This window comes from Salvia miltiorrhiza, chromosome 8, assembly GCF_028751815.1.
Source record: "Salvia miltiorrhiza cultivar Shanhuang (shh) chromosome 8, IMPLAD_Smil_shh, whole genome shotgun sequence".
NCBI lineage: Eukaryota > Viridiplantae > Streptophyta > Magnoliopsida > Lamiales > Lamiaceae > Salvia > Salvia miltiorrhiza.
In genome coordinates, this window is record NC_080394.1 from 36,942,145 (window position 1) to 37,012,549 (window position 70,405).

General features: G+C 36.4%; 3 protein-coding genes, 2 long non-coding RNA genes and 1 pseudogene across 6 annotated transcripts; 1 reads left to right on the forward strand and 5 right to left on the reverse strand.

Moving 5' to 3' along the window:
- Window positions 1-25,530: 25,530 nt before the first annotated feature.
- Window positions 25,531-26,004, reverse strand: LOC130996579 (uncharacterized). The gene is made up of 2 exons (XR_009092680.1): window positions 25,881-26,004; window positions 25,531-25,783 (listed from the first exon to the last, which is right to left on the reverse strand). It is a non-coding gene; the product is annotated as an uncharacterized LOC130996579 (long non-coding RNA).
- A 6,114-nt stretch (window positions 26,005-32,118) lies between these two features.
- LOC130998416 (uncharacterized) lies at window positions 32,119-34,292 on the forward strand. The gene is made up of 2 exons (XM_057923832.1): window positions 32,119-33,232; window positions 33,280-34,292. The coding sequence occupies exons 1-2, from the start codon at window positions 32,119-32,121 to the stop codon at window positions 34,290-34,292; spliced, it is 2,127 nt and encodes a 708-aa protein (XP_057779815.1).
- A 6,773-nt stretch (window positions 34,293-41,065) lies between these two features.
- Window positions 41,066-42,737, reverse strand: LOC130996580 (uncharacterized). Its single transcript, XR_009092681.1, has 3 exons — window positions 42,607-42,737; window positions 41,404-42,424; window positions 41,066-41,307 (listed from the first exon to the last, which is right to left on the reverse strand). It is a non-coding gene; the product is annotated as an uncharacterized LOC130996580 (long non-coding RNA).
- Window positions 42,738-50,952: 8,215 nt separating this feature from the next.
- Window positions 50,953-51,696, reverse strand: LOC130996581 (uncharacterized; annotated as a pseudogene).
- A 5,203-nt stretch (window positions 51,697-56,899) lies between these two features.
- LOC130996582 (uridine nucleosidase 1) lies at window positions 56,900-60,573 on the reverse strand (the record flags this gene model as incomplete). The annotated part of the gene is given in 13 exon segments (XM_057921875.1): window positions 56,900-57,121; window positions 57,207-57,253; window positions 57,255-57,343; window positions 57,415-57,448; window positions 57,450-57,523; window positions 57,619-57,715; window positions 57,876-57,889; window positions 57,892-57,979; window positions 58,058-58,240; window positions 58,810-58,832; window positions 58,835-58,868; window positions 58,979-59,094; window positions 60,135-60,573. Coding segments are annotated over 13 exon segments (1,002 nt in total). The 3' UTR covers window positions 56,900-57,012.
- Window positions 60,574-68,023: 7,450 nt separating this feature from the next.
- On the reverse strand, window positions 68,024-70,360 carry LOC130996583 (transcription initiation factor TFIID subunit 12-like). Of its 2 annotated transcripts, XR_009092682.1 has the most exons (5): window positions 70,026-70,360; window positions 69,885-69,949; window positions 69,739-69,774; window positions 68,537-68,706; window positions 68,024-68,307 (listed from the first exon to the last, which is right to left on the reverse strand). XR_009092682.1 is itself a non-coding variant. In XM_057921876.1 (4 exons), the coding sequence occupies exons 2-4, from the start codon at window positions 69,933-69,935 to the stop codon at window positions 68,566-68,568; spliced, it is 228 nt and encodes a 75-aa protein (XP_057777859.1). In that variant the 5' UTR covers window positions 69,936-69,949; window positions 70,026-70,258; the 3' UTR covers window positions 68,024-68,565. The 2 variants fall into 2 exon arrangements, 1 of the variants encoding a protein (XP_057777859.1); XM_057921876.1 differs by having other exon boundaries at window positions 68,024-68,706; window positions 70,026-70,258.
- Between the last annotated feature and the right edge of the window lie 45 nt (window positions 70,361-70,405).

Here is a 70,405-nt window from a genome sequence, read left to right on the forward strand (position 1 = left end):
AACACCTGGATCAACAGGAGCGATGTTTTCCGGGAGCTCCTCAATGTGGAAGGGTTATAGAATATCCACATAATTGGTGACCATCGCAAGCAAGTCCGGACCAGACATCGAGTGCAAATCCACCCTATCATACCCTCCAACAAAACAATCCTCATGCACCTCTTCATGCAAACCTGTTAAAGCCTCGAAATGATTGGTTTGAAGGCTTAAGGAAGATTTCCCAACTTCCTCCTTCTCTTTGGGTGTAGAAGGATTAGTAACTGAACAAACTTTTCCTTATTAACTTCCTCAACACGAGTATCAATGACCTTCTCAGTAGACTCCTTCGGTTGCCAGGAAGGTATGGGATTTTTGTGAACAGTATCAGACGGTCCTTGATCCTCCACCATGTCTGGATTGACCTTCAATTTCTCTTGCACTTCTCTGCTGTGTGCCCTGTGATTCTGCAGCGAGAGCAAAATGACGGTATAGATTCATAGCTTGAATTCCACAAAACAAGAAGAGGTTCCTTCATCCACATAAACCCCATCAAGAAAGGGAAAGAAAGATCTACTTCAATCAGTATACGAGCAAAATGCCCTACTTCCCCCAACGCTGAACTACTATCCATGCGTATAGGATGTCCCACAGCACGCCCAACAACTGCAATGACTTCAGGATGCCAGAACTCCAGCGGTAGGTTGTAAATACGAACCCAGATTTGCGCCGACGACGACGACTCTTTATAAGGGTCGAAAATTTTGGTCCATTCATGGAGTCTGACATATCCAGAAGAAAGCTCAATGATCGGCTTGGTCTTCGCTATCTTTTTATCTTCCATGCACTTAAATTTGATCGTGAAATACCCTTTCCCCATAGGAATACACTGCCAGTCCGAGATTTTCCAAATAAGTTGCAATTCCTTTTTGATTTCGGCAATAGGCTTCGGCTTATCACCTTTCCGAAGAATCATACGTCCAATAAGGGCATATTGAAAAGACGCAACTTGTTTCTGATAGAAAGCTTGTGGAATCGAAACCGTGACAATATCTCCTTCTTTCTTGTGAGAAAAGGCCTGAAAATGGTGCGCTGGCACGTCCGGTTTCTTGTCTCTTGGAGCAGCGACATCCGCGTACGCCGGTTTAGGGTTCTCAGCGCCGTTCTCACAACCCTCAACATCAGTAATATTAGGGTTAGGGTTAGCGGTAACCCTAGCGCTTTGTGTAAGCGCCGCAATGTTTCTTGCATCCATGACGATAGAAATACCGGCAGCAAGCACCGAAGGAGATGCCATGTTCCTCGAGGGTTTTGGACTAGAGTTGCCCGAGATTGAAACGTTTCGTGGTGGAGTGTGATGAGAGAAGTTGGTCGAGATCACAGGGAGATTGAGAGCCGACCTATCCAGATGGCCGGAATCCATGAAAACGAAGTCGGCGAACTAGGGTTTCGCACGTTGAGAGGAAAAATGCTTCATCTTTTTCTGTACAGACCTATGTGTAGACTATAACTATCTCTAAAACTTTAATACTAGTGCAATAATAAATACCAGATAAATCTGTAGTAGCATTTTGAAAAACCTTTAAAAGTTGAAATAAACTACCACATCTTTTCCAATAACAGGGCAATAAAAGCAAGTTAGCCTCGAGAGTTGATCAAAAAAATCACATAAATGTCAATATGTTCCATGGTAGATGCAAGCATGCCAAATGTTGAATTCCAACGTGTAGAAACATTTTTAACAAAATTCGTACATCGAATTTTTTTAACACGATAATATTTTTGCCATTTTTTACCAATACTAGTTTTTCTATGCAAAATATTAACAGCTTGTCTAATAGGATTAACAGCATCATTAATAAGAGAATAAGCATCTTGTACACATCTATTTAAAATTTGACAAATACATCGAGTATAAAAATACCTACCATTAAAAGAGGGTGAGCATGCGCCAACTAACTTGGGAATGGAGGTGGTGTTGGCGGATGCATTATCAAATCCAACAGAAAATATCTTATTTAACAAGTGATACTCATTTCAAACAGAAATAATCAATTGAGCAATATTAGTAGCATTATGCATTTCATTAAAATCTCTAAATGCAATTAAATATTTTTTAATTAACCAACTTTCATCAACCCAATGACAGGTAACACCCATATAAGATTTTTTTTTTTGGTAAGAATCACTCCATATGTCGGAATATATAGAAAAATTTTGATTTAATTTCTTAAAATATTTTCTTAAATCACGTTTTTTTTTCTTCGGCTTGTCGCTTAATAACCTTGCACATAGTGGTTCGACCAATTTTTATGGCGGAAGGATTATAAGCATTTTTCATGGTATGTTCAAAAGACATTTTATCGGCAAATATAAAAGGCAAATGCTCCATTGAACAAAACGAGCCATGTAATTTTGAGCATTTTGTGGATCAAATTTCCATAAAACATTACCTTGTTCATTACTTTGGCCTTGAAAAGCTTCGGGATGTAGTTGAATTTGAGTTGTATGAATTCCATACTCGACGGCATGCTTAGTCTCCATGTGCCTTGAGAGGGTGCTATAACCCCTTCCCGCTTGCCATTGGTAAGTAGCATTGCAATAGGCAACGAACCTCTCGGGAGCATTTGGACCATCCTTTGGCTTCTTAGGAGGGGGTTACCTCCTAAAATGTTTTGTGAAAATGTTAGAAGTAAGTAATTTACCCTTACCCTTACCTCTAGAAGGAGGGATTTCCTCCTCCACGTTGTGACGTGCTTGCTCGGCTTCCTCCTCCGCCTCTTCCCTATGCAAAGTACGTGCATAAGCTTCATCCTCCTCTTCTTGAAGTTGTCTAGCATATGCTTCACCCGCCAAATCGGCAGCCTCCTGGCGTGCGCCGTAAGGTCCTCGTTCAATAGGCACTTTCCACCTACTCCTAGAGGATGATGATGGAACTTGAACATTTTAAGTAAAAGCGGGAGAAGTGGGAGTGCTATCAATATCTTCTTTGGGGTCGACATTGATAGACTTGCCACGGTTACCACGACCATGAGACATGATAACCCATAAACAAGTAGAGAAGAGTATATAGATAATAGAGGTTAGAGAATAATAAGCAAGAACAATAAAGTAAAGGAGCAAGTGAGTGTAGTGATAGTGTAATTGAAATATATAGTATAATATAGTATTTAGTACTTAGTAGTAGTACTAGTAGTAATATAATGTAAAACAAGAACAATAAAGTAAAGGATCGAAGAAGTGAGTGTAGTGATAGTGTAATTGAAATATATAGTATAGTATAGTATAGTATTTAGTACTTATTAGTAGTACTAGTAGTAATATAATGTAAAGCAAGAACAATAAAGTAAGGAGCAAGTGAGTGTAGTGATAGTGTAATTGAAATATATAATATAGTATAGTATTTAGTACTTAGTAGTAGTACTAGTAGTAATATAATGTAAAGCAAGAACAATATAAAGTAAAACAACTAAGCAAGAGAATAGAAAAAGAATTATAGAGCAAGAGAAAGAGCAATTTAACAAGAGCAATAGCACTTAAAGAATGGAGGAGAATTAGGAGTAGAAGAGAATAGAGTATAGAATTGTTAACACAATGGGGTGAGTTTGAAGGTGGAAGAAGGGGGGTATTTATAGATAAAATTGAGTGGGAGAAATTTGAATTTGAATTTTTTATTAAAAAAAAAAAAATCGTCGGAAACCGCCGATTTGGGCGGTGAACCGGCGGTTCGCCTCGCCCTCTGTGCCCCAATAGCCCTGCCGGTCAAGGCTAGCCCTGCACCCCTAGGCCTGCCGCGTCGGAACCGGCGGGCCACGGTCGAAATATCCGTGAACCTAAACCGGCCCTTAACGTTTGGCGGTTCGGCCCTGAACCGGCCCGGTAGTCAACGGTTCCGATTAGCCCTTGGCAGCCCTAATCCGACCCGTATGCACTGCCAACGCGAGCATGCAAGTGCGCCTCTTCTTTTTTATATCTACCATTTATATCTACCGTAATACCCTATATATAGCTTAGATACATTACATGCACACAGGGACGGAGCCAGGGGGGCTGAAGTCCCATCCCAAATTTTGAGTTTTTTTTTTTTTAATAATTTATATATAGATATATGTTCATACCCAATTATAAAAGAACTTTGTTATACAAAAGTTGATTTGCTTGTTATATTCACTCATCTATACTTAACTTAAGGATAATCATGTTATTTAAAACTATATAAGCTATTAAACTATTGTTCATTATTATTATTACTATTATTATTATGCTTGTCTTTTAATAGAAAATATATGAAATGCCCAAAAAAAATTGTTTGTTATTTAGATTATGCTTGTCTTTTAATAAAAAATGTCTAAAATATATGAAATGTTCAAAAAAAATTATAATGTATTGAAATTAATTTGTAATATACTGAAACTATATAATCTATGAAAATGGTGTTCGTTATTACTATTGTGTTCGTATTTTAGTAAAAAAATGCCTAAAATATACGGAATGCCCTCAAACCCCAGTACAAATTCAGCCCCCGAACTTAGTTCCGGGCTCCGTTCCTGCATGCACATGCATGTTTGGTGTATGAAGAAAATTATGGTAATGATTGTTTTTTTTACTATTAAAGTCTAAACCAACCACACTATGGATGGAAATCATTTTCGTAGGGTTGGCCAGAGTTGGGGTATGAATCTGAAAAATGATCGTATAATATTAATGGGATGTCGTTGATTGATGCAAGTCTTATTGATATGGGTGATTACTATCTTGTCTCGATCATGCATTTTCTATCATTTCATATTTGGTCTTCTAAAATTTGAGAACAAAAGATGACATGAAGCAGTTATTATACAAAATTACATTTATTGTATAAAATATGTTCACTATGAATCTATCATAAAATATTACGCCGAATTCGTTGTGCAATATACTCGCTCGGTCCCTCAAACATCTTATTTTCCTTTTATTTTGATTTGTCTCCAAAACATCTTTCTAACATATTTTTTAAAATAATTCCACTAACTACCCTTATGATTTTCACTTTTTGTGAAACTCATTCTTGACTCATCAAATACACAACTAACTTTTATTAAAATTCGTATCATTCTTTCTTAAGAAGATATTTGAGAGACCTAGGAAGTATTTAAAAAATTATGATTTTCGCCATTTATGAGATTTGAACCACGGACCTCGAATTCATTTAATAAAATAATAAATAATTATAAATCTTTATAATTTGAGGACTAAAAATTATTCATATTTTATACAATATATGCCTGGACTTATTTGAATTAATGACTCGCTATAGTAGTATCTTTATAAATGAAATGAAAACTATTACAATCTACAAATATTGGGCTTAAAAACCAATGGACTTTTTGACAATAACCAGAACAAGCCCATAGAATAACCCAATTATTATTTAACTCTTTTGAAACCTCTAGTTTGTTGGTTGTGTATTGACTATTGAGCAGCGATGTAAGTGGTTACACTAACTTGCGAGCTGCTCGATCGTTAATTTCAGACAATTTTGATAAAGTTCGACTCATGAGTCGTTGTCGATAAAACTCGTGACTTTTAGAGGGTATTTGGTTAAGTATATTTTAAAGAGTTTATAAACTCTTAAAATTTATAAAATATTTCTAAGAATTTATAAGATGTAGTTTTTTCAAAATTTGCAACTTGTCAAAATGTTTGGATAATTAAGCTTATAAACTAAAGAGATAAATTTTAGTTAGAGAGAATCTTTGTTATGGAGAGAAAATCAAAGTGAAATGAAATTAGAATAATACTCTCTCCGTCCATGAAAGAACTTCCTAGGAGGAGTGGCACGGGTTTTAAGAAAAAGGTTGTTGAGTGTATTGAGAATAGAGAAAAAGTTGTTGAATGTATTGAGAGTGGTGAAAAAGTGTTATAATTAATATTGAGAGTTGTGAAAAAGTGAAAAGTAAGTAATTTTAAGTGGTGGGGTATAGTCCAAAAATAGGTGGGAAAGTTTTTTGAGGCGAAATTAAAATTGCCCTAACTCTTATGTTTTTTTTTGAAAAGTGCCCTTTCTTACTATACAAAGCTATCCATGCCCTAATTAAGTGAACCACCGAAAATGCCCTTTGATTGTGATGGACGGGCATTGTTTTCCACAAAAAATGTTGACAAAGTCTTACACATATCTGCCAAAAGTTGTTAAAGGTGTAAGAATCATCAATGTCATCAATTTAAAGATTGAAATCGGTCAAATAAGTGTTGGAAAAAGTGAAAGACTGAAACAAAAAATAATATTTATTTATTTTGAATTAAAATCGAAGGTTTTAGAAGTAAATCGTAGGCTAATTAATCAATGAAAAATAAATACAAAAAATTAACACAATCGATATTAGCACTCAAAACACACATTGGAACAAAAAAAATGTGTCCGACCGGAAAAAACAAGTGTCCGACCGGACACAAGGTTTTACCGGTCGGGCAGATGTTTTTTGGTTCCATTGTGTGTTTTGAGTGCTAATATAGATTATGTTAATTTTTAGTATTTATATTCCATCGATTAATTAGCCTTCAATTAATGGACATAATTTGTTTTTTTTAAATTGATGATAAACGAAAAATATGATGTGAAATAGCCTTGTCAGTAAAGTATTCATGTCAAACACTCTAATTTCATTGAAATTCACGTGAAATGAAGGAATCTTTGTTTATATATGAGTGAATTCTCTCATCCGATAGAAATTCTCTCATCCGAACACTCAAAGTGAAAAAACACTCAAACTCAATAGAAATTATAATATTTTCCAAGTGGTGAAGCTATTATTTGTGAATTCTCTCATCCGAACGTTTAAAGGTATGTCATTTTACGTTTGAAATGTAATTTAAGTTGGTTATTGTTTATTTTCAATGTTTTGTTTGATCCTATATGCTTATGTGAATTATTAGCATATTATAGCATACTATGATTTAAAGCTACGTTTGAAGGAAATACATGTGAATTAGAGCACATTCTATCATGTTTTAAAGTATTAATTAGTAATTATTAGTTGCATTTTAGTTCTATACATATATATTGCTACATAACTCATGTTAATATGCTCGAAAATCATGTGTCCGCCCGGACAAGTGTCCTTGAAAATGTGTTCGGCCGTGTGTAATTATATATTATGTAATACACGGCCGGACACATTTCCTCGGAAACTTCCCCGGGCGGACAGATGTTTTTCGAGTGTATTAACATGTTATATGTTGTATTTTTACATTTTATTCCCTTTACATCATATATTTATTTATTTATTATTTTTTCTGTAGATGAATGAATATGGGAGATACTTTTTGATTAATTATGGAGGTGCCTTCAATGGTTATGAGTACATCGGCGGCTCTTCTAAGAGTTTGCATATTTTCGGAGACACAATGGCCACTACGGTGTACATGATAAATCACCTGATGTTGGAGAATTCATTGAGCACTAATTACAGCTTGTATTATTTGACGAAGGGATTAAATGGCAGGGTATACAGTAAAAATCTTCTTGCCGATGACAATGATTTGCTTCAGTTGCTGGTGTCCCAGCCACATTTTCCTGAGATTTATGTTGTCGAAGACGATTATAGTGGAGGAGTGTATGTTCCTTCGTTCGATCTCCCTCAATCTTTCGGGTATGGAGGTGAATCCAGTGCAACATTCGAAGGTGGAGACGGATTGGAAGCAATCCAAAGATATGCTTATTTAGACCTATCAGCCGGAGATTCACTGGCGCAAGAAATTGTTGAACCGTCGGTCACTTGGGGTAATGATTAGTCAACGGGTTGGCCTTCATGGGATGAGCCAAATCCGTACGATTACGATCACCTAACAACTGATCGTTGTTGGGGTCCAGCTGATGATCAATATACGTACGAGCCTCAGTTTGTGAAGAATGCTGGTAATGTAGATGAAGATTATGTTCCATCGTCTGAAGCTGAGACTGATACAAGCGCCTCTGAAGACTTGTCGGAGCCAGAGAACGTGAGAAGGGCGGGGATTGAATATGCAGGTTGGCAGAATTTGCAGATCGATGACGATGATAACGAACAGGTTCCTGGAGCAGATGAACTAACTAATTGGTTAGTTCCGGTTATCCCGTTGGACGCTGCAGCGGCACTTGTGGATATTGAAGATTATCAGCTACTGCCTCGGGAGTTGTCAAAGAATATGTATTTCAATAGCAAAGATGATCTGATCGTTGCAATCGGTCTGTGGAACATGAAGCAGGGCAAGGAATTTTCTGTCACCAAATCAGACAGCAGACGAATTTACTTCAAATGAAAGCATTCAGATACGTGCCCCTTCAAGCTCCATGCATCGTCACAAGATGGAGCCATTTGGGGAGTGTATAAGTTCACCAATGAGCACTCATGCGACGGTGAGCTAGGGCGCGTAGCGCGAATAAAGGCCCCCGCAAAAGTCGTCGCAGCATATTTAGCACAGAAAATACACGACGATTGCGAGATCTTGAAGCCGAAGGCCATCCAGCTGGAGCTGCGACGTGAGTTTGGCGTACAGATCAAGTACGATGTTGCATTGCGAGCCCGTAATCGAGCGACTGAGATGGTTTATGGTCGACATGATCAGTCCTTCGAGATGCTGCCCAAGTACTTATACATGTTGAGACAATCCAATCCCGGTTCGATGGTGGAGTGGGAAGTTGACGATGATGGCCGATTCAAACACTTATTTGTTGCTCTTGCAGCTTCGGCTACCCCTTTCATGTTCAGCTTACGGCCAGTGATTGTCGTCGACGGCACACACTTGAAGGGCAAGAATAGGGGTATTTTGTTTGTTGCAGTGACGAAGGACGGCAACGAGAGTTTGTTCCCACTCGCGTATGGTGTTGGCCCGAAAGAGTCTGAATCTTCCCAATAACCCTTCATTGCACTGTTCGCCGACCACATTTAAAGTTTCAACCAGCTCCGGAAAAAGCGAATCCCTATAGTAGGTGCTGATAGCAACCTCCGTCTGGTCAATAGTGTCGGAACGAAGATATGGGACATTCGCCTATTCATTTACAAAATGAAAACCATATTAAATTCAGTAAAATATTAAAAAATAATACAAATAGGCATAATTAAAAAACTGCAATTTAATTAATACCAAGCAATTTAATTAAACTGCAATTTAATATTAAATTCAGTAATTAAATTCAGTAAAATTCAGTAAAATATTAAACTGCAATTAAATTCAGTAAAATATTAAACTGCGATTAAATTCAGTAAAATTCAGTAATTAAATTCAGTAAAATTCAGTAAAATATTAAAATTCAGTAATATTAAACTGCAATTAAATTCAGTAAAATTCAATAAATTCAGCAATTTAATATTAAATTCAGTAAAATTCAGTAAAATATTAAACTGCAATTAATACCAAGCAATTTAATTAAATTCAGTAAAATATTAAAAAACTGCAATTTAATTAATACCAAGCAATAACAGTTTCAATAATTAATAATTAAACAATTGTAATTAAATTAAATTCAGTAAAATAGTAATAATTAATATAAACATATAGATAGATTTAATAAAGTATTTTATGCCTAAAGAGCAACTATCCGGCCGGTGAAGTGCCCGGTAAAATGTGTCCGACCGGGTACATTTCAGATTGAAACTGTTCCGGACGGACGCATTATTTTGGGCATAGTACCGGCCGGATAGTTGCTCTATAGGCATAAAATACTTTATTTTATTAAATTGCACAAAACACACATAAACAATGCAATGTAATACCCAGCAAAACTCGCAATAATAATTCAATAATTATTACTTAAACAATATAATTAATTTAAATTCAGTAAATTACTAATAATTAATATAAACATACAACTAATTAAAATGGAATATTTTATGCTAAAAAACGATCGGTCCGGTCGGTGAAGTTCCCGGAAAAATCAATCCGGCCGTATGTTTCATTTAAATAATGTACTCGGCCGGACCGATTTATCTGGCCACTTCACCGGCCGGACCGATCGTTTTTTAGCATAAATTATTCTATTCTATTCAATTTCATGAAAATTAAAATAAAAACATGTGAAGAAGATGCCATGGATGATGAAGAAGCTTGTGTCCAACGTGCTTCAATTTTGAACTCTCTCGGTGAGTAAAAAAAAGTGATTGAAGCCGATATGTATATATTGGTGAGTAAAAAAAAGAAGGAATGTAAATATAGTGTTAAATAGAGATAAGATATATGGACGAAAAAAAAGTGATTGAAGCCGATACAATCGGCTTTATGTCTATCAAAAGAGAATCAAATTTTTTAGAAAGATATTTTTGTCCTTTATGTATCGGTTCTTGCATAATTCACTTGGTAACATGCATGATTTTTTTGGGTAACAAGCATGCATTTATTTGGGATGGATTTTGAGTATATATATATATATGTTAAATTTAAAGATATAGATTAATTAACACGATATATATAGTGTTATATACTATATATCAACATTCAAGAATAACACAATATATATATATATATATATATATATATATATACACAAATAATTTCAAAGAATATATGTATTGAAATTAAGATATTAAAGGGAAAAAAAATAAAAAATTTAAGATAGATACGCATGGATATATATTACTCCCTCCGTCCACGAAAAAGAGTCCTGTTTCCCCTCTTTTTTTTGTCCACAAAAAAGAGTCCTGTTTCACTTTTTGTACCATTATACCCTCCATAGACTTCAATATTTACTTTACTTTGCCATTAATACATCTACCTCAATAACTAAAAATAATTGAGTTAATTCCTTAATTAAAACCTAATTAAAACCCACGCACACACACAACACACACAGAGATGCAGCGCCCCCCTCCCCCCCTCCTTCCTCACCGGCGTCGCCGGCTCTCCGGGCACCACCACCGGTGCACCTCCCTTCTCTCACCTCTCGCCTCACGCCCTCTCTCTCTTCTCAAACTCTCACGCACCCTTGAACCCAGACGCCGCGCCGCCTTCATCTACTGCCGGCGAAGGTGATAGCAGCGAGGGCTGCGGCCGCCGCGGTTCCCTCTCCGGCGAAGCCGCGCCTGAGCGCCGCTCCCCTGGCTTCATCTCTCTCTCTCACCACTCAGCCCTAAATCCCCCAAAATCCAGAATCTACCCTAAATCCCCTAGCTTCATCTTTCTCTCTCTCACCGCTCCGATGGATCTGTTGCCATATCGCCGCCTCGCTTCTTCTTCTTCACCCTAAGCGCCGTCTCCCTCAAATCTCCGCCTCCATCTCAGCCCAAAACCCCAAATCGCCGCCCCCCTCTGAGCCTGAAACCATAAGGCGCTGCCTCCCTCAAATCCTCTCGGAGCCTGAAACCATAAGGCGCCGCCTCCGGCTGGTCTCGATCCTCTCGGAGCACCACGGGAACTCGCTCTCGCCCTACCTCTCGCCGTCGTCTGCAACGCCTACTCCTTCGTCCGCTCTGCCTGCGTGAGTAGCTTCAAGGCGAAGCTGGCGCTTCTCGCACTGGTGAGGAGCTTGGTAGCAGTGGATGGAGTGATGCGGCAGGAGAATATCCTCAATTTGGTTTGGAATTTTCTGGATTTGTTGCTGGAATTTATTGAATTTCTTTACCCATTAATGCCATAAATTTATTGAATTTTCTCAATCGATTCGTTGAATGCCAAAATTTGTTTGTAGTTTGTTGAATTTGCTCAATCGATTTCTTTACCCATTTGCTGAATTTGTTGAAATTGCTGAATCGATTTCTTAACCCATTTGTTGAATTTGTTTACTCAATCGATTTCTTAATTAATATCCTAAATTTGTTGCATTTGATTGCTCAATAATGCCTTAATTTGTTTGGAATTTGCTGAATTGCTTTACCCATTAACAAAGGATTAAGCAAGTAAAATTGTCATTAACACTACCCCTATAAATTTACTTCTCTCCACTTACACCTACTTTAACAACTTTCTTAAAACCCATGCCGAGTCCCAAATGGAACTCTTTTTCATGGACGGAGGGAGTATTAGCTTCTTGACTTTTTTTTATGAAATTGAATAAAATAGAATATTTTATGACTAAATAATATCTATCCGGCCGGTAATTTTCAAGGAAAAATGTGTCCGGCCGGGTCATTGTTTACCTGAAATGTACCCGGTCAGATACATTGCTCTGGCCATTTTACCGGCCGGACAGATGCTATATCGACATAAAAGTTTTTATTCTATCTATTTGTATCTTTATATTAATTTTTACTATTTTGCTGAATTTAATTTAATATATTGTTTAAGTGTTAATTAGTGTCCGGTCGATAATATTTACAATTTAAAGATATGAACACTATATATATACAGTCTAAAAAAATTTATTGCATGCACTCAATGTAATCATTTCGGTCAACATCACAAATTATTGTAAAACAATGCATTGAAACTCAAAAATGTGTAAGATTGTGTAAGACTGCCGAAATGATTACATTTGATGTTGACCCACTTAAGGGTTATTTAGTAATTTAGGGCATGGATAGCTTTGCATGATAAGGGTGGGCATTTTTCAAAATATGAATAAGGAATGGGGCACTTTTGCCTATTAACACAAGTTTTTTTGTGGACGTCCCAAAAAAGAAAGATATGAAGTTCTTTCGTAGACGGAGGGAGTATATATGATAAAAATAAAAAATCATAATTGAATTATTTTTGTAAAATGAGTGTTGCATATAAGATAATGAGAAAATAAGTTGTGGTATATGATTATTTTTTGGGGAGCTCATAAACTCTTAGAACTTATTTTTTACAACTTATAAACTCTTAAAAAACTTATTTTGCCAAACACTTTGAAGAAGCTTATAAGCTACTCCCTCCGTCCCATAAAGCATGACACACTTCTTTTCGGCACGGGAATTAAGAAATTGATATTTTGTATGTTAAGTGTGGTAGGTGGAAAAGTGAAAATGTGAATAAAGGATAAATTTTTTGCCATTTTTAGAATCGTGTCATGCTTCGTGGGACAGACCAAAAAAGAAACTGTGTCATGCTTCGTGGGACGGAGGGAGTATTTTAAAGAGCTTGTAAGCTCAGCCAAACACCCTTTAAGGCTTATAATTAAGCTCGGAGCTTAAGTTTTAGCGTTTTTAATACTCCCTCCGTCCCACCATTTTAGTCCCTTATTCCATTTTGAGATGTCCCAAAAAAAATAGTCCACTTTTCTAATTAATACTATATAAAAATATTATTTTTACTAAATTAACCTTATTTAATGCTTCACTTAAATGTGAAAAGGATGTGTGAAAATAATAAATAAGGGTATAAAAGATAAAAATATAAAAATTAAATGCATTTTCTTAATATGTGTGAAAAGTGGGAGGGGACTAAAATGGTGGGACGGAGGGAGTACTAAATTTGAATTATGCTTTGTAACAGCTCCGCTCCAGACTTGACGACTGTCCCCACAGACCAACACGAGTCTTTTCTAACGTTTTTTGTCCTCACTCGCACGCTCCCTGAGAAGTTTTTCAAGGGGTCACCCATCCTGGAATTGCTCCAAGCTAAGCATGCTTAACCTTGGAGTTTCTTCCATGTGGTCACCAGAAAAGAAGATGCATCTTGTTGATATGAGTAGCCCAATCAAATCCTTTAAGCTCTCCTCGAATATATTGTCCAATTCCAACATATTCTTGGAATCCCCCTCGTTCGGGTGTGTTCCAGTTCATTCCTACGCCCCTCCGCTTAGAAGTCTTAATCGGAGCCGCTCCTTGTTCGTGCCTTTTTTGCACCGGCTATCACTCCGCACTTCGTCTCCGAACGTAACATGCTCATTTATAAAATACTTCCTCCATTACGTAAGAATGTATCACATAAGAGATGGTGCGGGTTTTAAGAAAAAAATTGGTACATAAAGTGTTGAGTGGAAATGAGTGGTTGTGGTTGAATTGATTGTAGGGTTATGTAAAAATGAGTGATTGTGATTAAAAAGAAAAAATGGGATCATTTCTCAAAGTGAAAGTGATGCACTCTTATAAGACGGACGAAAATAAAAATTATTATACACTCTTAGGGGACGGAGGAAATACTATATACAGTTTGTAAAAAGGTTTCTAAGAGTTCTTTCTCCCATGAGTTAGAGAAAGTTGAATTAACTGTATGAACAGAGAATCTATAATCACTATAAAAATAGTATATATAACAAACAGTAAATTATGGACACAATAAATAAATAATTTCATATTATAAAAATATAAGTTATTGATTAATTTTATCACAGCAAAAAATTATTTATTTTCTAAAAAAAATATCGCTCAATCTCTATATAAAAATTTAATGCTTTCACGAATATATATATATATATATATATATATATATATATATATATATATATATTCAATTATCAAACTTATGCTAATAAATGAATAAAATATTGTGCACACGTGTAAAAATTTTAGAAACCTAAAAATCTCAGATTATTCTCAACCATTTACACTAAATTCAAACCCAATAGAATATTTTTTAAATATTTTATTTTCAATTATTCACTTCGTCTACAAAGATGGTGTGTTTATTATTATTATTTTCGTCCGTCCACAAAGATTATGTGTTTTCCTTTTTTAGAAATATTCTTTATACTTTAATTAAACCTTATTCGCACTCAATATTTACAAAATACTCACCCTTTACTTTTACAATTTGGTGGAGCCAATACTACCATTTAACACTAAAATCACATCTATCACATCTTCCAACTTCTTTATTAAAACTTTTGCACTACACTCTGCCACACACTCTTTGTTGACGGAAGGAGTACTTTTTATACTTTTTCAATCAAACATTTCTTTCAAATTAATTATATATTCACCCCGAAACTTTTCAACTACTAATTTCATATATAAATAAATATTTATTAAACCAATTTTGAAAAAACTAGAAATGACGTACTCCCTCCGTCCCGCTTCAAATGATCCAAAAAAAATGGGCACTTAAATTAAGAAATTTTTGATAAAAATGTAAAGTGGTGGTGGGACAACCCAAAAAGTAATGTTAAATGTCTGATTTTATTTTTAAATATGGGTTGAGTCATTTGAAGTGGGACAATCTAAAATAGAAATTTGGTCATTTGAAGTGGGGCGGAGGGAGTATTAAATTATTTCATTATTAAACGTAAATTAACAAAATTAAATTAACTAATTTCGAAAAACCAGAAATGAAGGATTGGGTTATTAAAACAATTTCTTAAAATGCGAATGTTTCATTCAAGATTAGGTAGTTCTAGAATTGAAGTTACTTCAATATTGCAAAAGCTTGGGCAGCCCAAAACAATAAATAAAAAATTGAGCCCAAATCATTCACCCCTAAAATTGAAAGTTCAAAAGCATAAAGAGAGCCTTAATCTTCTCCTTCAAGAGCCGTCCCCCGTTTCCTCTTCAACTCAAAAAAATAAAATAAAAAAAATAACAGTCGTCTGCTCTTTGTCTTCAACAGGCATGTGTTCTTCTTCTTCTTCTTCTTCTCTGTTTAATTATCTTCCTTCTCCAATTGACAGCTTCTCAATACTTATGAAGAACAAGGGTAAGTACGTAATTTGCAAAAATTGAAAAAGGTGTTTGGTGTGATGAACAGTACAAACCCTTGATGTGACACTGTTCAAAATATAGCCCCTTTTTTAGTTTGAGTTTGAAACACCGTTGGAGCTAATTTGGTATTGCAAAATGGGTTTTATAGTACCGGAGATTGTCTAAGTGACTAAGTCTACTAAACCATGACTCATCAAAGCTATATATTGCCTATAATTAGTAAAGTAATTTTAAATTAAAAAATCACTTCATGATTTTCACATTAAATATTCATAATTTTCGCATGAAATATACATTTAACTTTTAATTAGATTAGGTGTTACAAACTTGCAGTCGGAACTCACTATAAGAATCTCTTAAAATGAGTTATAATCTACTACTCAATTAAGGATAATTTTCGCATGAAATATACATTTAACTTTTAATTATATTAATTAGGTGTTACAAACTTGCGCTTGGAACTCAACTCACTATAAGAATCTCTTAAAATGAATTATAATATACTCAATTAAGGATCTTTCTTAATCAAGTAGATGAGATATAATAGGAAAGAAATCTCTTTTAATATGTGTTAGAAACAACTTCTACTTAAGCTAAATTGAAGTTATAAATGACCACACAATAATTATTCTACCCATCAAAATCTAGGACTCACAGGTCTCTCAATCAATGTAAATTAGACTAATTGTTAATATAATTATTGGAACAATAAATTTAATAATATTGTGCTCGATTCGTCCATAAAAAATATAATATATTTGATGGACACAGATTTAATAAAATGAATGATGATTTTTTTATTTATTTATTTTTTACTTGGGGGAGTTGGGGAGGGGGAACAGTGGGGTTTGATGAATGATGATTTTTATGTAGTGAAGAAAGGGTCCACCAAAACTTAAAATGAGTGGTTGAGGTTGAATTAATGATGATTTTTTGTAAAAATAAAAAGATAAAAAACATGTGAAATTATATCTTAAAATTAAAAATATCATAATTTTTGTGGACACTTAAAATAATAAAAATATCATATTTTTGGCGAATGAAGAGTATTGGACGGTATTTGACAATTAGCTTTATTTACAAGGCTAGGAAGAGCGAGAATATCCAAAGTAAACTTGGAGATAAAAACATTCAAACTAATCCTCCTATCTAAGCTTTTGACCTGATCTTCTTTCTGATTTCTTCTCATTTTAATTCATCGTGACACATGTTGTAAAAATTAACATTGTAAGTTCTTAGCTCAAGAAAACAATGTAACAGTGAGCTTCGATCAAGAACACCGCGCACGCACTCAAAATCCAAACACAAGAACTCAATCAAAACAGTAAAGAACAAAGGCGATTAACATGGTTCAGCTATAACAAGCCTACATCCAAAGAGGGTCAACAATCTACTTTATTCAGCAATCAATCGAAACAATCTACAACACACGCCAAGCAAGAAACTCACGAGCAGAAAACACAGAGCACCCTCTCTATCTCATTCACCTCTCTTGATCTTTCCTCTCTCTCTCTCGTGTATGATTACAGTAGAACAACCACCCCAGCTAAACCCTAGTTGAAGCTATTATATACAGCAATGAAAAACAAATCTGAACCCTCGGATTAAAACCTCTAAAATCAGAGAAGAATCAGCTGCTATGTAACAGAATCAATTCTGTTAAGTTTTCTCATAAGAGCATCCGCAATGAGCTTACTTGATAGCCTACTTGATAGGGGGTTGTGTTATTGAGTAAGTAGTACTGCATTGTGGTTACTTGATAGCCTAATAACATTAGTTTTGATTTTTATGTTTTTCATTTAAATTTAATTGCTCAAATTTAAACAACACAATTTATTTCAAATTTAAATTGCATTAATTATAAAATCCTAAATATTACATAAAACTAAAATAAAATAAAAACAATTCCTAAAAATTAACTACTCTGGCCCTAGAGGTCCGAAACGTGCCCAAAGGTGCTCCACCAAATCATTTCGGAGCTGAGCATGTAGATGTCTATCTCGGAGAATTGTATCCCTTCGCACATATTCCTCGAAGGACACCGGTGTTTGTCCAGCACTCTCCGTCGAAGCACTGCTAGACGCCCCGTCATCATCTCTCCAGTTGACAGCCGCTTCACCTTTGTGCTCCACAATCATGTTGTGGAGAATGATGCAACACAACATGATGTCCTTAAGGTGCTCTACGTACCAATTGCGCGCCGGACTTTGAATGATTCCCCACCGAGCTTGAAGAACTCCGAAGGCGCGTTCGACATCCTTCCGTGCCGATTCTTGCATCTTCTTGAACCTTGCCTCCTTCGGATTGGTTGCCATTGATGGACTCTTGACGAAGCAACGCCACTCCGGATATATTCCGTCACACAAGTAATAGCCCATCCGGTATTCGCGCTGGTTGGCATGAAAGACCACCGGCGCCGCAGTTCCTCCTAACACGTCAGAGAAGAAAGGCGACTGATTCAGCACATTGATGTCGTTGTTCGAACCAGTGACGCCGAAGAAGGCGTGCCAAATCCACAAATCGTGGGATGCAACGGCCTCCAATATCAAGGTGGGCTCTCCCTAATCCCCGCGTGTGTAGGCGTCGTGCCACGCCTTTGGGCAGTTCTTCCACGCCCAATGCATGCAGTCTAAGCTCTCGAGCATCCCGGGAAAATCGTGTCGCGCCTCGTGCATATGAAGGAGGCGTTGGACGTCAGTTGGCGTTGGACGGCGCAGGTAATAGGCTCCAAAAGCCCGTATGACCGCCTTGCAGAACTTCTTGAGGCATACACGCCCGGTTGAGTCGGCCACTTTGAGATACTCATCGAAAACATCCGCACTAACCCCGGTGGCTAATTGGCGGATAGCCGACGTGCATTTCTGTAAAGGAGAAAGAGAATCTCGACCGAGTGCATCAGTTCTCATATGGAAGAAAATATCTTCACCTTGAGCAGCTCCTTCTGCATGCGAAAACGACGCCGGAAAAAAGTAGGGCCGTACGTTGGATTGTCGATGAAGTAGTCTTGCATAAGACGTACATGAGCCTCTTCACGATCACGGTGGACGTATGATCGGGGACGTTTGACACGCGCCGGCTCTGGCGCCGGTTGGGAGCAGTATGATTGAAGCACTTGTTTCTGCAACTCAACCAACTCCATGAACCTTTCAGCTACTTCGTCGGAATCGGGCGAAGAATCATGTTCGGGTGACGACATTTTTGGAAGAACAAAGATGATATTTTGCAAGAAAAATTGAAGGAGGAAGAAGGAGTGAGTTGTGATGAATGAGGGAGGGAGAAGTATTATTTATAGAGAGAAAAGAAGAAAAAAAAAAGGGGGCTCAAACGGCTAAAAGAGCCGTTGCAAAAAAAAAAATCAAAATTATTCAAAAAAGCCGTTGGATTTTATTTATTTATTTTTTTATTTGCGCACGCGCCGCTCGAGTGCTACACGAGCACTCGAGTAATACTCGAGTACCCCCCCCCCCCGCAACGTTGCTACACGATGGCAACGCTCTACTCGAGTAAGCCATCGAGTAGAGGGTTGCGGATGCTCTAAGTCCCTCCGAGAATTGCAAATAAGTCCCCACGCAATATAAAACTTCAAAGTCACACCACAAACATCTTTATATATATAAAAAACAAAGTAAATGTAATTTAATTCCATTTGAATGACATAATTGGAATTGGAGTGAAAAATTCAAGTTAAAAAAAAAACTGCCAATGACTTCCTACAATGTCAAAATCGTGCATTATCTTTTAAATTGTGTTTCTTTGTGTTTTATAAGACAATTAATTGTTTTTTTTTTTTTTGGTTTCGAACTGTTATACTTACTTCTCCATTTACTTTTTATTTTCCTTCATTATATTAAACATATTTCTATTCTATTTATTTTATAATTTTATTATGAATATAATATACACAATGCATATTAAATAAAAATAATTTAAAATAAATAAGTTGTTGCCATTTAAAGTTTAACCAAATTCAAAAAATAAGTATTTTCTAACTTTCCTTTAAATGTTTAATGTCTGTAAATATTTTTCAAATTGTTTTTAACGTATATTTCTCTATCTTTTTATGAATTTGATTTAATTTCTTATCTTTATTTTCTTCTTTTTTTCTCTACTTTTTTTCTTTATGAAAAACGGTGGTGGAATTTTATATCTTTTTTGATAAGTTTTTAATCTTAATTTCGTAATTTTATTTTAATTATAAGTGATAAGTTATTGAATTAAATTAAGTATGTAAGTGACTATTATAAATGAATTATAATATATATATATATATATACACACATGTATGTATGTATATTGATTTAAATAAATCTAGGTGTATATTGCATATATTAGTAAATTATTTTTAACTCTTAGATATAAAGATTCACGATAAATATGTTCAGGGTTACAACCCCCTAATATTTAACATAATCAGATTAAATATATTCAATTTTTATTGAATTAAAATTTATAAGAGACCAAAAAAAATTATACTATGTTTGTTAGAGTCAATGTTGACTCCGACAATGTTGGGACCAATGTTGATAACATTCGTGTTTTCAATGTTGGGTGGAATGTTGATAACATTCATGGTGTCAACATATCTGGGTTGCAACCAACATTCCGGAGTCTGCCTTGACTCCATACTTTGACTCTCCATTGGTAATTGTATATATTTAATCTTTACCTTCCTTTCACGCTTTTTTATTCTTTGGTTGTGGAATAAAGGTTTCAAGCTTGTTGACCACGTTTTCAATAAATGGAAAGGCGGTTTTTCATAATCCAAAGTAGTGGGGTGTTTGTTCCTACTTTTAAGGAGCCATGATCTTTTCAACCAACATTCCAGACTGGTCGACTCACAGTTTTCGGAGGTGGATTGCAGCGGTTATTGGAAGCTTCTGGAAGTGGAAAGTAGAGGAAACTGACCACGACATGAAGGTCTATAAAAGCAGCAAGAAGCCTCATTCATCCTTACGTTTTGGAAGTGCATTATCAGCGACTTAACATTCACTCACAGCCATTTCGTCATTTTCCTGCTGCAAACGTGTCACCGGTTCTTCAAGGATTGCTTTGACGAAGTAGACTTAGGCAGCCAATCTGTAAAGTCTATCTTTGTATCGACGGGACGTCGAGAGCAAGATTTGAAGTGCAAGGCCATTGGAGCGTAGCAGGTTGTTTGCTTTGTCCGATTAACTTTAGTTATTCAGCTGTTTTGGGTTCTGTGTTGTATCAACATTGTAGTACTGAAAGTAGATAGGTTGATTTATCTTAGGCATCTATTCTGTAAAGATAGATCTTCAAGAAGATCCAAATCTGTACTCTGTATTGTTGATTCAACATAGTGAATTTAGCCTTGAGGCACTCACGGGTTATTTATAATCCGTGAAAAAAGTATTCCTGTGTGTTATTACTTTCCGCTGCATGTTGGTTATAATGTTATTAACATTCTGTTGATAACATTGCATCCAACATTACTCTTTTCTTTACACAGTTTTACTTTGTTGGTAATTTGGGGCACTAAACTCTTTCAATTGGCATCAAGAGCAGGTTCTTGACGTACTAAGAATCGATTCCTGTGTGCAAAATTACCACCAATGGATTTGTCAAGTGTGTCGGCTCGACCTCCTACTCTTGATAGTGGTGGGAAGAACTACAACTTGTGGAAAACTATGATGAAAATCTATATCAAATCTATTGATGAACGTGCCTGGGTGGCTGTGTTGGATGGGTGGACCCCACCGCGTACCACTGATGAAAATGGAGTTACTTCTCTCACACCCGAGAGTAAATGGTCTGCTGATGAAAGACTTATTTCTAACCATAACTCCAGAGCCTTGAATGCTATCTTTATCTCTGTTGATGTTCCTGCATTTCGCATGATTTCTAATTGCACGGAAGCTCGAGATGCTTGGCTCATTTTGCAGGAACAATGTGAAGGTTCAGCTAGTGTTAGAGCAACAAAAATGTGAATGTTGACTACCAAATTTGAGATTTTGAGAATGCGCGATGATGAGACTATCTCTGCATACTATGAAAAACTTTGTGAAATCTCAAATGAAGCTGTTGGACTTGGAGAACCTATTAGCAACGAAAGATTGGTCAGTAAGTTACTGAGATCTCTGCCTGAAAGGTATAACATGAAAATCTCTTCAATTGAAGAAACTGCTGATGTTGCTAATATGCGTGTTGGTGATCTGGTCAGTAAGTTGTTAACTTTTGAGATGAATCTCGAACAGCAGAAAGCTGGTCATGTGTCCAAAAGTGTGGCTTTTCGTGTTGAAAAGATTCCTGAAAACTCTGAAATTTCTAACTTGTCTGAGTGTACAGATGTTGATCCCGAGGAGGAAGATGATGTTAATCTTGCTATGTTGGTTAAAAATTTTAACAACATGCTGAAATCCTTTAAGAAAGGAAAATCCAAAAATGGTTTTAGGAAACCTTCTGGGATGTCTGCTGGATCTTCATCCAACATCACCAATGTTAAGAAGAATGTTGGAACAACATCTGAAGTTAGAAGTTTTGATCACATTCAATGCAGGGGCTGTCAAGGGATGGGTCACTATGCAAATGAGTGTCCCACAGTTGCAAGAAAAAGGCATTCTGGTCTTACTGCAACTCTTAGTGATGACTCAGATTCTGAGGAGGAAAAAGTTCTCCTTATGGCCACAGTTGATGAAGAGGATTTGTAGGAAGAAGACATGATTGGAGATCTTGAAGATCTTGATGATGAAATGATTTATTCAGATAGCTTTTCTGAATCTGAAACTCTGAGTGTTGATGACAATATTTCCAGATCCGACTGTGATGTTGAACTGATTGATGTGTCTGACAATATGAATGTTGATGTTGATGTTGCCAACACTGATGTGAACATCTCTTCTGAAAATGATCAGTTTGATGTGATTTTTAACAATGATGTTTTTGACATGGATACTGATGTTCAGGAGATTGATGGGATGAAGATCCCCACTAACACAACAAACTGGTATGAAATGACTATTCTTGATGATTTCAACTCTAGTATACCGGATTTTTGTTGTGTTGCAGCCTTGGAAGAACAGGAGAGTGATCCACTGAAAGAGATGGAGAATTTTAAAGATCTCTATGAGGTTGTTGATTCACAATGTCGGGAGTTGAGAAATGACATCTGTATGTTGGTTGATGAAAACCAAAATCTCAAAGAGCAAATTACAAGGCTTGAAAGGATGCTCTCACAACGTGATGTTGAACTGGAAATACTCCGAGGTAAAGTTTGTGATTCTGAAAGGATGTTTAAACGGTTCAACAAAGGGACCTCATGTTTAAATGAAGTTCTGTCTCAAGGTCAGCATAGTAATTTTGGTATTGGTTTCTGTGCTGAGGAGCAAAGAAAGCAACATCATAATTCTACTATTTTTGTTAAAGAAAGAAATGTCAGTGTGAATGTTGACAACATTAAGGATCCTCATAAGAAAAGCAAAAAGAAAAAATCCTATGTTTGTCATTATTGTTCTGCTCCTGGACATATCAAACCTCATTGTGTCAAATACATTAGTGATTGTGCTGTAAAATCTGCAACACAGATGTTTGACTGTTACCAGAAGAATGTTAGTAACATTGGCAGATTTGACTTTAGCAGATTGTTGGATAAGAGAGAACAAAATGAAACCTGTAATACTGTTGTCTACACATCCTTGAATGCTAATATTTCTGAGAATTGGTACTTTGATAGTGGGTGTTCTAGACATATGACAGGAACAAAGGCTTTACTCTCTGATTTTGTTCCAACATCTGGAGGAAAAGTTACTTTTGGAGGAGGTGCGAAAGGAACAATTCTGGGGAAAGGAGTTCTCAATGTTACTGATTTTCCTAAATTAAAAGATGTGTATCTTGTTGAAGGGCTTAAGGCTAACCTGTTTAGCATAAGTCAGTTATGTGATGCAGGTATGACTGTAAAGTTCGACAAACATCTTTGTGAAATCTTTGATGACACAAATCAGTGTGTGATGATGGGAAAAAGGTCGTCTGACAATTGCTACAAGTCCCAAGAAGAAACGTTCTGCAATGCAGTCAAACTTGATGATGTTGAACTTTGGCATCAACGACTGGGACATGTCAACTTCAAGAATCTTCAAAAGTTGATCACACATAATGTAGTTCGAGGTCTTCCTAATCTGAACTTCAAGAAAGATGTTGTGTGCCAACCTTGCCAGAAAGGGAAGCAACACAAGACAGCTCATCCAATGTTGTCAACATGCTGTACCTCAAAATGTTTCGAACTCCTGCATATGGATTTGATGGGACCCATTGAAGTTGAAAGCTTAGGAGGTAAATGGTATGTACTTGTGTGTGCTGATGATTTTTCAAGATACACTTGGGTTGAATTCTTGAAAACAAAATCTGAAACCTTTGCTCATTTCAAGAAACTGTATAAAAGGTTTAGAGTTCAATATGGCCAGTATGTTGGAAGAATTAGGCCTGACCATGGCAAAGAATTTGAGAACTCCCTCTTTGATAACTTCTGCACTAACAATGGTATTTTCCATGAGTTCTCTGCTCCCAAAACTCCTCAGCAAAATGGTGTTGCCGAAAGAAAGAATAGAACCATTCAGGAAATGGTGAGAGCTATGTTGCAAGCAAAAAGTCTCTCCAAACGACTATGGGCTGAGGCTGTGAGTACAGCATGTCACATCATCAATAGGGTGTACATGAGACCAGGTACTATGTTAACTCCGTATGAGATCCTTAAAGGCAAGAAGCCCAATCTCAAGTACTTTCATGTTTTTGGATGTGTCTGTTACATCTTGAATGACCGTGATCACCTCAACAAGTTTGATTCCAAAAGTGACAAAGGTCTCTTCCTTGGATATTCTGTGAATAGTCATGCTTTTCGTGTATATAACCTGAGAACAAAGACTATTCAAGAGACTGTTAATGTTGTGTTTGATGATTCTCTTAGTCTCATTGATAGAACAAAGGATGAAGATGTTACTGAGTTACTTGAGGAGCCCAACAACATAAGTCATACTTCTGACCACCACAAAAGTGGCAATGATGGTACAACATCTGTACCAACATCTGATGTTACTTCGTCCGGGTCAACATCAGAAGGAGAAGCTGACAACTACGTGTCGGACTCTGAAGAAGAATTGGAAGCTCAATTTCTTCATGATTCCATCAGACGTGATCCCCCAAGTCATGTGAGAAGAGATCATCCAAGTTCTCAAATCATCGGAGATGTAGGTGAGAAAGTTGTCACTCGACAGAAGAAGGAAGTCAATTACAAAGAACTGGTAAGAATTGCATGTATGACTTCTGTGTGTGAGCTTGCTGAGTTTGAATGTTATTTGTCTCTTGTTGAACCTAAGAATGTTGCTGATGCTCTTAAAGATGTTATGTGGGTCAATGCTATGCATGAAGAACTTAATCAGTTTATTACACTACTAGAAAAACGCTCATAGATAACGGATTTTATCCGTTATCTATGAGCAAAAAAACTGTTGTGTATAGTGGTGTTATCTATGATACGTATCATAGACAACGGTTTAAAAACCGTTATGTATGTGAGAATAGATAACGGTACGAGACGCTCATACATAACGGTATGAAACCGTTATCTATAATGATTATACATAACGGTTTATACCGTTATGTATGAGGATTTTTCCGTTATGTTTTGTATTTTTTTTGTTTTTTTTCCTATCATAGTTAACAGTTTTTTTTCTATACATAACGGTATGAAACCGTTATCTATAATGATTATACATAACGGTTTATACCGTTATGTATGAGGATTTTTCCGTTATGTTTTGTATTTTTTTTATTTTTTTTCCTATCATAGTTAACAGTTTTTTTTCTATACATAACGGTATGAAACCGTTATCTATAATGCTTATACATAACGGTTTATTACCGTTATATATGAGAATTTGTCCGTTATTTTGTATTTTTTTTTGTTTTTTTCCATCATAGTTAACAGTTTTTTTTACTTCTTATAACGGTTTTTGCATCTTTTATAACAGTTTTTTTGCACTTTATATAATTATAGTATATTTATAAATTTTACAATTTTTATAAAACGACAAAATGATAAAATGAACAATAACAATATTATATATCATCCAAAATATTCATACATTATCATCCAAATATAATGAAAACTTCACATATATTCTATTTAGCTAGATGTTTAATTAAAAAATATTACAAATGCGCGCAACTTGCTAGACATTTGAAACGACGTTCTCTGCTTCAGCCTTCTCGTTTGTAGTAGTCCTCATAGCTCATCGACTCCCATCTACTTGATCCGCCAAGATGATAAACTCAATCACAATAATGAACTGGAGAATTAAAAAAATCCGGCAACATGTGAGTTACATAAGTAATCTTCAAGATCTCAATGTTCTATCTATATTGTTAAAATGAGAAGAAGATTACCCTGCACCAACACGAGCGAGTTCACCTGCAAAACATAGCCAACCCGAGCTTCTTAAATAAAAGAAATATGAAAGAGATATTTCAACTCTGCTCTCTCTCACAACGTTACATATATACCGTATAGGTGAATATAGTCCGAGGGAATGAAGAAGGGAATAACTGAAACATCAATTACTTAGCATAATTCTATTCATAACTTTGTCAAGTAAGAAACATGAATCTCAACTTTGAAAAATCATATAAAATCAACATTTTCAAAGAAAAATGCAAGCTTTACCTTTTAAGAAAGCTATTAAAGTCTATCTTTATTAGAAAGTTACAAAAATACAATATCTTCTCAAGTGTATAAGAAATAATCTCACAAAATGCAGAATCTGCCACAGAACCTTGCTGCTTCGCGCAGTACTTTTAAGAAAATTGTTTGACATATCTAACGGTGTCCAATTTAGCTGACATTTTACAGAAACCTCCTACTCATGCTGAAGTTATTACAGTAAAAATTTCAAGTTATTTGGACAATAGGAACACTCTCGAAAATCCCTCACAAGACATTGGTTTGTCCAGCCAAACTTGACAGCAATACAGTTTCTGTTGAAACTCAACATATAACTCATATTTTGGCCAAATAAAAGCTATAAGATCTCAAATACATCATCTTACTACACATTAGCATGCTTTAGCTTGAAATTTAAATCATATTTAACTCATCAACACCAAGAAAGCAAGTTATAACACAACCAATCACCACAAGTTCTCCACTCAATACTAAAAGTCGTTCTTCCCTTATTCATAAATCAAAATTGGCTCAACTTGACGTGTCTACTTGTTTATAAGGAACTTAAACAGACAGGATGAAACTCTCGACTACTCTGATGGCGTACATCAATTTGAGTTCAGTTACAGGATCATTGTATCTTATCTTCTTCTAATTGCTTAGCAGCATTCTCCGAAAAATTAGAGAAACTAACCCATCAAGTTCGTTGGGAGGAAGCCTGTAAACTGCTAGCTGATAGGTTCAAGTATATATTCGTCATGCCAAGAAGGGGAAATAAATATGACCAAACCTGAGACTTCTGGGAGCCAGATGCTGAACCTACGGCAGCACTCGCAAGGCTGCCAATTGAAGTATTCTGCAAGATCATGGGCATGCACCCAATGACTTTTGGAAGCAAGAAATCAACTAGAAACCCAACATTAGTAGCAGCCAATGCATAGTTTATGACATAGGATGGTACAGGTGAGAATCGAGCAAGAAGAACAAATTTCCAACCATCCCGCTCAACTCCCCTTGACAACATGTGAAAGTACTTATTTTTCTGAACCCATTCAGCTGCAGAGCCATAACTTCGAAAGACAAGTCTGCCACGAAAAGACAGATAAAATCAGATCACATTGCCAGAAAATTCACACACAACGGCCAGATAGAGATATCGAAGAGTAGACAAAATGAGGTTAGCGTCAAAACGGAGAGTGTAGATCCAAGTCCTTTCGGGAAAAAGATCCTCTGTTGTGTACAGCACCATGCGGTGCACCAAAACAAGAGGAAAAATATATAGAAGTTTCTTGTTTAGGTGCACTGAAGAGGACTTTTTTTGTTAGCAGTTCTGCCACTTACTGAATCTTCTTCTTTATATTTCTAATACCCACCCCATGAGATATCACAGAATATCTTACATGGGCAACAATGTAAACAACAGTAGACGTGAGCAGACATGACAATGAAAAATATAATCTATTGCAAACAGAAGTATCTTTCATATTAAGAATGGAGCCATTCCGTTAAATAATATTTTGCTTCTTCTCCAATTACCACTAGCTACATGGCTTCGTAGTCGATCCCGGATGGCTGGGGGGATTATGCTTGTCCTGAAGTTATTACTCTTGTCTTACAGGATTTATCTTTTCCTTTTTATACTCGGATGGTTGTTTAGAACATAATCAATCAATTACCAAAAAAAAAAATCAAGACTGAGGGTAGTGTTCCTTGAGAGTAAAAGCTCTTCCTTGCACTCCACATCCCTGCAATCGAAGTGCTACCTCCTTGTATAGATTTTTTAGAAAGTGCTGAGCCTGAGACAGAAAACAACAGTCACAGAATTTAACTTTCAAAACACCCTGTAAGAGAAAATTCATTATGATGAAGCACACGAGATAGGTTATCAAGCACATAGCAGGATCAGTGCCACAATAACAGTAATCAAGCAGAAAACACGAGCAGCTTTGAAATCTAAGGCATCCCATTAGTATATTAGTTGATAGGAAACTGATTTAGCAACAACTAAACTACATGAACTTACAAGTTAATGGCCTGTTAGATAAGTATAGCAGCAGTAGAAATGTACGCTCCCATACACGAGCTAACTTATACATGCAGCAATGCTTCTCTGTTATAGTAACTACAACAATAACATGAAAGCGCATGACCAGATGCAAAGTTATTAAAAATCTACAAGAAACCTTCCAAAGAAGATGTAAGATTGAATATACAAGTAAACACGAAATCATCTTAGCCAGTTAGACTGACTTCAGATCATCTATTCAAAAACAATGTCAAAGCGAATATTTAGCAATATAACCAGCCAATACGCAAAGCATTGTATTATTATAAAATTAGCAACAATCAAATTATAATTCGTTCTATTTTCAGGTCAAACGCCCTCCATGATCATCACACATCAAACAAATGCATAGAACATAATCAATCAATTACCAAAAAAAAATCAAGACTGAGGGCAGTGTTCAATATACCTCAAAAGAGCAGTGCCACAAAAGTCCTCTTGTAAATGAAGGGGCGCCCTCCCACCCACATACATCAAAAAGAACTTCTGCAGATAGCTTATATCCCCTTTTGGCGACTGCAATTCAAGTAAGGCATATAATTCCCTTCAATGCGAGTCATTAAAACATAACAGATAACAAAAACAATGCATTTCAAGAAAGTAAAGGTTCGAACGTTTCAGCGCACCTGCACGGACTGTTGATAAAGAGAGAATTTTGAGGGTAGCCCACTGTCAATTCCTGCACTAGTCTTGGAACCCTTATCTTTTTCTTGATTTTCTTCATCTTCTTCCTGCGATTCTTGGTCGAAATCGGAGAGAGGTAACGAAAGAGCGGAGGTGACAACCACTCGCCCGAATCTCGAAGACCATGGCAGTGAACGACGTTCATCGACATTCCTCAGTCGGCGGCGCCAGATTCAGAGAGAAGAAGAGGAAGAGAACGGGTGAAGCCCGACCATTCGCTGGTCCTCCAGTTGTAGCGGCGGCGGTATTTCTTTCTATGAAAACTAGGGCTCAAAATTGGAAGGGAAAGGGGAGGAGAAAGCCTTCGGCATGGCGGCATCGACAACGCCAAAGAGAAGGGCGCTGCGTTGCCGGATTTCGGCTCAGGCGGCGGCGATTCCTGATTTGGGGAGGAAATTAAGGCTCCCCTTTAGTCTTCATCCGTGATTTTTGAGAGAGGAAAATGGATGATGGGAGGTAGTAGTCGAGGAGCGGTGCCCTCGGCCGGATACGGCCTCGCCGGAGCCGGTGGGAAGACGGACAGAGAGAGGATTGCGGCGGTGAGCGTGATGGAGAAGATAGAGAGAGCCAGGTCCGATTTGGGGAAAATTTGATGGGGGTTAGGGTTTTGATTTTTTATAATATTATTAAATATTAAAAATAATAGATAACGGTCTTAAGGCGCTCATATATAACGGTTAAAATAACCGTTATAAAAAGATGTTCATAGATAACGGTCGGCATAACGGTTTTGTAGTACCGTTATGTATGTAACTAATAGATAATGCAAAAACATAACGCATTTGTTCAAACCGTTATCTATGCATTTAGACAACACTACATAGATAACGGGTTTTCGCAAAACCGTTATCTATTCCTAAAAGTGCGCTCATACATAACGGTTTTCGAAAAAAACCGTTATCTATGCACTGTTATGTATGTAAACTTTTGTAGTAGTGTTAGAAATGATGTGTGGGATCTTGTTCCTAGACCACATAACAAGAACGTTATTGGTACTAAGTGGATTTTCAAGAATAAAACTGATGAGTCTGGTAACATTGTTAGGAACAAAGCTAGATTGGTAGCACAGGGATACACTCAAGTGGAAGGGATCGATTTTGATGAAACTTTTGCTCCTGTTGCTAGAATTGAGTCAATTAGGTTGTTGTTTGCCATTGCCTGTCAGTTTGGGATCTCCTTGTTACAAATGGATGTTAAGAGTGCTTTTTTAAATGGTGTCTTATCTGAGGAAGCCTATGTTGAACAACCTAAAGGGTTTGAAAACACTAGTAAGCCTGATCATGTGTTTAAACTTAAAAAGGCTTTGTATGGCTTAAAACAAGCACCACGTGCATGGTATGAAAGGTTGACTGTGTTTCTCCTTGATTATAGTTTTTCTCGTGGCCAAGTTGATAAAACTTTGTTCATCAAAAGGCATGCTGGTAACACTATCATTGCACAGATTTACGTTGATGACATTGTTTTTGGTGCAACTAATGATAAGCTTGTGAAGGATTTTGTTAAGGCCATGTCTACCACATTCGAAATGAGTATGGTGGGGCAATTGAATTTTTGTCCTAGGTTTACAGGTAACACAAACTCCTGAATGCATTTTCTTCTCTCAAAGCAAGTACTCAAAAAGTCTTGTTCAAAGATTTGGACTCGAGTCTGCCAAACACATGAGAACTCCCATGGGTTCCACTGACAAATTATGCAGGGACGATGTTGGACGTGATGTTGATCCAACACTATACAGAGGAATGATTGGCAGTTTGCTTTATCTAACTGCAAGTAGACCTGATATTCTGTACAGTGTAGGAGTGTGTGCTAGGTACCAAGCTCAGCCAAAGGAGTCACATTTGAAGGCTGTTAAACGCATCATACGCTATATTGCTGGAACATCTGAACTTGGAATGTGGTATTCCAAAGACACTAACTCTAACATTGTCGGATTTAGTGATGCTGACTGGGCAGGAGATGCTGATGACAGAAAAAGTACAAGTGGAGGATGTTACCTTTTGGGAAACAATGTTGTGTCCTGGTCAAGCAAAAAACAAAATTGTGTTTCTCTCTCTACTGCTGAAGCCGAATACATTGCTGCTGGCAGTTGTTGTGCTCAACTTCTTTGGCTCAGACAGATGTTGGACGACTATGGTATGGAAAGTAATATCTTGACTGTCATGTGTGACAACACTAGCGCTATAGAGATTTCTAAGAATCCTGTTCAACACTCTCGCACAAAGCACATTGATATTCGTCATCATTTTATAAGAGATCTTGTTGAGAAAAAGCTCATTGTGTTAGAATACATTCCTACTGAAAAACAACTTGCTGATATTTTTACCAAGGCTTTAGATTTTGAGAGATTCTCCCATCTTAGGAAGTCTCTCGGTTTGTGCTGCATTTAAGTGCTCTTGCATGTGAGATGTTGGGTCTTAGGTTGTCTTTGTTGGACCCTAATATCTGTTTTTTGTTTCTTGTGTTTTGTTTTTCTTTTGTTTAGGCATATGCATGTTGGAGCCTGTGTTACTGACAGTGCAAAGTCCTTGTTGGTTGTTTTGATGTTGTTCGGTCTAACCGGTTTATGCTGTGTTCTTTTAGCAGATGTTGATTAAAAAAAAATTGATGTTATAAGACCGGTAGCACAAGAGTGAGGCTTAATGGTCATAAAATATCTGAAAATAAATGGGATCATCCCCTCTCTCATCTAAGTACTCGGGGCACGGCGTTCGTTGCGACGATGCACTCGGGGAAAATGGATGTTGAGCTTTAAGGTCCCAAAGTGTTTTGTTTAAAAGTTTCTTCCTCTGCTGAAAGTTTCACAGTCTGTTGTTCCGGATGTTGGATAACATTAACTTCTAATGTTGGACTATAATTTGAAGTAACATTGGCTCTACTGTTTTGTTTCTATAGGCATATCTCTTCTTTTTCCTGGTTCTCTCTCCTTATCTTTTTCCTTGGTGTTCTTATCAGTTTTTTGTGTTTCTAGGGTTTGTTCTTCTGATGCTTGATCCGCCTCTCCTTGTCTCTTGTGATATGATTTTCGAATTTTGATTTATTTTTGTGAGGGAGATTTTTATGGGATTTGATTTTATCTCGTGGCTTAGTGGTTGATGTTGGCTGGGATCTTCTCGTGTGTATTTAAAGGGGTTGTTCTGATTGTTCATTATTACCTTTCATTTCACAAACCCTTCTATCGAGATTTGTGCAGTGTCTCCATTTGAAGCTCAAAAGTCATGGACAAAAATCCTGATCTTTCCTCTCTCATCAAGAGTCTGATCCAACACTTTGGATCACCGGAAAGTGCAGCCAAACATCTCTCCGCCCTCCCTCAGATGGCCGAATCAACCGACAAACCCTCATCTTCTCAAACTCCGGTGGAAGTCCCAGGAGGAATTTTTCCTCCAGCTCCTTCTCCAAAGGGCTCTCCGAAGAGAAGTACCACTGAATCGTCTGTGGGAGCTGATGTTGATCCCGTCTCCTTGCAAATGATAGAAACTCCCATCAACCCTGAGCCGATCTCCACTGTTCCTCCTCTTGAGAGTGTTCATTCAAAAATGGCGCATGGTTCCTCTGCGAAAGGTGTCGAAAACCTCACGAAGGGGAAAACTTCTGTTCATGCGACCTCGAAAAAATCCACAGAACATCCAGCTTTTGGTGTTACTCAACATCAAACTCCTCTTCCTACTCCAAGCGAAGAGTCAATTCCGTCTTCAAAAGAGGAATCAGCGCATGCTTCTCAAGATACCTCTATGGAGAGAATTGGGGAAATTGCCAAAGAGGCCCTGCTTGATCTTGCTTCACAACCGGGGTCAGATGTTGATAAAGCTTCTATTGTTGCTGAAGAAGAATGTGCTGCTGGTGATATACCCACATCCATGGATGTTGATGACTCTGAAAAGATTCCTGATGTTGGTCAGGATGTTGATCCAGAAGAAAGCACAGATGTGATTGATGTTGACACCTTTGTTCCTGACAAGAAAAGCCGAAAACGTAAAGCTGGAGTTGTCTCTCTCAGGCGGTCCTCAAGGTCAAAATCCACACGGGTGATCCCTTCTACTCTCAATCTTTCCAGCCGAGAAGACAGTGATGTTGGTCCAACATCACAGCCTCCTGTTCTCAAGCCAAAGGTTGAACATTCTCCCAACTCAAAGAGCGGAAAGGTATCTTCTGCCTCTCACACTACCTCCCCTCGCATCAGCTGCTCTGGAAGCTCCTCTGAATCAGAGGTTGAGGTTAGTAAGTCGTACTCCACTCGTTTTTACACTCGTGAAGCAAAGAATGCTCTCAAAGTGTTGGCTGCTAGGAAGTTTCATAATGATAGACGTGCGGATGAGGATTCTTTTCAAAGTATAAGCTTGATTTCCTTTTGCAAGATAGGGGTATGTGGGGTACAGTTGTTAATGTGTTTCCTTATGATGCTGAGATTGTTAGGGAGTTCTATGTTAATCTGATGACAGAAGCTTTTGACCCAAAATCTGTTAAGTTTGGGAAAGTTTTTGTTAGGGGTAAGGTCTTTGATTTCTCCCCAACTGCCATTAACAAAGCATGTTACACTGCGAATACCAACACTGATGATGTTGAGGTTAATGATGATGAGATGACTAGGGAGTTGACTGGAGGGAAACTTAAGGCTTGGACCTCGAAGTTTGCTGCATCCACTTTGTCTTGGAAATATTCTGTGCTTCACAAGATTGCAGTTTACAACTGGCTTCCAAGCAAAAACACTACTGCTCTAACCAAGGAACAAGCTGAATTTATCTTTAAAGTTGGTAAGCCTCTGGCTTTCAACTTTGGTGAGCAAGTGTTTGCTAACATCTCTCGTGCAGCCTTCAAATCCACAGGTGGAAGTATGCTTCCCTTTCCAAGCCTCATCTACAATCTCTTGGTTCAGCAAAAACTTAAGGAGAGAGAGGAAATTGTGCTTGTTGAAGAGAAGAATCTACTTGAGTTTTCCAAAACCCTCCTCACTCCTGATCGTGTCAAAGATCTCCCCTACGAACCTTCACGTGCTGGTCCTACTTTGTCTCCTCAGCCTGATGATGAAGCTGACTCTGCTGAAGCTAAGATTGACATGTATGGTGAAGACGAAGATGTTGATCGTGGGACTGCTCCTGATGTTGCACTTGATGTTTCCAACATCATTTCTGTCAAAGCACATCTCACTAGAGAAACATCCACATCTCGTAAAGGCAAGGAACCAGCTGGAGATTCAGAAGTTGAGATTGATCTTGATGTTGCAGAGCTCATCAAGGCCAGAGAGGATCTTCTCAAGCTCAAAAGACAAGTGCAGTTGATGGTGGATCGGACGATCAAGATGGGACAGGACATGCTTGCACGGGTCGATAGCTGTGAACAAGTTTTCTCAAAACTCCTACCTTTTCCTTCGTCAACAAAAAAGGGGGAGTAGTTTTTATCTTGTTTGGGAGTGGTTGTTTCAAAACAATGTTTTTGTTTCTTTGATGGTGTGTTTGATGCGTGGACATCGTGAATTTTTTTTGTGGTGCATGCGCACCTGTTTTTGGTAACATTGTTTTTGTTATCTTGGTTTTTGATTATCTGTTGGTTCAACATTTATCATGTTTTTGATATACCTTCGTATATTGTGTTGGGCAGGTCAAATGAAGGTCTTGGCCTTCGGCCGACCTTCATTTTGATCAAATGATTTGATCAATGTTGATCGAGAGGTTAAATGCAATGAAGGCTGTTGTTTGTTTTCCTTCTTCTTTTTACAGGTTCTGTTGTTTGTTTCAGGGGGAGTGTTTTTTCGACATCTCCTCTGGACTGATTTTGAGGTTCACCTCTTGTTTGATTAAGGGGGAGTTTTTCTTACTCTTCCTTGATCTGAGTTCCTGTAACATAGTATTCTTATCTGTATATAGTTTTTGTTTGTTTTTGGTTTTTGTTGCAGGAAGGAAAAGATTAAGGGGGAGATTGTTAGAGTCAATGTTGACTCCGACAATGTTGGGACCAATGTTGATAACATTCGTGTTTTCAATGTTGGGTGGAATGTTGATAACATTCATGGTGTCAACATATCTGGGTTGCAACCAACATTCCGGAGTCTGCCTTGACTCCATACTTTGACTCTCCATTGGTAATTGTATATATTTAATCTTTACCTTCCTTTCACGCTTTTTTATTCTTTGGTTGTGGAATAAAGGTTTCAAGCTTGTTGACCACGTTTTCAATAAATGGAAAGGCGGTTTTTCATGATCCAAAGTAGTGGGGTGTTTGTTCCTACTTTTAAGGAGCCATGATCTTTTCAACCAACATTCCAGACTGGTCGACTCGCAGTTTTCGGAGGTGGATTGCAGTGGTTATTGGAAGCTTCTGGAAGTGGAAAGTAGAGGAAACTGACCACGACATGAAGGTCTATAAAAGCAGCAAGAAGCCTCATTCATCCTTACGTTTTGGAAGTGCATTATCAGCGACTTAACATTCACTCACAGCCATTTCGTCATTTTCCTGCTGCAAACGTGTCACCGGTTCTTCAAGGATTGCTTTGACGAAGTAGACTTAGGCAGCCAATCTGTAAAGTCTATCTTTGTATCGACGGGACGTCGAGAGCAAGATTTGAAGTGCAAGGCCATTGGAGCGCAGCAGGTTGTTTGCTTTGTCCGATTAACTTTAGTTATTCGGCTGTTTTGGGTTCTGTGTTGTATCAACATTGTAGTACTGAAAGTAGATAGGTTGATTTATCTTAGGCATCTATTCTGTAAAGATAGATCTTCAAGAAGATCCAAATCTGTACTCTGTATTGTTGATTCAACATAGTGAATTTAGCCTTGAGACACTCACGGGTTATTTATAATCCGTGAAAAAAGTATTCCTGTGTGTTATTACTTTCCGCTCCATGTTGGTTATAATGTTATTAACATTCTGTTGATAACATTGCATCCAACATTACTCTTTTCTTTACACAGTTTTACTTTGTTGGTAATTTGGGGCACTAAACTCTTTCAATGTTTTAATTAATTTGTTTAAAATTAGTGTTTCTTTCTAAATATGACAACTTTTTTATTTTTAATTAATGTATTATAGTTGTATCCATATAATTATCTTTGATAGGTATTAAATTAAGCTCGGATATCTTTACATGTTTATTAATTTTTCAAAAATATGTGTTGAGATATGGTCTGTCAAAGACCAAAATGCTTAATAGCAACTATTTTAATCCCTTAAATTATGAAAAGATCTTTGGTGAAATTATAGTTCTGGGTCCAGAATTTGAATCTCATAGGTTGATTTTTTTTTAAATCATTATTTTTCACACCAAATTCATAATGTTACATAGAAAATTCATACACAACTTATTTTATACGATAAATTGATTTAATTTGTATAATTAGAGACATATGTTATATTTTTATTTAAATTATATTGGTTATATTAAAATGTTAGATCACTTTGCAAAAAATAAATTTGATATCAAAATTTAATTTTATTAATTTATATTAATATTATAAAACATATATATATGCACATTTTGCGCGAGTCTAAAATCATATTCACCGCGCATAGCGCGGGAGGTACACTAGTGATAGGATAAAAAACAAACATGGAGAAAGAGGACAAATTAAATAATTAAAATAAAATAGAGTTATAAAATAACAGTAATATTTTCTTTGGTTGAAAAATAATTTATAAACATGATTAGCGTAGGTGGTGTGGATAGGGTGATGGTATGAAAGCGGTGGTTGATAAGAGCGCGGGGGGTTGGTTTTGACCACTAAAGAGAAGGAGGCAGTTGAGGACAGTTCGCGTGGTGGCTGTTCAGGTTTCGATTACTGCGTGTTGTCGCCGGATGCCTCTACAGAAGAAAGAACAAGAGAGATTTAGATGAGAAGAAGAAGAAGAAAAATGGAGATTCTGCTTAGATTCCTTGAACATGGAGAAGAAACAAACACCGTCATTTTTCATTCATCTTGCATGTCTCTGTGCACACTACATCTAAATGTGTTTGCGCTTCAGCTTGCTTATATTCTACTAAGTGACAGGGTGGTCACAAAAGTTGGATTTTAAATTATAGAACCCAACTTATAGTTCACGCCATTATAAATTTGAGGTGGTCTTGAGTACACCCGAGTGTACCGTACATCTACATTGATTCGTATCCAGATCCTGACTCGCATTCTGATCTAAACTCGCATCCTGATTCAAATCGTGTAATGATACTATTCGATTATACAAATGACACTTTCTGTGATTGACACTATTCTGTTTACAAATGACATTACTTATAAATGATACTATAACATTGTAATTGACACTGTGCATAATTGACATTATTCAGAAGTATAAATGACACTTTCTGTAATTGACACTATAAGATTATAAATGACACTATAATATTTTAAATAACACTATAAGATTAAAAATGACATTATAACATTTTAAAATATTACGGTGTTCATTTATATAATTAAATAGTGTCAGTTATAAGCAGTTTTATTTGTATAACTGAATATAGTCATTTACACGATTGGGTTAAGATGCGGGTTTGAATTAGCATGCGGGTCAAGATTTGGGTACGAGTCAATCCGGGTGTACGGTACACCCGAATGTACAGGAGATTTTGTGTATAAATTTAACGAAAAAATTGTTTGGTCATATTATGACCGACTATAATATGGCAAAATATTATAAAATTCATGTATTTAATTTTTTATATTTCAAATAAAAAAAGAATTTTATTAGTTTTATTTTTCTACACATGATAGCTATTTTTGTAATTTTTTTGTTTATTTTTATTATTTTAAAAAACTTAAAAAGTATAGACAAATAAAAAATAAAATTACAATGTACAAAATAATAAAACTAACAATATTCTATTTTTATTTTAAATAAAATATTTAAATATATTGAGTTTAAAGCAATTATAGCCACTCATATTGTGGGCAATAGTGTCATTCTAAATTTAATTAAATGATAAAAACATTAAACTTTGACTTACAAAAGACAGAATCCAAGGTCTACCAAATCGGGCGCATCGCCATGAACGAGGTTGAAGCTACTGGACCATGAACAAATGCGCACTCGGGCACAAGTGCCAAGTGTAGGATGGGGAGACTTACTTTTTTGTTTGGGCAAATTGCATGAAAATACCCTATTTTATATCAAAATCTGATTTTTTGATAATTTTTTTTATTATTTTTTTTTGCAAAAATTTCAACAACCTTTCAATTTGTTGCAATGTTCTGTTCGTTAAATTTTCTGGCCAAATTAAATCTTAATTGGCAGCCGGAATGCCAACGTGGCATTAAAAATGCCAAATCACACCCACCCTCCCCTCCCACGTCACTCTCTCTCTCTCTCTCTCTCTCTCTCTCTCTCTCTCTCGTCACCCCCTCTCTCCCTTCCCCCTTTCCCCTTCCCTCTCTCCCTCGACGGCTTTCACCCTCTGTCTCAATTCCTCCATCGCCGCCACTTTCTCCCCGAATTCTGGGACCTCCGCAGCAATGGTCGCCGCCCCCAAATTCCAAACAACTCGCCAGACTTCCTCCCTCCACCGCCCCAGATACCCAACAACCTCGCCGCCCCCAAATCAGAAATTGAAGAATGAAGAAAAACTTTCATTCTAGAAAAAAAAAAAAAAAAAAAACTTCAAAAAAATGCTCCTAAATCAAGGAAAATCGAGAATTTCAGGGGGGTGGTCTCAGAGATGTTATCATCATCGACCTTTTTCCCGGCGAGGATTTCAAGAAAAATCGAGGGGCGGCGGCGCTGCTTGGTTAGGGTTTACAGAGGGGCAGCGGCCGCCCCAAATACCTTTCAACCCTGTCGCGCCACTTCCTCCTTCGCCCAGATCTGTCCAGATTCTCGGGTCTCCCCACATCACCATCTCCGACTCCCTGTTTTCCACCGCCCAAATTCTCGGGTCCACCGGCTTGAGGGCCAACGTTTTCTCAAGCCAAAGAGCGGCGAGCAAGCGAATTAGGGCTCACCCCATTTTCTCAGGCGGCGGCTCTGGTTTCCATTTGGGCACCACTACCTATTTTGTTCTCAAAAGAACGACGACCGACGATTTGAGAAAAAGAGGGAGCAGGAGAGATGATGAGAACCGGCGATTTGAGAAAAGGAGGGAGCGGGAGAGACGATGGGAGAATTTGGAGGGCGGCGGAAACAGGGTGTGGAGTGAGAGAGAGAGAGAGAGAGTGACGTGGGAGGGGAGGGTGGGTGTGATTTGACATTTTTAATGCCACGTTGGCATTCCGGCTGCCAACTAAGATTTAATTTGGTCGGAAAATTTAACGGGCCGGACATTGTAACAAATCGAAAGGTAGTTGAAATTTTTGCAACAAAAAAAAAGATTGTCAAAAAACCAAATTTTGGTATAAAGTGGGATATTTTCATGCAATTTGCCCTTTTTGTTTTCCTTTCTTTACTTTTTATTTTATAGTTTATCATTTTTTTCTTTTTACTACAATTTTCATTCTTTTTTAAATTTATGAAGTTTAACTGATTATAAAATATTCAATATTCATATCAAATTAAAGATTATAATAATATCTTTAATTCGTATGCTATGTAAAAAATAAATTTTAAATATAAAAGTTATAACAATTTGAAATTTAAAATCAAAGAATTTCTCTCTCCTCTCTTATCCTTCATCAATAGACCGATTTATTGAAAAAGAAAAAAAAAATCCTTATATCATATTTTAATTCAATTTTCTATTTTGATTCTTAGGCTGTATTTTTTTTGTTAGTTAATGCATCTTCAACTTTTATTTCTTTTCGAAGAACCTGCATCTTCATTCTTTTAAGTTGAATTATATATATATATTATATATATATATAGGTATATATAGGGGAGGACTAAAATAAGTACACTTCTTAAGATATAAAATAAGAATCATTTTAAGCCCTTAGATCATCAAAATCTACGGTTGATTCATCATCCTGTTGGATGAATTTATGGTCCTGAGTTCGAATCCTAAAGGTAGCAATTTTTTTTTTTGCAATTCATACCTTTATACAACGAATTTATACGTGTTCTACATAAAATTCATACATTTTTCCTAGTGCTTATTTCTTATTTTAAGAGGTGCTCTCACTGTAGCCCTTCCCTATATATATATATATATATATATATATATATATATATATATATATATATATATATATATATATAAGCTATAGCCAAAATTGAATTAAATTTAATGTAATCATTTGTATTTAAAATTTTTGAAAACTACAAATTGATGTGGATGGTTTTGCGTATCTCTTTTGTTGGGCTCACTTCCACAAAGATCAATTATAAAATAATGGCTTAAAAGTCCAATATTTGATTTATGAAAAATCTAACAATTAAAATATGTGTGAATTATCTCAAATATGATTACAAGCTAAAAAGAAGCTCAGAGTTGAAACTGACATTGAGATGAAGGCATGCTAGAGTGCTAGAGCTAAATAAATAGGAAAAGTTCGCTTTGGACGAAGTCAACTCTAAATAGAGTCAGCTCTGAACGGAGTCAACCCATAATGGAGTCATCAAAATCAACCCTGAAGAAGGCAAAGAAGTCAATTATGAAAATAAATAAAAAGTCAAGCTTGAGTAGGACAATTAACAGTCCTGAAGATACATATCAGACCCGATAGCTTGAAAGAGAATCGTCAGCTGTGAAAGATAGAAAATACATGTAATTTGAGCTATATTATTTAGACAAAGTACTCTCTTCTTCTTTATTAGTTAATGGCCCTTGGTATTATATTTTAGTTTTATGTTAGTTGATAGGCTATAAAAGAGGATTTAAGTCATAATTATCTCTCTACATTAAATGTTCTTTAAGCTCTTTCGATTTTCTTAGCTGAATTTCTTCGTTCTTTCACAATTTGTTGTTGAGATTGAAATCCAACTCAACACATATAGCCATAAATTAATTTAAAAACATAGATGAATATATATATATATATATATATGTGAATAATATAAAAATATATAGTAATATAGTAGGATTCGTGTTGAAGTTGATGTTCTATATATATATATATATATATATATATATATATATATATATATGCAAAGTTAGATTTATAAAATAGACGAAATTAGTACTAGACATTGTCGATAGTGAAAATGAATAGTTGTTAAGTTCGATAAATTATAGCTATACTTTAGTATTTTGGACAAAACTACCTTTTAGTTTATACATACAAAATATGTACATTTTTCCTCTCTCTCTCTCTCTCTCTCTCTCTCCGACAACGACGACGACTCCCTATTTCTTGGTCCACTTTTCAGATTCCCATTATCATTGTTGTCATCGTCATCGTCTTCTCTGATTTTCTTCGTCGTCGTCACCATCCTCTTCTCCGATTCAACCGAACGTCGTTGTCGCCATGATCTTCTCCAAAATTTGATAGGCTTCACCACTGACCACCATGCCATCGTCGTCAAATATAATTTCAAATCGACGAGATCTATGAGATCGAGTTTCAGATCTATGAGAATTACGAAATTGAGTTCCAGATCTTCGTAGATCTGGAATGAAATGGTACAAATATTTTCTTTCGTACCTTTCATTCCAAGACCTTCTGTGCCAAGTGTAGGAATAGATGTGCTAATGGGCTTATTAATTAGCACCATCCATTCCGTCCGTTTCAAGATCTGTCGCGTCAAGTGTTGGAACGAATGTTGCAAATAGGCCCACTAACACCATGTTCTAACCGTTTCAAGATCGTTTGTACATATACCTGGCACAGATGGTAGAAAAAGTTCATTCAAGGCATTTGTGCCAAGTGCACAAGTGGAGACTTATTGGAGTGAGAAAGAAAATAATCTCCAGTCATCTCAAGAATATGAATTCACTATAGCCGTCGGACGACGCCCTCCTCTTTTCCAATGAATAAAATGAAGATTTAGTTCCAACATTTAGTTAGATTTGTGAGATTTTGTATTACTTTGCTCATTTGATTTGGAATTTGATTTGTTGGAAAATGAAGAAAATGAAAAAATTATTTATTCGAATTTTGTTCATGAATTGTACTTGAATTTATCGAAACAAACTGCTAGACTATAGTTTTATCTGCTAGAACAACTTGCATTTTTTTTAGAGACGAATGGTACGAATGAGTTCTTTCATACCATTCATGCTAAGTGTTGGCGCCATAAATCTTGAAACGAGTGGTACGAATGATTTCTTTTGAACCATTCGTTCCAAGTGTTGGCGCAACAGAATTTGGAACGAATGGTGTGAATAGACTCTTCATACCAAGTGTTGGCACAACAGATTTTGGATGATGTGAATAGGCTTTTTCGTTCTATTTGTGCAAAGATCTGTCGCGAGAACACTTAGCACGAATGGTGCGATTAGGCCATTTCGTTCCGTTCGTGCCAATACTTGGCGAGACATATCTTCGAACGAATGGTGTAAATAGGCCCTTTCGTACAATTCGTATCTACACTTGGCGTGAAAGATCTTGGATCGAAAGGTGCGAATAATCTCTTTCGTACCATTCGTGCCAAACACATTATTGAATTGCGTATTAGCATCCTACGTTCCACGACCGGTAAAAATAATCCATGTTCATAATAGATCTGAAATACAACAGAAAATAAGTATTCAAACTATAGATTAACGAAACATCACGATTAAATTTGAAAAATAAGCATTTTTTTAATGGAGAAACACGACTAGGTCTGGCAGGTATTTAAATGGAGAATATGATAAAAAAAAAAAAAACTATACTCAGAGAAAATAACAGAGAAACCAATATCACCAGATTCAAATGGAGAAGATGACCGAAAAATTAAATACATCATCACCACAGAGAGAGAGAGAGAGAGAGAGAGAGGGGGGGAGGGAGAGAGAAAGAGGGCTAGAAGAGCGAGAGAGAGAGAGAGAGAAAGAGAGAAAACAAGAGCTAATTTCGTACAAGTCAAATTTTGGGCAATTTGGTCCTTTAGCTGAAAGTTGGCTAAAAGTTATTCAGTTTAAATTGATGGACAACTATTGATTTCACTTTTTTATTTGGTCAATTCGCACAATTAACACTTTATAAAAGTTGATGAATTTAATTTTTTAATGTGATGTTGATGTGATAATGTTGAAGTTGCCTTTTTAAATTATTGTTATTGGTGTTGATAGGCAAAAATGCCTTGAACCTTATGTTATACATAAAAATTATCAAATTTTTTTATAAACTCATGCATTCTATGCCCAAATTAAGTAGAGATACTTAAATACCATTAGATGTTGATAATGACTTTGCTTGATTTTCTCTAAAATTCTTACATGTTTCTTTCACAAGTACAATCGTGCCAGAAATACATAAAAAAATATGAAGAATGGTCAAAAGTTCATCTAGTCGTTCAAGCAGCCAGATCATTTGGTCGGGTGGCAAGATGATCTAGCCGACGACTAGATCATCTAGCCATCTAGCCGGTGGCTAGTTCATCTAATTAAATACAATCATAATTAAAACATTAAAAATAACTTAATCAATTTAAACATAAAATATCTCTATTTACAAAAGTGAATATTTTCATATAAATTTAATAGACATGAGCGTTAAAATTCTTATTATTGCAACTAGGGGTGTTTAAACGGTTCGGTTCAGTTACCCGAACCCGAAATATGTCCTATTTTACTAACCGTTTTCGAACCGTTTTAGGTGATCGGTTGCTCAATAACCGGTCCGGTTACCAAAAATAAAAAAAACAAAACAACGTTTGTTAATAATTACAGGTACCAAACAGCATGCAGGAGAAGGGAGAGTGGAGTGTGGTGAGGAGGAGAAGGGTAGGTCTTCCCCGTCCCGAGCGAACTCCGGCGAGGCATCTAAACTACCTCAACCCTAGGTCTAACCCAAAAACCAAGTCAGTTGTGAATCGGCAGGAGAGCTGGAAGTGCGAACAAGGAGTGACTTTCTTCTTTACTAATTTTCCGGAAGGAACTTGGGTTCAGTCTTTGGAGAAAAGATTCAACAAGATTGGGAAGGTTTTAGATATCTTCCGCCCTAGAAAAAAGAACGTTAGAGGCAAATCTTTTGGCTTCGTCCGTTTCGACAAGGGTTTAGATAAGGAGAAGGCGCTTGAGGATTTAAACAACATTTGGTTTGGTAGCTACAAAATGAGGGCTTACATTCCAAGGTTCGAAAGACCAACTTTGGCTTACTCGTCGGGAAACAAGGAGATCTTGGTGAGAAATGAACAACAGGGGAAGGAAAACATGGGAAGAATCATGACCGCGAATTTCAGAAGGGAAGCTGGGAAAACTTTTGCGGAGGTCCTTGGAGGGGCAAAAAAGAACACGACTGTTCCGGCAGATGAAGTTGTCGGCTTTCAAACGTTGGAGGAAGAGACCGAGTGGCTCCGAAACTCGTTCACTGGGTTCATGAAATCAGAGTTTGTTTGGGAAGAGTTTGAGGAGGAAATAGGATGCGAGTGCGCCAATAATTTGAAGGTCTCTTCTTTGGGAGGCAATCTTGTTCTGATTCAGAGTTTGAACTCGTCACCGGTTCAGGAGCTGCTGAAAGGGCTTGACGAATGGACTAAATTCTGGTTCGAATGGGTTCGCCCATGGTCATACGTCGACGTCAACACCTAAAGATCAGTTTGGACTAGGTGGCACGGGATTCCATTGCAGGCTTGGAGCACTAGATTTTTTGAGATCACAAGCGCTCGTTTGGGGAGGCTTCTCAAGATTCATGAAAACACAAAGTTAAAGAAAAGATTGGATTTCGCTTACATCCAACTTTCAACGGGGCTTGCAACCATCAACAAGATTTTTGATTGCATTATTGACGGTGCCCACTTCAAGATCAATGTGGTCGAAATTGAAGATGAGCCGTTCGAGGATCGTTCGTTTGAACAGGAAGGGCTGTCAAACTCAGAGTTTGAAGAGGACACAGATGAAGAGGAGGAGGCGGAGCAGGTTTCAGAGTCTCCGGCGAAAGCTCAGATCAGAGGAAACTCAGAGTCCGATACAGATGGAGCAATTTCAGGCCGGAAGATTTTTCTTTTGGACGAACCTTCAATTTCCAACGTGCATGCAGCCGCCTTCACGACCCCCCAAAAAGATAGCTATCTTTCTGTCTCGACACAATCAATTGGAGGCAAATCTCTTGAAGATGGCTTAAATGTTATATCAAAAGCTGCAGACCTAGGAGTGGTGAGGTCGACTGGTGGCGGAAAGATGTCTGGATCTAATAATCTAGGCCCAAAAGACTATCATACAGAGTCTCTCAAAGAAACAGTCGATCCAAGCCCAATTAAAGAAATAGAGTCCAACGTGCAGAATGTACGTGAGAGGAGCCTAACTATTGAAGAACCGAATTTTTCTCAAGACCTTGCAGGAAATGGGCCTCAAGCCCATCAAGAATCTGGGCCTGGTTTTAGCTTTTCCAATTCCAGCAACAAGGAAAAAGACGAGCGCCTGACAGAAGATTTACAAGGACCAGCTAACTTTACGCTTTTGAGGAGAAATAGAAACCAGCAAAAGAAAAGAGTGGGGGGAGATTTCTCCTTAAAAAAGGGGGCCAATCGGTTTCTAGCCTTTAAATGTAGGAAAAATCCTTCTAAATTGCTAAATCACAGAGAAGATAATCGTAAGGGGATCGACATCAGCTCAGCTGCAGGCGAGAACACTGGAGAGAGAGCTACGGTAGCAAATTCGACAGAACCATCTGATGAGGAGGTTTCGATCGAAATTAATTCCAGTTCATTGGAAGAAGGAAAGAAAATGTGGGAATTTGGAAAGAAAATTGGCCTTATTAGTTCTCATGATGACCTGGAAATTGCAAAGGAACTGGCTGGAAATAGAGGGATTGCTCGGATCGAGGAGAAAGTCGTCTCAAGTTCATAATGAAGATGCTATCTTATAACATCAGAGGTCTGGGGAGTAAGTTGAAAAAAAGAGAAATTAGGGAGCTAATTCAAATTCATGATTATGATTTTTGCTTCATCCAAGAGACAAAAATGGGAAACTACAGTGATGTTGATCTGAAGCTTATTTGGGGATCTGAAAATGCGGGATTGGCGATGCGTCAAGCCGAAGGCAGATCAGGAGGCATCCTAACCATGTGGAACGACTCTCGTTTTCGCAGTTCGAGCCAGTGGGACTTGCCGGGAGCTTCAATCGTTAACGGCCGCTGGATTTCAGGTAATTTTGACTGTTGTTTGGTGAATATTTATGCACCTCAAAGCTTTTGTGAAAGAGTTGATTTGTGGGATAAAATTAGTCTGGTGGTGGAACAAAATAAAGACATGGGTATCTGTGTTGTGGGTGACTTCAATTCGATCAGAAAATGCTCTGAAAGGATAGGAAGAGGGGCACAATTTCACAATAGGGATTTGCAGGCGTTCGATTCTTTCATTAGGAATAACAACCTGGTAGATATTCCGATACAAGGTAGAAAGTTCACTTGGTATCAACCACAGGGACAGTGTAAAACAAAATTAGACAGGTTTCTTGTGAATGATAAGTGGCTGGATTTCTGGCCTCATTCTAAGGTGAGAGGACTTCCAAGGACAGTCTCGGATCATGTCCCTATTATTCTGGAGTCTAAGGTTGTGGATTGGGGGGCCCAAGCCTTTTCGGTTCTTGAATGCTTGGACCTTTCACCCAACCTTTGAACAGGTTGTCAGAGAATTGTGGCAAAAAAGCGGCATCGTCGGTTGGAGTTGCTTCGTTTTTAAAGAAAATATGAAAAGGCTTAAGGAGGATCTAAGGAAATGGAATAAATCAACTTTCGGACATGTGGAAGAGAACATTTCACAGTTGAAGAATGAGATTCATAAATGGGATGCTATTGACGACACCATGGGATTGGATGAAGAAGAAATTCTCATGAGGAATGAAGCCGAGTCCAACCTCTTTTCTCAACTTAATAATCGCGACAGCATTCTTGCCCAAAAATCCAGAAACAGATGGATCAAAGAAGGGGATGTCAACAGCAGTATCTTTCACAAATCAATTAGGGGGCGAAGACTCAAGAATGAAATGACAGGGCTGCTTCTCGGAGATGTTTGGATTGAGAATCCAACTGATGTGCAAAAAAATTGTGAGAGACCATTTCAAAAACCAGTTTTGTAATTGGAACAGGTTGCGACCAAGTCTCCCAGAGGATTTTGGCCAGAAGAGAATTTCAGATGATCAAAGAGAATTGCTTGAAACGCCGTTTACTGTTGAAGAGGTCAAAGAAGCAGTCTGGAACTGTGACAGTGGAAAGAGCCCGGGCCCGGATGGTTTCAACTTTCATTTCATGAAGAGATGTTGGGAGATCATCAAAGATGATCTTTTTAATGTTTTAAAGGATTTCTTTTCAAACGGGAAGATAGCTAGAGGGTGCAATCCGTCGTTTGTGGTGCTTATCCCAAAGAAAGATGCAGCAACCGAATTAAAGGACTTCAGACCTATCTCTTTAATAAATTGCCTTTACAAGGTAATTGCAAAAGTCCTCGTTGCTAGAATGAAAAAAGTGATGAACTCCATTATATCAGAAAGCCAGAGTGCCTTTTTAGAAGGAAGATACATTCTAGATGGTGTTTTTATTCTGAACGAGATTGTTGAAGAGGCGAAGAGGAAAAAGAAAGACACAATGTTGTTCAAAGTTGATTTTGCAAAGGCTTTTGACACAGTGGACTGGAGCTTTCTTGATAAAATGTTGGCACTTATGAATTTTGGCCAAACGTGGAGAAAATGGATAGCCGGCTGCCTTTGTTCGGCAACAACCAACGTCCTGGTGAATGGTAGCCCTTCGGGCGAGTTCCAATTGGAAAGAGGGCTGAGACAGGGTGACCCACTATCCCCGTTCCTTTTTCTTGTTGCAGCAGAGGGGCTGAACCTTTTGGTGAAGAGAGCAGTCTCTTTTGGGTACCTGGAACCTTTCAAAATTGGAAGGGAAGGCTTTGAGGTCTCTCATCTTCAATATGCGGACGACACAATCTTCGTCGCCTCGGCAAAGATTGAGAACGCATGGGCTTTCAAGTGTACCCTCAAACTGTTTGAGCTCCTTTCGGGATTAAAAGTCAATTTTGATAAAAGTAATCTCACGGGAATTGGGGTTGATGAGGCAAAATGTTTCGAGATGGCAGAGATTCTTGAGTGCACTGTTGGGACTCTTCCAACAAAATACTTGGGTGTCAAAATTGGGATGAGCTTATGCCGGGCGACGAACTGGAATTATTTGGTTGACAAGATAAAGAAGAAGATTGCTGGCTGGAACAGTAAAAAAATTTCTTTTGCGGGAAGGTTAACATTACTTCGTTCAGTCCTTTTTTCCTTGCCGATTTACCAACTTTCTTTCGCCAAGATTCCTAAGAGCGTGCTGTCCGAAATCCGTTCTCTTTCTTGTAAATTTCTGTGGGGGGGTGGATCGGAGTCAAGGAAAATCTGTTGGGTTAGATGGGAGGAGCTGTGCCTCGACATCAAGGCAGGGGGTTTGGGTATTAAAAACTTGGAGTGGTTCAACATCGCCCTCATGTCTAAGTGGATTTGGCGTTTTCTAACCGAAAAAGATCTCTTGTGGGCTAGGGTGATTAGGGCAAGTCAAGGGGATATTGAAGAGGATGGAGATGGATTTCGTGTGAAAGGGGGTAGAGGGGTTAGATATGGGTGGTGGAAAAAGGTGTTGAGTATTAGTTGGGGGGAGGGAGGTAAGTGGATTAGAGAGAATTTGGTTTTACAAGCAGGGAAGGGCGAGTCGATCCGTTTCTGGCAACAACGATGGGTTGGGGAGAGATGCTTGGCAGAGATTTTTCCTAGACTTTTTCAACTGAGCTCCAATAAAGAAGGGTTTATTTGTGAAATGGGAGGCTGGACTGGGGATGAGTGGAGCTGGGAGTTATTGTGGAACCGTGGTCTTAGGGGGAGAGAACTTGACCAGCTGGCTTCTCTTTTTGATATTATCGGAAATGTTCAAATGATCGCAGGAAAAACAGACGCTTGGAAGTGGAAGGCAGCTGCATCTGGAACTTTCTCCGTAAAGACGGCTTACAATTCTTTGAGTGTGGCAGCAGGACGGTGCATCCCTAGCACTTTTGGATTCGAGTGGCAGCAGATTTGGAAAGCACCAGCTTCGTTTAAGGCTATAACAACGGCCTGGAAAGTTCTTAAACAAAGGATGGCGACAACTGACAACCTTCAAAAAAGGCATGTTGCGATCACTAGTTCAGAGGCAATATGCATTCTGTGTAAGTTGAAAGAAGAGTCGATTGAACATCTTTTCTTCGAATGCCAAAAATCGGTGGAAATTTGGCACGAGAATTTGAAATGGATTGGGCAACAGGCAGTTTATCAGCATACGGCAAAAGAACATTTTTCAGCTTTCACAAATCTTGGTAGGAAGGAGGACACCTCTTTTCTTACTTGTGTCTGGATCTGCACTATTTGGTGCCTTTGGAAACAAAGAAACGGATGCAAGTTCAATCAAGATTTATGGAGCAAAGACAAGGTGGTAGCGGAAATCAAGTCTAGATTGTGGAGCTGGAGGACGGCTTTTACCTCCATTTCTTCGGCAATGGTCTTTAGGCAGTGGTTTGCAGCGGTCAATCTGTCCGACCGTGGCTGAGATTTTTGGGAGCGTTTGGGGATGGGAGATCACGTTTGGGGATGGGAGATCAGACCATTTCCTCTTCCGTTGCTTTGTGCTCCTCCAAGTTCATGTTTTGGAGCTCCAAGTTCATGTTTTGGAGTTGTTTGATTTTGTTTGATTCTACGTAGTTGTACATCTTTTCTGCTGTTTTTTGGTTCTTTCTTGCTGTTTCTTTGTAGGCACCACTGGTGCCATAAGTTCTCTTGTGTTATATAAGTTTTTTTCCCATCAAAAAAAAAAAAAAAAAACCGGTCCGGTTACCCGAATCGGTTATTTAGGTATCCGAACACCCGTTTAAAAAATTAAAATTCAACAATACAAAGAGCAACTTATCCATTGAACTAAAGGACATTCTTGTACTTCTAATACAACATAATTTTATTTTACCAATTTTTTTTAATTTTTAAAAAATTATTATAATTAAAATAATTATATAATAATTTAAAATTTTAAAATATATATAATAAATTATTAATTAAGGGCTAAGCGATACCCAAAATTTCTGAAAAATTGCTAACCGAACCCGAACTAATACTCGAAATTTTCGATTATTGGATAATCAAACTCGAACGATTCGATTCGGTTATTGGAGTATCCAAAATCCGATATCCATTTAACCAGTCCTAATTGCAACCATCATAAGGTAAGAGTGCAGTTGGAGAAGTATGGGCCAAATAATGGGCTTTTTTCTTTACAAACAAATATACGCCCAGGCCCAATTATGCAAGCTGATGGCAACTGAAAAATAAAATAAGTTGTGCAACCGACGGGTGTACTTTCACTTACATACGAAATCTATGAATTGGTTCGAGCTTGGAAAGTAATATAAAATAAATGTACTAACATAAAATTATTCTAATGAATCTAATCTGATACATACTCGTAATCTATTTTTTTATTGCTATTTTTATTTCTTTTAAAGTAATTAAAATGGTTCTTCATTTCTGTGGTAACTTGAACTCTCCATTTGTTGTTTGGAAGGAAAACATGCATTTTATCTCAAAATATAATTCTTTTAGTACGATATCAAGGAGCCTCTCTGGGATCGAATGAAATTAATCGACATCAAATTAGAAGCGAGATTTCTTCTTACACAAAAAATTAGTCACAATTGGTCTCAAATGGAGTATAAAATAATTTAATTTATTTCCTCCACCTAGTCGTTACAAGTAATACTTTTGAAAAGGAAAAAAGAAACAAAGTCTCTTCAACACATTCTTCACGAAAAAAAAGAAGGAAAAACATCGTAGATGGCCTTGACAAATACACTCCAAACTAAACTAAAAAAATGTAAGAGTCGCTCCTAATATTTATTATAGAACATCTTTCACATATTTAGCATATATATGTGATTTTATTTAAATGGACCAAATAAAGCATAACCATTTTGTATGAGGTGTCTTGATCTTTGAAGTTGACGTAAATTAATACGACATGATATAACTTTGAATTTTAAGAATAAAATAATAATTTGTTCTTGCAATAGCTACCGAGGAACCATCACTCTACGAACATAAAAAATAATTCCAGTTTGAAACAAATATAGATGACCATTAAAATTAGCAAATATATAAGAAGATGCAACGCCGTTTTCAAGTTTTCATCAATTTAGGTTGCCAACAACAACTAGTGCAGTATCTCTCTATGATACACGTTTAAAAAAAAAAAAAAAAAAAGTTTCACTATGATCACACGCTATATATGTATCATAGAGAGAAACTGAAAATGAGAAAAGTAAAGAGAAAGAAAACAAGAATTTAGAGGTGGTGTGTAGCTAGCTAATAATACCTATTCTTGAAAGGTGTAATCTTGATAACCAAACCCGGGAACACATCATCCGGGTCATGGATATGTGGATTCTCCTCAACGATAAACGGGTCGCCGCACTTTTCACTTATCGTATGCAGCGTCTCTCCTTCTCGCACAACGTAAATCTCATCGCACGCCGCCCCCACTGTCCGAATACGTACGCTCCGCCGCCGTCATCTCGCCTCCTTCGCCGCCCGGCTCGCAGCAGCTGAGCATCAGCATCATAGCCAACAGCAGCGCCGTGTACCACGACACGGCCTCCGCCAACGTCGTAGACGACCTCATGTTGATTGAGATGTCTGTTTTTCTTAGTTATGTCGTGTTGTGTTGGTGTTTGGGATTGAGGTTTATATGGGGTATTTGTAGTGGTAAGAATGGGGGAGTTGGAGTGGTTTGACTTGCTTGATATAATGGCTTTGGTTTGTTTCTGGTGGTTGTTGGAGTGGGTGCCGTTTAATTACTTCTAAATACTAATTATCTAAGTAACATCAATCTTTCTATTTTATCTTCACAATATTCATTTCACGGATGGGTTTAACAAATGGTGCTAAATTTTGAAAGAGATACGAAAACACTATATTTAATTGGGGTAGTGATCATTTTTAGCCAACTAGTGTCTTAGACAACCTTCGGTTTATATGAAGAATCCGGTTCAACCATTATTAAGAGAAAACCGATTTTGTAGGAGTTTTTTGGTGTGCCTATTTTATCCCTCACACTATTAACCTCCTTAATTTTGTAATTCCATCCATACCATCAAAATTCATATAAATAATTTAGATATCCGATTATTATTGCTCGAAATTTGGGGATGAATATTGTATCGATTTTTTCTCGAAATTTAATATATCGAATTAAAATTATTTTATATCAATTTCATACTGTTCCTCCTATGATCATAATAAAATGGAAAAAATTAATTTCCATTTAATTTTAAATATATATTTATCATAATAAGACATATAATATTTATCACTTAATTTTTTTAAATAGAAAAATAAATTTCATTTTTCTATTTCATTATTTCCTTATTCATATGACGAGCAATAGTGTTATGTTCAAAAAATAAAAATTGATTAAAGTAAATTAAATTTAAAATAATACACCCTATCATTGGATAATATTAAATTCTTATATATCGTTCATCTATATGTGCAACAGATAATGTCACACAAATTAACAGATAAATATCTTAATCTTATATGACAGTCAATATTAATTACCTCGATCTTTGAAAATTATCAATATGATACATGAAATTATCAATATGATACATGATCGCCTATTTGATCTGTATCGAATTTCAATCACTTGAAAACATCAATATGTATTGTCGAAAATCGTTTATTGTATTAGTATATTTTGGGTTCGACCATGGCATATTTCAACGGTACATTTCATTTCTTTTAACTATTTTTAAATTAATTTGATGTTAAATTTTATATAAGTAATAGGGTTTAGTACTGAATTAAAAATTACTAGATTGCGACAATTTTTATAACTAAAAACTAATTTTTCAATTATTTGATAATCTTTGAATTATCTGTTTAGGTTTTTGGCGGGCGTTCAAATTGTTCATTTTCAATGGTTTGGTAACTGTCAACAAATGGCATTAATTAATTAAATTAAGTTCAGTTCTAGTGAGACCAACCAATTGGGCGTGTAACAATGGGATTAGAGATCATGCATGTTACATATAATTTTAGTTAAATTTCAAAGGATTTTAGGGTTGCCAAACTCTTTGAAAAGGGCTCCCGTCAAAAAAAAAAAAAAACTCTTTGAAAAGGGGAGTTGGTTTAACTGCTTTATTAAATGGCGCGACGAAAATAATTCAGTCATATTTGACTTGTTTCATACATAGTATAATGTATTACTGAAAAAGTCGGTCCTCATTCTTGACGTTTTCAATTTCATTTAGGGACATCTTTTTCTAAACAGTCAATATTGTTATATATAGTGTGTGCAGAAAATATGTAAACAGATAATTAATGGAGAAACGTAGAATCAAAATTGAAATAATAATAACGAAATTGAAATAACAATGTTAATGGTTGTCTGTACGTGCTGTCCGTACACCAATTGTCGCCACCTATGTGTTGTGTACCGTAATCGTTGCCACATTATACATCTACGTACGCATCGCACCGGACCATGTCTGGCACGTGAGTCACTGGACCATCATAGAGCCATCTTCATGAGTCATTCTGCCAAAATTAAAGGCTCATCAATGTTCCCCGCGACGATGCGCGCATGAAAATTAAAGGCTCATCAATATTTTCTCGTGACGATGCGCACATGCAAAGTACATGTACCCGAGGCCCGAACCCAAACCATCTGAGTAGGAAACTAGCTAGGCTAGCCATAGAATGATTAACACAAAAGGTCCCATTAGAGCGCACCATAGTAGTACATACTTGATTATCTCCTTCTAAAGAGATAAAACTTATAAATGGCTTTGAGATCTTTACTTTTCCAATAATCAGTTATTTGAAGTCAACAAATAAGGAAAATGAAGAAGAAAGAGAATCTTACACTCTGATCTGAAAACTGGAACAACGAAAGAGGTCTTACCTTTTCGATGGGATACTTATCTCTCCCACATTTCCAAGCACCTAACTTTGTGCATTAATTGCTCATTCGTTACAAATTGGATATGAACAATCAAATTATTAAATTTATGTAACTGAAACGTAGATTTCAAATCTACAATTAAGTCTCGGTAAATCTCGACAGATTAACCATAATTAGTTATGGTAAAAACACCATCTACAACTCAAATTTTCAACAAATATCACTTGTTATTCTAATATAAGTAATTTTTTTTATATTGGTGTTCATATATTATGGTCGCCAATACCAAAGTCCTTACTCTTTAAATAGGTTCGTGTTAATGGTCCGATCACCGATTTCAGGCTCAAATTTGCTTATATGGCAGTCGAAAATTCACGCGAACACCTACATGGAAACTAAAAAAGGCCACTTAATGGCCCAATATATACGCGTTTTTATGTATGTGTCCTATTTAATTTTAATTTTTTAACATATTTGATTAACTTTATGAAATAAAATTAATTAGTTTTTTAATTACACATAATTAAAAAAACTACCGCGCGCGGCCACCAACTCAATTTTCATCAACTATAGTAAACAATACCTAGAATTTAATTATTATTAAAACGAAAGAGAATTAAAGATATAAAAATCGACGAGAAGGAGTTGATGCTAGTGCGGCCGTCTGCAACAAATTAACGTGTGGAATTCGAACATTGACTTGGTGGTGCCCAACTTCCACAATCCCCCCTCCAGTGCAACCAACTTCTCGGCACGGCGGCGATTAAGGCATCGCTTAGCCCCGCGCTGGTTCTGTTCTACCCCATGGCAAGGAGGCTGAAGAGATGATGACGGCTAGACTGAGATCGACTACAACATCGAGGGCATGCTCTTTATAGAGGTAGAGTCCAATGATACGATGGATAATTACAATGCCTTGCCCCCGTCTTTGGAGCTCTACCACCTTATTCTGGCGGTGGATTATTTTCTGCAACCCACTTCTCCCTATTGTGTTGGCCGACATCTCTTTATCGAGACTTGTTGTTGATAGTGATATTGTCGCTATCGATGGTTGAAGTGTAGGGATGCAAAAATTCTCATGAAATCAAAACATAATAACCATAGAACCCTCGGTGTGCGACCAATTAGGCAGTGTGTGATCACTTATTGAGTAATTTCGGGGCCGGAGAATGTGAATATTAGGGCACAAGATTGGGCATGTTCTTCAAATTTTGCTAGATTAGGGCTAAAAAATAGAGATTTAATATGAATGGCATGAGAAAACAACATCGTTTTGAAGTGTAAATGGTTTTTTTTTTTTTTAAAGTTCATCTATAGGCAACAATACATACCCGAATTTAGAATGTCACATAAGCAATCGGATCAAAATTTAATCATCAGGACATCATTGTGATAAATTTGTAATGGTGATGACCCCAATATTTTTTTTTTAGAATTACAATAGATATCTAATATATAATCAAATAAGCAACTCGCACGCAGACAGGACCTCTACACCACACAAAAGTGGACTTGACCACTACCCACACAAAAGTGGAAAAATTACCCCTACACATAAGTGGAATTGAACCCAAGATCTCTCACAGAGGAAATGAGAGTCTTTGGATCTCTCAGCTTTGCCACTTGAGGTAGGCCTCATTGACATAAGGACCTCAATATTAACCACCCAAAAACTTGGATACAGTTAGGACAAAAGTATTAACCTTTTTCTAAAATGTGAAAACAGCAAGCCGTAAAATATGGTTAAGTTTAATTAAATAATTGTGTAGCTATATCGATATTACTATATGGTTCTAATAATTCAGATTCACCTTCCCAGCAAAATTGTACTAGCCTACGAAATGTTCAACCCTTTTTTATGGCTATTAAGCCTATTATTGACGATCAAAATGACAAGAGAAGTTGAAATGCTAACGTCGGAGTCAAAACTTTGATGCAGGCGGTCGACATGATTTAAGGGTCATTGCAATAGTGACATGTACATATTCTTTTAGTATGTTAATTACAAAATTGGGCAAAATTCAATATGGTTACGTGTTATCATAGTCTTAATGTGCATTGACTTTTATTTTTTTGGTTCGATTTTAGTCAAACCCCCAATTTGAGTCATCAATTTTTTATTCAATGAACTTATATGCTTTTATGGCTGTGCAGTATGGAGATTTTATGAAATGGCTGTCATAGGTGAATAGTTGGAGAGAAATTATCCAAATCAACAAATTGAGGATACAATTTACGTTGTAAAATTGAAAATTGAGGATTGAAATCCCCCATTTATTGAGATACATTCGCAATTTTCCTGCAAGCTTGCGAGATTCCCCCAAAATTATAATTCCAATCAAGCAAACAAGTCAGGAATTTGTGGCCCAAACGTTGAGGCAAAGATTGGACTAAATGTTTAATTTGAATTTTTCCTCTTAAAACTGATTCACCTTACCCAACTTTTAGTAATCTTAGTTTGATCTCTTCAAGTTGATGTTGTGATTCATAAATTTGGGCCAAAATCACGTATTGATGCACAATTTGTCAACTGATACAGTTAGTATTAAATGATATCACAAACTAAGAACATCAGCCATACAATTTGATTGTAATCTTCGTCTTTACACAGGTCAATGCTCAGGTTTCATTCCTCAAATCCCCCACTACCCAAAACTAAAAGCAAAACAAAAAAAACAAAAAACAACTTATTCAAAATTCCAAATATATTAACGTGACTAATAAGCATAATCTTATGAATGGTGTAGGGCTTCACCCAATCAAAAATACGCAGGCAGGTCTTTCCCGATTGGGCCATTCACAAAAATAATAGTATTTCATTTTTTTTCCCCTTGAGGAACAATATTTCATTTATTTATATAAAGCAAACGATTGAAAATTATTTCATAACCCGGTCCCACTCTTGCCAAATTCACACACGCAAAATCCATCTTAATGTGATTTTCAATGTGAAGTACTTGTTAAAAAGGAAAAAGGTTGAACATCTAAAACTAAAATACTCAAGTGTCTTTGCTTCACTTGTTTAAACATAGTTCATTTCCCAGAAGGAATAAATGAGTGTAAGAAATCAAGTTGAAGAATATTACCTGAGAACATGTTTGCAAATGAAAGATGAAGAATATATTATCAGTAAGAAATGAAGTCTTGCGTTCCAGAGTTTTTCAAATAATAAATTGGCACAATGTACAACAAAATATGAGATGTGAAGAGCTAGGGCTTCATTAAAATTTCATTTACATACTTGAGAACTCCTTGTATATTAACTGTCCACGCTACAGAGACGGGGGAGAACTCCGTCCACGGGTTGCTTGAATTCCAACTGCATTAATTATTCCACACAATCAGATCACCTCACAAAGAGCGCGTTTTAGCAACAAAAGAAAGGAGAGAGAGAGACGACGTACTTCTTTAGTCCTTGATCCATTATGGTATGGCCAACACAGATGCCCTGTTGTCTCAACTCTTACAACTCCCTTCTTGAATGTAAAGAGATCAGGTCTCACTAGTGCAACAAAACTAACAGGATCGTGCAGGAAAATTCCTGTATATCACTAATGTCAGAATTAAATTCAATAATAAATCCTCATATGTTTAACATAACACGAGGATTACCGTAAACTCCATCAGATTTGACATGCCAGTCGCGGGTAGAATTTGCACATATCACATAGAAGCTGTGCGTGCCTTCCACTCGACTTCCTTAGCTCTTCAAGGTGCATGTCTGAAGACGAGATGTTCAAATGGGATATTACTTGTATGGAATAATGAAACGATGAGAAACTAGAAAGTTAGTCGATTTATTAGAGGTATTTCAACCTGTCAGTTTGACTTGCGTTGTGATGTTTATGCCAACGACATCAATATTGGCCCCAGAAGTGAATACAACATCTGCTGCTTCTGGATCTCCATAAATCTGCGATCACATAAGAGCGAATTAAATAAATTTCACAAAATTTAGATATGACATAACAATTGTAAGGAAAAAAGAGCCAACTATACATCAAAATAATAAGATTTCCACGTTAGCCCATCATTAACAATTAATAGAACAATAAAATGGGCAGACTACATACATTTGCCTCAGCAGCGGATTAACATTTCCTAATGCAAAGAAAGCTCCACCAAGTATCACCAGTCTCTTTATTTTGCTAGCAAATGACGAGTCCCTTTTTATAGCCTAAATAAAGGAAAAAAGTACACTTACTTACTGAGTCGATCAGAACATTCGTGAATCAATGACAAATAGGTCACTTACTAGAGCAATATTTGTTAGAGGTCCCAATGCAAGTATAGAGACTTCACCAGGATCTTCAGAAACCTTATCGACCAAAAATTCAGGTGCAGATTTGTCACATTTCCCAGATTTGGGAGGATCGAGAGAAATGTTCCCCAATCCATCTGAACCATGGACAAAGTCAGCAATACGTGGTTTTCCTCTCTGTATCAGATTTCAATAAGGTCAGGCAGTAGAGCGTATAATAACATATAATATCAACAATAACATCAAACCATACTTTGCTCTCATAGTCTCATTAGCATTGCACAGTATGAAAATCACAGATATTGAGCATATTTATGTAACAGAAGAGATAGCTGTATAATGGAGGCTGACATTTCACTTTGTTCCAAGAGAGTGTCTCAAGAAAACAGACGAGTACTAGAATACACTAATACTTGGTTTACAAAAGAGTCGCCTTCCGTTTGAGTTTTCTTTTTGCATAAGGCATCAAACACAGCTCATCCTTTTGGGTTTTGACTTTTTGGCTGTTATAATTACCATACGCATACTCAAATTTAGCTTAGACCAAAAATAAGAGACTCCTTGTCAAGTAGGTGAAACTAAAACATCGAAAGATGTATGCGTGACGAATGGAAAGTCCCAAAACCTAAGTCCCAGTAGTAGCGCATGCAAAACAGCCATGACTTGTTATAAACAAAAGAAACCTCATATATTGTGAATTTGATCTTAAGATAACAATCATTAAAAAATGAAACCATTAATTTTACCTTTAATGGTTCAAAACTACCTCCGCAACTGGAACATCTGGACGTCCAGCAATCTCACACTATCCTTTTGCACAACAAATAGTAATGGATCACGAACACATCCAAAACTTAAGGAGCTTAAGCATACACCCAAGCAGGATAATGAAACTGACGACATGACAGGACATACCAGAAGCAATGCATTATTTGTCGCATCCTCTGTATTGACATTGCCAAATACTGTTGTTAATCCCAATATATCCAATTCAGGTGACTGAAATGCCATTAGTATTGCCATGCTATCATCTGTATATCAATAAAACATCCTTTGTTACTAAGCTGTTACGATTTTAGTTGGCAGCCAGTCCACTAAGCACTCAAAATGAAGAACCATCTGAACTTTGGACTTAAACATAAAAAAAAATGTGTATTCGCGATGTTTTCCCCTACTTATTTAAGAAGAGGAGCTTGAGTTTCAGAAATTAAAACAAAGGTCTGACTTCCATACATACTTCTGAAGTTCTGCTTATACAGTTGACCAATATCTAACTGCCTGCCATGCAGGGGCATAACTATATATTTATCATTGGGCCTAAATCAACTAAAAATCAATATCTTAACAGAAAATTATGTACAGGGTAAAGGGTTTTAACCCTACTCAAGCTTCCCAGGCAGATAATAGGTGATTGGGCTGAAAAGCAGAATTCTGAAGAGATTGCCTTTTAATTTCATTTTACTTAAAATAAAGATATATAATTGGGGGTAACATCTGAAAATTAGATCAGCAGAAAAAAAATCTGCATAAAGACCTTGAATTTAGGATGTTTTACACTCAGTTTCAGCAGGTAGACATCTACTTCCACTAGATAGATTTGATCTACCCTACATCCACATGGAGTTCTATCCCTCAATACCAAAAAGCTCATTGTCAAGTCTTTTTTACAAAGGCGAAAAGGATCCCCCACCCCCCCCTCTCTCTCTCTCTCTCTCTCTCTCTCTCTCTCTCTCTCTCACACACACACACACACACACACACAAATTCTATTGAATTAATTCTATCAATGCAATCAAAAAGCCTACATTCTATAACTTTCATCCACCATCTGATTGTTTAAACCTCAAAAACCTGAGCTCGGAATACCCAAAAGCAAAATCCCAAAAAGGGGCATATAGTATCAATCTTGCAAAGCCTCAAAATTCATAATTTACAAGTTAGCAAGATGCGACATTTGGAACAGCTAGGCATCAATAGAAATCATCCATTATTAGAATCATAAGCAAAAACAAAAACTAAAACGAAAAAACAAAAAACAAAAAACAAAACAGTAGTGGGTTCAGATTCTAACCAATGCCGGGATCGGTGTCAATAATAACCTTCTCACGTTTCTTCGAACAACAATTTCCCGAAACCACGACGCCATCAATCCCGTCGCTCGACATCTCGACTCAAAACTATCACAATCAAAAGCAGATAGGGTCCCAGAAATCTCAAATTCAAATTGAATCTGTGAATAAATCTTGCTTAATCACAGATATATATAAGCGCACAGAGTTGGAGCATCTCCTAATTTAAAAATGAAAGATAAATGCGGAGTTGCACAGTCAGCTGTGATTCTGAGACTGTCCCCTTTCCGTTTATTAAATCGAAGGAATATGCAAAAAAATGGCAATTAAAATGGAATCATTATTCGTAACGCCTCTTCCTTCCAACTCCAATCCGATCGTGCTTTGCTTTGTGATGCATAATGCATTATACAAAGACAAAGACTCCTTTTTCTTTATTATTATACTATTTTTTTCTTTACCTCTATGCTCCTGGACAGGTGGCTTTTCTGGATATTCAATATCTATTCTCTTGTTACCCTAAAACGAGAGTACTCGTTGTGGCCTTGAAATTTATGTTCATTCTGCCGAATAATTCCGCCCCCATCCCTCCTTGTTTCTTCAATGCATGCAATTTTATATTTTCCACTGAAGAAATTAATTTTATTAAGGGTGCGTTTAGTAAAAATTTTATTAAAAGACGATGGACGTGAAAAGATGAGAAAATATTTTCACACTCCTACTTAGGGATAATATAATTTAATGAATGAAAATGAGCTGCTCGAGAAAAAATATTTCATCATGTTCGAAGAAAAATTTCCATCATAATAAACATGTTGCTGAAGATAGAATCGTATATAATATATTATATCTTTAATTATTGATTTATTTTGTTGGTCAAGTTATTTTGTTTCCTTTTAGATGTTTAGGGTTTTATTATAAATAGAAGTTTTATTTATGTTTTAGGATAGTCGAATTGAGAGTTAAAATGTAGAGGGTGTGATTGTTCCCTTCTCGCGGTGTTCTTCCGTTATTCATAAATGAATCAACGAATTAACCCTTATTGTATATATATCGGTATACAGTAGTTATCAACGAAGTTCGTATATTTATCAGTATCAAATATATTTCACGCTTCTACTTGCATCACATGTGAAAATAGTAAAAATGAATGAAATATATATATTTTTTTCTCTCTTTTTCCATCAAAGTAAACACACCTACCCTAAGGGTTATTCTGGTTATGTTTAAGTGAAATTCAGAAATTATGAGTAGGGATGTCAATTAGGCCAACTCACTATATTTCGGGTCAATCCACTCAATGTTCGGATTATTTTTAGTTCGAGGTAATCGTTTTCTTATTTTCAAGCTAAATATTTTGATTTTAATCCTAACCGGTTTCGGGTTAGTTTATTGGATCCACAAATTTACGATTTTTAAAGGTTATTGTTGGAAAACACCTATAATTTGCTAGTTTTCTAGTTCATAACATGACCTTATAATTTGATCAGAAAATGCAACAATTTTAATTTAATTGCAATTATAACATATCTTATAATTTGATCATAAAATACACCAAATTTCAATTAAATCGCAATCATAACATTATATTATAATTTGACCAGAAAATAAATCAAGTTTCAATTATAATATTTCTAACTATTTATTTTTGACCTTATAATTAACATGACTTTATACTTTGTGGTGAACTTTAAAATAATATATTTTTGATAGGTTTTAGATAAGTAAAACGGATAATATTGTTAAGAAGTAAAAAAAATATATTAAAAATTAAAAAAAAAATTAAAACATGTCAAAAGCTATCGGCATAGATGCATGGACAACACGCGCTAATCAACACGTGCGTGTCGCACACGGACCGCAGTGATGTGCGCCAGCTTGGATGCGGGTACCACAGCGAAGCATGGGAGCTGGGTGCAAGTTCGCAATAGGTTTCTTGATTTCTTTCTAGAAATCAATTTCCTATTTTTTCAATGATGTAAAATACTCCCTCTCTCCCGTAAGAGTGTATCATATATGGGTGGCGTGGATTTTAAGAAAAAATTAAATGATAAAGTGTTGAGTGGACATAAGTGATTGTGGTTGAATTGATTGTGGAGTTATATAAAAATGAGTGGTTGTGTTTAAAAAGAGAAAGTGCCAAAGTGGGGCCATGTCCCAAAATAAAGTGATACACTTTATGAGACGGACGAAAATGAAAAATATGATACTCTTACGGGACAGATGGAGTATGGCTTTCACTTCCCTCAAAAAAAAAAATATGACTTTCACTTTTGAAACCACCATTGAAAACACCGTGAATAAGGATTTTTAAGAGCATTCACAGTGTGATGACCTGATAGCTTACTTGATAGAAGTGGGGGACCGCAATGAGTAATGAAGCCACAATGGGATGACTTGATAGCTTACTTAATCTTTTTAGTTTTGATTTTTGTATTTTTCATTTAAATTTAATTGCACAAATTAAATATCACAATTACTTCAAATTAAATTACATTAGTTTTAAAATCCTAAAAATTACCCAACAAAAAAAAATTACATAAATCTTAAAAATTTAAAAAACATATCCTAAAATAACTATTCTGGCCCTATAGGTCCGAAACGTGCCCAAACATGCTTGATCAAATCATTTTGGAGCTGAACATGTATCTGCCTATCTTGAAGAAGTGCATCTCTTTGCACGTATTCCTCAAAGCAAGGCGGGGTTGGTTGAGCACTCTCCACCGAGTTACTGCTAGACGCCCCGTGTCGGTTGGCCTCAAAGATCACCGGCGCCGACGTTCCTTCCAACACGTCGGAGAACAGAGGCGACTGATTGAGAACATTGATGTCGTTGTTCGAACCGGCAACACCAAAGAAAGCATGCCAAATCCACAAATCGTGGGATGCAACGGCCTCCAAGATCAAGGTGGGCTCCCCTTGATCACCGCGTGTATATGTGCCATTCCACGCCTTTGGGAAATTCTTCCAGCCCAATGCATACAATCAAGACTCCCAAGCATCCCGGAAAATCCGTGTCGTGCCTCGTGCATCTGAAGAAGGCGTTGGACGTCCGCCGCTGTAGGACGTCGAAGATACTCGGCACTGTATGCTCGGATGATAGCTCTGCAGAATTTCTTTAGGCATAGACGCCCCGTCGTGTCGGCGACCTTGAGATACTCGTCGAAAGTAATCTGCACTGACGTCGGTGGCTAATTGGCGGATAGTCACCGTGCATTTTTACCAAAGCGTGAGAGAGTCCCGGCCCACAGCATCATAGCTCATCCGGAAGTAACCATCTTCACCTTGCACAACATCGACGATGCGCAAGAACAACTCCTTATGCATTCGAAAATGCCGTCGGAAAAATGTAAGCCCGTACGTCGGATTGTCGTTGAAGTAGTCTTGCATAAGACGTAAATGGGCAGCCTCACGATCACGGTAGACGTAAGACCAGTGGTGGAATAACACGTTCCAGCTCCGGTTGGGAGAACATTTGAGCAATCAATTGCTTCTGCTTATTGATCTCATCGATGATTTCTTGCGCAACCCCGTCGGACGAAGACGACGAAGTATCATCGACCATTCGACTATTTTTTTGAAAGAAAAGAATGAAAATGTAGTCCAGCCCGCGCGCCGGATTGCGGCCCTTTTTTTTGTGGATTTGCCTGCCGAATGAGGGGTTATTATATAGCAAGGCAAATGTTGACACGGCTAGAGCCTTGGAACCAAACAAAGGACAAATGGTTATATCCGTTGTTTTCAATTTAATTTATTATTATTATTATTATTATTATTATTATTATTATTATTATTATTATTATTCGCGCGTGCACCACACGCACTCCGTTTCAAAGCCATCAGGTTTTACCCGAAAAATCGAGTAAGCCTCGAGTAGGAGAGACGTGCAGTGGGGTACTCGATCCCCACCTTACTCGATTAGGTGGGATCGAGTATCCCACTGTGGATGCTCTAATCTCCTGATTTATCGCATCAAGGATTCCACTTCCTTCTTAATTTATTCATTGTGAAAAGATTTGCCCTTCTACGATGCGCGATAATAATTAATTAAATTAAGTTAATATTAATAAAAAAATTAAAATTAAATTATATACTATAATTATATAGGTTAAATTAAAACATATTTTAAACTTTCAAAAGTATATAAATTATCACAAATCTAATATAAGACATATAATCATATCACGAAAATATAAAACACATGCACCGAATTAGAATTTTTTTTGAATATAATGAATACAATATTACGACTGCATCCAAATATTTATATACATTTTAAAAATGAGTAGAGTGTTGGAAATTATAGTGAAATAACTAAAATATTTTTATTCAAACACTTTAATGTGTGTGTATATATATGTAAAGAAAAGTATGCCTTCTTATTTGAGTAAAGAAAAATAAAATAAGAAATCAGTTCAAATTATCATTAACGCAAGTTGGGAGAAGGAAATTTTCAAAAGCAATTTAATAATAATAACCAACCTCGATCTTGAAATGATGATAACCTTTTTATTTTATATCCATTTTTTCCATATTACATATCATATTAAAATCTTTGCTATTGTGTTATGCACAATTTTATCCTGTATCATAAATAATTAAGATAAAAGCATTTCGACTGCCTAAATTTCATTTGTTTCATGTTTTTATATGCATATTTTTGTAAGTTTGTGGTAATTTGCTTCTCTCTCTCTCCCTCTCTTTCTATTTCATTTTTTTTTTCAGTGATGACTTGCGTATTTTATTAGAGAGATTTGATTAATTGAAAAAAAAAATTGGATAATTGATTAATGTTTTTGAATTCACAACTAAATATATGAATTCTGAGCTTAATCTTCTTGAATTCACAACTAAATTTAGAAATTTATAACTTAATATTCTCAAATTCACAACTAGATCTATGAATTCACAACTAAAACTAGAATTTTCGACTAAATATTTTTAGTTGTGAATTCATTTAAAACTTGAATTCACAACTAATGTTATTTATAGTTGTGAATTCACGCGAATTCACGACCAACAATATTATAGTTGTGAATTCAATCGAATTCACGACTAACATTGTTTATAGTTGTGAATTTATTTAAAACTTGAATTCACAACTTAATGTTCTTGAATTCACGATCAGTTCTTGAATTCACGACTACATCTGTGAATTCACAACTAGATCTATGAATTCACAACTAAAACTAGAATTCACAACTGAATCGTTAATGTTGGTTGTGAATTCAAACTTTAAAATTCAAATTCACGACTTCTTTGAATTCACAACCAAAATAAATCTTGGTTGTGAATTTGAGTTTTAAAGCTCGAAGTCACAACTAGTTGTTTTGATTGTGAATTCAAATTTTAAAATTCAAATTCACGACTACTTGAATTCACAATCAAAATAAATCCTGGTTGTGAATTCAACTAGTTGTGAAATGCGCGAATCTTTTAAAGAGTAGTATTTAAATTTTTATATGCAAGGGTAAAATGATAAATATAAATATTTTTTATATTTTTATTTTAATAAATAATTTTTAAGTTTACTAAAAAAATAAAAAAGGCTATTTTCATAATCCACTCTTAATATATTTATGCATGGATCATAATAATTCATTTGTATTCCTTTTTTTCTTTTTCTACTTATTCATTAGGTGGCCGTCAACTGTTAATTAGTGGAATTATCCGCGTGGCCATGCAATCAATTCCAGTCTGGAATTCAACGACCTAACTTTGTAGAAAGCTAGATTAAATTGAGTTCATTCGAAACGTGTCTTTGAAAAGTACACCAGTCACGACTCTTTAAGATTTTGCATGCTTTTGATTAACAAACAATTAGGCATGTGGTTAAAAAAGTCGATATAAATTTGCTGAGCTTAAGAAATACTACATTATTATAGACATACATGTGTTTGAAAGTTTACCCTTTCTTAGTAGCCATCAATCACTATGAATTGATGTGAAATAGTTAGTAGTATGTATTAAGGTAGCATATTTACAATTTGCTAAGAGCATCTTCAGCAGGATGCGCTAAAAAGAGGCGCTAATTAGTGTTTCGATCTTAGCGCCTTCTATTTCTAGTGCATTGATTCTATAAGAGGAATTATAATTTTCATTTTTATTTAATCATATTTTTACTCTTCTATTTTAAAATTCAATATTTCATTAAAATTAAAATTCTACATTACATTAATTAAAATAAAATAAAAATTACATTAATTTAAACAATTTAAAAAATTACAATAATTAAAAAAGCCTACACTACATGAATCATCTACGCCTGAGCACCTCTTGAACCATGTTCTGGTGCCATGTCAATTGAGACTCTGATATCCCCGAAGTGTCCGTGTTGAGGATTTTGAAATCGAGTTCCTCCCTTCTCACCGCGGCTTCTCTGATTTTGCTTCTTTGCGCTAGCTTTTGCTTCGGCTTGTTTGGCTTTCGCTTCAGCTTGTTTGGATTTTGCTTCGGCGATAGAAACCAGCTTGAGTTGTGGTAGCCTCGGCCCACAACATGCATATGAGCTCTGTCTCAGCACTCGTGTACTCGATGCGGTGTTTCTAAGACTTTAGCTTCACTTCTTCGACTTCAACAACAGGCTGTGGGTTCCCTAAGATTGGAAGAGAGCCCGGAGAACAAATATTGGAGACTCAGAAAAAGGGGCGAACCCCATCATCGGATTGATAATACACACACCCGAACCTTGAGAATAGTTCTTGAAATAATCGTCGAAATTACGATCCATTTATTGAACTAAATTTGAAAGAATAAATTGAAATAAAAGGTGAGAAAAATTGAGATGTGAAGAGAGAATTGTGTTGGATGTGAAATTTTTGTGAAAAAGACAGTATACATGGAGGAAGGAAAGAAAATAAAAAATAAATAAATTGAAAAGAGTTGTTGACTCCCTAACAGTAAAAAAAAAAAAATACAATTGCCCAACTGTCGCATTTTTTTAAAAACATTCATTCTTTTTTTTCAATTAAGCGTGTTTTTTGCACGTGCTCGCCATTTCTCTCTTCCGTGCCCGACACCAACAGAGGCACCGAGCACGAGCAACATCGGTGCGCCAGCCCGCTATCCAGCACGCGTGCCGGCTTGGTTCGACACGTACAAACGTGCTCTGAAAATGCTCTAATATAAATTTAATATCATAATTCCTTATGTACTTAAGGTTAGGAAAGGGCATTTTGGTAATATAAATATTAGCAACAAATGAGATATGGAAATTTACAACACCAATCACATGCATGCACTTGCATATTCTTATTCTTAATCTTACAACAAAGTCTGCTGTCACCGCCTTCCCCCGTTTATTTTTGTTTCTTTTCTTTTTTGGCAACAGCCAAACGTGTCTAATTCAAGTTTTTGTTAATTCAACAATACAAAACTGTGAATCAGAATTGTCCTATAGTTTTGGGAGTTTTAGACCATTTGAAATAGGACCGAGGGAGTATTTTTCAATCTAAAATAAGAATAAAATAGAAATGAAAATTATTATAATATTTTTTAATTATTTTATTTTTAGTTATCTCAATGTTAAATTATTGTAATATTTTTTTAATTTGTGTTTTTTTTAATGTAAAGTTTGGTTTTAATTTCAATGGAATTTTAATTATTAAATTAAATGTCAAATTTACTTGTAAATAAGATTAAAATTAAATATAAAATCAAAAACTAAATTTAAGAGCAAAAATGGAGACTCTCTCACTGTGAAGAGTGAGCTCTTAAATGGTGGAGACTACTTTTAAGAGCTCATGTCATGTGACTCTCCACTGCAATCAAATTAACAATATACTCTCATAAGACCTTACTAACTTTTTATTAAAATTTGTGCTCCCAACATAATTTTAGGAGCCGTAGATCTGATGTGCCAGAGCGATATTAGTTGTGGGCAAGAGTGGAATTGAATTAAAAAAATGGAGCACTAGGCAGAAGGTGACGTGAAATTACAGGCAGGCAATATTGGATAACCCAACATTAGAAGATCTGTGGTGACCAACATTTTAACTTGAAAACCTTATCCAACACTTGTCTACTTAGGAAGAAGAAGAAATCAAAACACAATGCATGCGCCTAATTCCTGCTTTTCTTCCTTTGTGCCTTTCTTTTCACATGTTACTCATTTTGCTATTTCCTGACATTTAAATTCACAGGACTCCAAGCACAAAATATTCTGCCCGAACTGACCTGCATAAGAAATACAAGTATAAGAGGCCATATCAAGATGTGGTAAAACAACCAAAACCAGAACTTAGCCAGTAACTACAAACTCCTGAAAACACACATCCGAATTTGTAAGTTTGTAACCAATTACTAGAAAATGAATCAAACCTGCAAATCTTGTAGCATCAACTATACTATTTATATGCAAACAATGTTCTTTTCAAGGTCATTTTCAGATAATAGGGGTGAGTACCAGAGGAGAAACTCTGGTTCGGTATTCTCTCATGCAGCTTCACGTATTTTAGAATTTGGGGGAGAACTGATGGTATTGGCAGGTCCTTTTGCCAGATGACCCTTAGCACTCCCAGATGCTCCGCTGGAGTTCTTACTGATAGTATCAGAAGCTAACATTGACTTTTTTACCTGCCAAGAGAAGAACCAGCAGATAGAAAGTTCAACAAAATGCAAATAAAATTATTACCATAGTATCAGTCTCCTACAATTTACTGAAGAGTAGTGCTAAATGGCCATAATTATGGCTGCTGCCATGATGGGTTAGATTAGTAATTTTGTATTTGTTATAATTATATATTTAATTATTTTTAATCATTGATTATTATCTTACAATATTACCCCTACATATATTCTCTTTCCTTAATAATTAAAGATTATTTCCTTATATATATTAAACTAATTACTACATTTGACTAATTAATTATTACCTAATAAGCATTGATTTATTTTTGGATATGTTAACTTATTTTATTTAAACTAGCCATCATCCATAGCTGAGTGTGAATCAAATTTTGCAAATTGTGAGTACATTTTTATTCCATGAAATCTAAAGAGACAATGATTACAGTTCACTCGAATGTTATTGTGCTGTATAAGTTTTGGGAAGATTCAACCCATTAGGACTGAAAGTGTTGTCTAAAAAGGAAAATCGTAGACGGCTCTAATTGTAAAGCAAATAGTTACCATGTACCCTCTTCAAATTTGACCGAACATAATCCAAGCAAAAGTATTCAAATTGGCCGACACCATACAATGAACTTCCTCCAAATATATAAACTCAGAGATTTAATGTGGCAAAGATTTGTATTTTCTACTTCATGGAAGCTTTAAAAAAGACGGCAAGTATCAAGACATGAAGCTTCAAAAACTATGGAAAAAGGGTACTATAGGGGATATTATTTAACGTTATAATTTATAATTAAGGAAGAAATAATATATCCAAAATGCTTTAGGAGCATCTTAGTGATAAATATTTTCCATATAATATTATGGGTATTATGGCAAACATAATTATGGCCGCATATAATTTCCCTTACTGAATTAAACACCCTCGTCCATCTCACACTAATTTCTGTTAATCCCATGACTCTACTGCTAATTATGCAATCATGATGACACTTTCATGCAGTAAAAGGGGAAATGGAGATGCAAATAACTTACAGCAGCAAGCCGCTCCCTGTGAAGCTCATTGACATGCTGGGGTCACAAGCAGCACATGTAAGAAAACAATTAGGTTTTATACTGCACATACAAGTAAAGAACAATTTTCTGGAGGCACTTGCAGAAACTAAATTATAAAATCTTACCGGTTTCTTGAAAATCCTTATCTCATCTCCACCAAACCCAGGAAGAGCCATATTCCAATTTCTTTCTGATTCCAGGAACAAATAGAAGTTTGAGTTAATATTTGCATCAAAAGGCATTATAAGGAAAACATGAAAACTAACCAAGATGCAGGAGTATGTCTTTCGCTTCTAAAGTGGAAGACTTTCGGTGCTTGGCCAACGAACATCCAAATGTTGTAATCTGGTACGTAATATTTAAGAAAAATGAAAAACAAATTAACAGTGGAAAAAGGAATGAGAGCAATCTAAATTATACAAAATTACGCAATGATTCACAAATTGTGTCATAAGAAGATATATGGAACATATTTCTTGAGCAGTAAAAACAGATAAGACCACAAAGTGAACAAACCCTTGCCATTAGATGATGAGATGACGAGACTGGGCTCCCTCTTATGCATTCTGTTAGACATTAGCAAACAACCCCAAAATTTTCAAGTCTCCCCCCCCCCCCCCAATATTTTAACACTAAATTATATTCA

Bases quoted from the DNA above. Each gene is read 5' to 3' on its own strand.
- LOC130996583 (XM_057921876.1), bottom strand. From the start codon at position 69,935: ATGGCTCTTCCTGGGTTTGGTGGAGATGAGATAAGGATTTTCAAGAAA. The intron at 69,775-69,884 runs GTAAGATTTTAT...TTGTGACCCCAG, and splicing joins TAAGGATTTTCAAGAAACCG to CATGTCAATGAGCTTCACAG. The intron at 68,707-69,738 runs GTAAGTTATTTG...TTCTCTTGGCAG, and splicing joins ACAGGGAGCGGCTTGCTGCT to GTAAAAAAGTCAATGTTAGC.
- LOC130998416 (XM_057923832.1), top strand. From the start codon at position 32,119: ATGGACAAAAATCCTGATCTTTCCTCTCTCATCAAGAGTCTGATCCAA. The intron at 33,233-33,279 runs GTATAAGCTTGA...TGTGGGGTACAG, and splicing joins GGATGAGGATTCTTTTCAAA to TTGTTAATGTGTTTCCTTAT.